The 58,863-nt window shown below is 46.8% G+C and overlaps 1 protein-coding gene and 1 pseudogene across 4 annotated transcripts; one reads left to right on the top strand and one right to left on the bottom strand.

The window, feature by feature from the left end:
* The first annotated feature begins 12,947 nt into the window (after positions 1 to 12,947).
* HEATR1 (HEAT repeat containing 1) lies at positions 12,948 to 58,634 on the top strand. 4 transcript variants are annotated; one of them, XM_032491918.1, is made up of 45 exons: positions 12,948 to 13,081; positions 13,325 to 13,485; positions 14,058 to 14,274; positions 16,007 to 16,148; positions 17,593 to 17,694; positions 18,127 to 18,267; positions 19,044 to 19,255; positions 19,409 to 19,542; positions 20,655 to 20,757; positions 21,630 to 21,740; positions 22,114 to 22,231; positions 25,298 to 25,405; positions 27,787 to 27,882; positions 28,311 to 28,399; positions 29,550 to 29,761; positions 30,071 to 30,192; positions 30,780 to 30,971; positions 32,459 to 32,642; positions 32,784 to 32,920; positions 33,630 to 33,822; positions 37,546 to 37,715; positions 38,286 to 38,444; positions 39,732 to 39,974; positions 40,238 to 40,369; positions 42,252 to 42,355; positions 42,528 to 42,671; positions 43,262 to 43,380; positions 43,472 to 43,593; positions 45,050 to 45,178; positions 46,336 to 46,566; positions 47,271 to 47,397; positions 48,627 to 48,787; positions 51,063 to 51,109; positions 51,206 to 51,329; positions 51,886 to 52,026; positions 52,498 to 52,787; positions 53,355 to 53,505; positions 54,338 to 54,496; positions 54,645 to 54,779; positions 54,893 to 54,997; positions 55,082 to 55,231; positions 55,835 to 55,888; positions 56,391 to 56,549; positions 57,466 to 57,574; positions 58,347 to 58,634. In XM_032491918.1, exons 2-45 carry the CDS (start codon positions 13,344 to 13,346, stop codon positions 58,433 to 58,435), a joined length of 6,309 nt encoding a protein of 2,102 aa, XP_032347809.1. In that variant the 5' UTR covers positions 12,948 to 13,081; positions 13,325 to 13,343; the 3' UTR covers positions 58,436 to 58,634. The 4 variants fall into 4 exon arrangements, 3 of the variants coding, with proteins under 3 accessions (XP_032347809.1, XP_032347808.1, XP_032347807.1); XM_032491917.1 differs by having other exon boundaries at positions 55,082 to 55,250; positions 55,734 to 55,888; positions 58,347 to 58,435; XM_032491916.1 differs by lacking the exon at positions 12,948 to 13,081 and having other exon boundaries at positions 13,344 to 13,485; positions 55,082 to 55,250; positions 55,734 to 55,888.
* On the bottom strand, positions 23,705 to 24,946 carry LOC102506100 (annotated as a pseudogene).
* Positions 58,635 to 58,863: the final 229 nt, after the last annotated feature.

Genomic DNA, 58,863 nt, shown 5'->3' with positions numbered 1-58,863 from the left:
TTCTTGTACAGCAGCCATTCTGCAATCCTTTGAAACGTTTGAAAGGACATTCAACAAAAACATGAGACTCACAACACGTGTGAAGTAAAGCAGAACTCACTTTGCTAGCGTTCATCCAAACAATTTGTTAAAGGCGTACCACCATCCTTCCAATCTGTAAAACTTTCAAAGAATTTTGACCTGACCAATTTTAGAGCTTTTAATGGAATGGATTGCCTCTTTCTCTGTCTGACAGTCCAAAATAATAACTGCCCATGTGGAAATATGTCACCCTTTAATCGAGGGCCTTACATTCTTCAATGTCTGCAATTACACTTGTAGCTTAAAATTTTTGTAATAATGACTTTCACAGGAAGGTTCTCTGAAGATTTCCCAGTGTCTTTAGAAGTATGTTGAATGCAGGGACTTTATTTCATTACTTCTTCTGTTACAGAAGACTGATTCCAAGAGCTGAATATCTTCTTCAAAGAATGCTGTTTGTTCCCAGGTTAAAGAAAGGCCTTTAAAATAGCATAACCCAACTCAAAAGGTACAAACTTCCGGTTACAAGATACATAAATGCCGGGGATGTGATGTACAAGGTGCTGACTATCGCTGACATTGCTGCATGATGTGTGGAAAGTTGTTGTGAGAGCAAATCCTGAGAGTTCTCATCATAAGGAGAAAATTGTTTTGCTTTCTTCTTTCTTTTCTTTTTTATTGTATCTGTAAGAGAAGACAGATGTTAGCTGAACCTTCTGTGGTAATCATTTCACGACATCCACAAATCAAACCACCATGCTGTACACCTTAAACGTATACAGTGATGTAGGTCAGTTATTTCTCAATAAAACTGGAAAAAACAGCATAACCCAAAAAGTGCATTTTAATTTAAATACTTGTTAACATATTGTCTCTAATAAGCTATATGGAACTATTTATGAAGAAAAAGGTTAACTATATGCATTGGGATCCAAGTATTAGAGGCTGATTTAAAGTGGAAAATTACATCATATAAATGTGGTTGGTATGCATAGATAAATGAGAAAAAGATCTTAAAATTATCAAATTACTGGGTTTTTTTGTAAGTTTATATTTCAAAATGTATTCTTAGATTAACTGTATATTTAAACATATCTAACTATATTTTTAGAAATCCACCATCCCATACAATAAAGTGACAACAGTCTGTGACTGTGGAATGTTGCATTGTTACAGAATTCCAGCAATGGAATTAGGAAGTTAATGAGTACGAACATATTTTGAGTTCCTGATGCATAGTTCTTTTTTTTTCTATTTAAGGCCATTACAGTAGCAGTTTTATCTGTATTTGTTTAAGATGTTGGATAGGTTTTAATTTTTTTAAATTGTAGTATAGTCAGTTTACAATGTTGTGTCAATTTCTGGTGCACAGCACAATGCTTCGGTCATACAGGAACATACTTATATTCGTTTTCATATTGGTTTTCACCGTAAGTTACTGCAAGATATTGAATACAGTGCTATACATTAAGTCCTTGGTGTTTATCTATTTTATATATATTAGCTAGTATCTGCAAACCTCGAATTCCTAATTTATCCCTTCCCACCTCCTCCCCGCCGGTAGCCATAAGTTTGTTTTCTATGTCTGTGAGTCTGTTTCTATTTTGTAAATAAGATTTTTTTTTTTTCAGATACCACACATAAATGATATCATATGGTATTTTTCTTTCTCTTTCTGGCTTCCTTCACTTAGAATGACAATCTCCAGGTCCATCCATGTTGCTGCAAATGGCATTATTTTATTATTTTTTACAGCTGAGTAGTATTCCATTATATAAATATACCACAACTCTTTATCCAGCCATCTGTGGATGGACATTTAGGTTGTTTCCATGTCTTGGCTGTTGTAAATAGTGCTGCTGTGAACACTGGGGTGCATGTGCCTTTTTGAATTAAGGTTCCCTCTGGATATATGCCCAGGAGTGGGATTGTTGACCATATAGTAAGTCTAGTTGTAGTCTTTTGAGGAATCTCAATACTGTTTTCCATAATGGCTGCCCCAAACTACATTCCCACCAGCAGTGTAGGAGGGTTCTTTTTTTCTCCACACTCTTTCCAGCATTTATCATTTGTGGACTTTTAAATGATGGCGATTCTGACAGGTGTGAGGTGATACCTCACTGTAGTTTTGATTTGCATTTGTCTGGTAATTAGTGATACTGAGCATTTTTTCACGTGCCTGTTGGTCATTTGCGCGTCTTCACTGGAGAATTGCTTGTTCGGATGCATATTTCTGAATTGCTTCCGAAAGGGCGACACTAGTTTTAGTGTCATTGGTAATACATGAAAATATAAATTAAAATCTGCTTTTTCTAAGAATAAACAGTCTTGCTTTTTTTAAAAATAATGCTAGTTTAGTGTGTATAAAGTGCATTATTCTAATCTACATTGTTCGCCTTCTAACTGAGTTCAACCTTTTCCTGTAAATTGAATAGTTGGATTTTGCATGTGTGAATCGTTTGGTCATGGTTTTCGGTGGTTTATCTGTTGAGACCTTAATGTTTTTTCTCATTACCGTTATGAGATTTGTGTTATATCTGTACACATATACAACACCCTTTTGTCTTCTACGTTTGTTTTTTCACTCTGTTTCTATTTAAGGTGGCTTGGTTTGTCTACGCGTTGTTTCACTGAGCAGGAGATACTTAAGTCTGTAGTTTATATGTGTTACGGCTTGACCTTTTCCTCAACGATTGTTTTCTGAAACTTCTAGGAAGTCCTTTCTCTCTCTCACACCGTCTCCCAAACTGACACATACGTGATCCCATCGCTTTCTGGGTTTCCTACTACTTAAGTAGTTATATTATTTTTCAGTGTTTGACTGTGATGGGTCGTGGCGTCACTTCCTTCTGGTTTCCCGTGTGGGTGTTTCTTGAGCTTCCTGGATCTATGGATTCATCGTGTTTCGACGAGGTTGGAAAATGCCCAGCCATTATCTTGTCAAATACTTTTTTCTGCTGCCCCCTTCCTTTGTAGGTACACATACATTAGTCCACCTGAAGTTGTCCCGTAGTTTACTGGTGCTTTGTTCATTTTTTAAACATTCTCTTTTCTCTGAGTGTTCCGTTTTGAATAGTTTTTATCGCCAAGCTTTCAAGCTCACTGAGCTTCTCTTCTGTGACACCTGCTCTGCCCTTGTCCCCGTGCGGTGTGTCTCTCATCCCACACGCAGCTCTCTTCTCTAGCAGCTCACGCAGGTCTTTGTTTTCTCTCTAACATCCCATGTCTTGTTTAACTTACTGCACATGTGGAATGTAGGTATGACAACTGTTTGCTGTCCTTGTCTGAAATTCTAGCACCTGTGTTATGGGCCTGTTTCCACTGGTGTTTCTCCTTCTATTACGTTGTACTTTCTTCCCTTTGGGCACGCCTCCTAACTTTTTTTTTTAATTGCCCGTCAGACATTGTGAAATCTACCTTGTTGGGGGCTAGATACTTCAGTATTCCTTCAGACATCCCAGAGTTTCGCTCTGGGCTGCAGTCAGGTTACCTGGAGGCAAGTTTACCCTCCGTGTTAGATGTCAGGTGGGACTGGCGCAGGGCCCGGTGGAGGGCCGGTGGGTCCCCACGTCGGAGGTGAGTTCTGTGCAGCTGTGAGGCTGCTTCTCACTGGGACAGCGGGCTCTGTTCCCCGCCCTGTGTGGCTATGATACTGTTCCCTCCAACCTGCTCAGACTGGCTCTTTCCTAGACTTGAGACAGTCCCCTTGCAAGCAAGCGCGGGCCAGTGCCCAGGGGGCCCTCTGCATTCTCCCGAGCCCTGCGCATTCCCTCACTCTGTCCCGTAGACTCCAGCTGCCTCGTGCTCTCTGGACTCTTGACCCTGTTTCCTCAGCTCAGAGACTCCAGTGCTCTGCCTGGGAATGCTCTGCTTGGACTCCGGCTGGGAGACTCTCCCAAGGCAGTAAACTGGGGCAACCCATGGGGCGCCCCTCATTAATTTCGTGTCTTTCTAGAATCACTGGTAACTTAGTTGCCTGATGTACATTGTCTTGAAAACCATTGTTTCATTTATTTTATTGTATTTTTTAAAATATATTTTTATTGAAGTATAGCCAGTTTACAATACTGTGTCAATTTCTGGTGCACAGCACAATACTTCAGCCATATAGGAACTTACAGAAAACCATTGTTTCATGTATTTTGTCCAGTGGAAGAATAAAATGGCCCCTGTTACTCCGTTCTGTTGAGAACCATAATTTCTTTAGGTATCTGGGAGCCCTTCTTGCATATGGATCAAAGTGAATATCTAGTTTGATTTTTTTTTTTTTTTTACTCCACCAGAATAACTTACCCCAATACCAGTTAGGGAAAATTTCTCACATGTATGGAGCTCTGTTTCCGGATTAGCTCTGTGGTGCTAAGGATCTGTTTGCCTTATTTTGCCCCAGAGCCTTACTCTTACTTGAAGCTGCTTTATCATGTATTTTTTTAAATTTTACTTTTATTGAAATGTAGTTGATTTACAATGTTAGTTTCAGGGGTACAGCAAAGTGATTCAGTTATTCAGATACATACATATATATTTTTTCTTTTCAGATTCTTTTCCACTACATGTTATTATAAGAAATTGAATACAGTTCCCTGTGCTGTACAGTAGGTCCTTGTTTGTCTATTTGATGTATAGTAATATGTATCTGCTAACACCAAGCTCCTGATTTATCCCTCCCCCACCCTTTCCCCTTTGGTAACCAGTTGGTTTTCTGTGTCCATGTTTGCCATGTGTCTTTAATATCTGATAATGCTGATCTTCCCCATTATATTTTTCTATTAAATGTTCCTCTGAGAATTTTTTAAATGTATTCTGTTATACTTATTCTTTCATAGTCCATTTAAAAAACGTTTTTCCAAATTAAAAAAAATATTCTGGGATTTTTCTCAAGACTGAATTAATATGTAAAGTAACTTGGGGCTGGTATGTAGGCATTTTATATTAATATTTGTCTTTCTATCCAGAAGCGTAATATACCTGTTCATCTTCTCCATGCATTCAAATCTCTTGTTTTAGTTTTCTAAAGGTTTTTATTGTTTCTTACCAAAGATCTTATGAATTTTCATTTTCTCTTGGGTACTCCTCTGTGTGCGTGTTTGTTTGTGTGTGTGTGTATTTTGCTATTGGAACCTGACCTTTATTTTTGTCAGTTTGTTTTCCTACAATTGCAGATGAAATGTTCTTTCTTATGATTATTTTTTATTTCTCAGGGGTAGATAATGAGGCTTATTTGTTTATTTTTGATGGCGGTGCTGGGAATTGAACCCAGGACCTCGTGCATGCTAGTCACACACTCTACCACTGAGCTACCTCGGACCGCTCTCTGCGATCATGAAAAGGCTCTGGTGCCATCTGCTGGATCCCAGGGACATAGCCGGCGCTGGCTCTGGTTGACTTCCAAAACAGGGCTTTCAACTCCCAGCTCCCTGCCGGTGCGTCGCAAAATAACCAGAAAAATCATTGTAATTTTTGGTGACAAGGCCACAAGTGCTCAACCTCATAATAATGTAAATGACTTTGTTTAGGACACACCAGGAAGGGACAAATGAAATTCTCAGCCATTTAACTAGCCTGGTGTTTGTTGGCCCTTGACTATCATGTAGATTTCACATGCTGTATTTGCATTGCTAATTATGTACATCTGATTCCCTTTCTCATCAGGAGATATATTTTCGAAGAGACAGTATGCCATTAGTTGTAACATATGATGCAAATAATCTGCTAATAGTGAAATTTTGAATTTTCTGAATAATTTACCTTTATTATAGTTAGAATAATTCTAAGTTATTCTTGTAACGGTGCTGCTCTTACTCACTTCCATTCTGATACACATTTCTTAAAAGGAAGGAGATACAGATAGTGCTTACACACATTTACATTCACTCATTCGTGTCTTCAGCTAACAAATATTGTCAGTCATGTCCCAGGCACTTTACTTGGTAGCAGGGATTCAGCAATAAACATTAGGAATCCCTGGGGCCAGGGTAAGGTCAGCACCTTGCATAACACAAATGCATAAGAAATACATGTGTCTTAAAGTGCAGAAGCCTTAAAGGCGTAAATATAAGACATGACACTGTCAAACTCCTAGAAGAGAACACGGGTAAATCATTCTCTGACATAAATCGTAGCAATGTTCTCCTAGGTCAGCCTCTCCCACGGCAATAGAAATAAAAGTAATAATAAACAAATGGGACCTAATCAAACTTAGATGCCTTTGCACAGCAAAGGAAACTATGAACAAAACAAAAAGACAAAAAAAAAAAAAAAAGACAACATTCAGAATGGGAAAAAAATATTTGCAAATGATGTGACCAACAAGGGCTTAATTTCCAAAATAAACAAACAACTCATATAACTCAATAACAAAAAAATTGATAGCCCAATCCAAAAATGGGCAGAAAACCTAAACAAACATTTCTCCAAAGAGGACATCCAGATGGCCGATAGGCACATGAAAAGATGCTCAACGTGGGAAATTATTAGAGAAAGGCCAATCAAAACCACAATGAGACATCACCTCGTGCCAGTCAGAATGGCCATCATTCAAAAGTTTACAAATAAATGCTGGAGAGGCTGTGGAGAAGAGGGAACCTTCCTATGCTGTTGGTGGGAATGTAAATTGGCTCAGCCACTATGGAGGACAGTACAGAAGTTCCTTAAAAAACTAAAAATAGACTTACCATATGATCCAGCAATCCCACTCCTGGGCATATGCCTGTAGTAAACTCGACTTTGAAAAGATACATGCACCCTAGTGTTCATAGCAGCACTATTTACAATAGCCAAGACATGAAAACAACCTAAATGTCCACTGACAGATGACTGGGTAAAGAAGTCATGGTATATTTATGCAATGGAACACTACTCAGCCATAAAAAGGAATGAAATAATGCCATCTGCAGCAACAATGATGGACCTAGAGATTTTTATACTAAGTGAAGTAAGTCAGAGAGAGAAAGTCAAGTATCATACGATATCACTTATACGTGGAATCTAAAATATGATACAAATGAACTTATTTACAAAAAAGAAACAGACTCAGACATAGAAAATAAACTTATGTTTATCAAAGGGGAAAAGGGGTAGGGGAGGGATAAATTAAGAGTTTAAGATTAGCAGATACAAACTACTATATGTAAAATAAACAACAAGGTCTTACTGTACAGCACAGGAAATAATATTCAATATCTTGTAATAAACTACAATGGAAAGCAATATGAAAAAGAATATATATGTATATATGAAACACTGTGCTGTACACCTGAAATTAATGCAACATTGTAAATCAACTATACTTCAGTAGAAACATTTTTAAAATAAAATAAAATCCTGTCCCTGAAAAAACTGCTATTTAGCACTGCTGTAGCATATCCTATAACTCTGAAACTCCAGTCTCTGATTTATGTATTTAAGCTTCAGGGAAGCAGCTCTCGTGCTCTGTATCCTCAAAGCAAAGGCAGCCCTGTTGGAACATTCTGAAGGTCTGTGGATTGCACGGCTCCTGGACGCTGCTTCTCAGCGCAGGGAAGATTTGAGTTCGGAAGTGCTCAGGCAAGAGAAAAGACAAATTGGTGAAAAGACACATCCTTCCTTTCCGACTGCTTGTACATACTAGGTTTTCGCATCGTAAAGTAGTATTTCTAAGTAGTTCCAAACATGTAATGTCCCATTTCATTTTGTTTTCCAATTTATGGCTCTGGATGAAATACTGTCCTGCATATTCTCAGCAACTGGATAGGGTAATGGAGGCCCCTTTAGCAACATTAAACAATTCATAGCACAGGGAAATACACACAAGATCTTGTGGCAGCTCACAGAGAAAAAAATGTGACAGTGAATATATATATGTTCATGTATAACTGAAAAATTGTGCTCTACACTGGAATTTGGCACAACCTTGTAAAATGATTATAAATCAATAAAAAATGTTAAAAAATTCATACAGCTCTTAAATTTGAAAATAGGTAGATATAACATGAATGAAGGGCAATACTGATTCTTCACACTGGCAACTAGATCGATATTGAATACTAAACTTGTGAACAATTTTTATGAAAACATTTTATTAAAATAAGGTAGTAATATTTACCAACAAATAAAAACCGTTAGCTTGATTTCAGTTTGATTAAAATCTTGTCATTGTCCTCTGCATTTTGCCTTCTTTTAGATAATTCTTTTGAAAACATCAAAAACCAGTGAAAGATAAATATACTATATTGATTTTTACCTAATTTACATTTTATGAAAATATTTTCAAATTGTGTATACTTTGAATGTCATTCAATTTAATTTTTTTAATCTTTTGTCAATAGAACACAATTTGTGGACATCTGGCTTAAACAACATAATTGGTACTTTTGCTGAAATGAAGGCAAAATTTTATGGGCTAAATATACAGGAATGTGTTAGTTCTCTGTCTCTTTATTACACATCCAAAATCATCAGCCAATCAACATTGTACCCAGACAGGTGCAATAATGGTTAAATGCTGTCATCTTTTGTATTTTGCTGTCCTTCAGCCACATGAAAACATTTCTGTTTTGTCATCACAATTGTTTACTTGCCAAAGTTGGAGGTTATAACATATGCTAGGTAACAACGTGTTAGGTTGATTTATAACTTTCGCGTATTCAGACTGACAGGTGATCATCTGTACCTTTGCCCAGGCTCTGATATCCTACACGAAGCCTTTATGAAGACAGTAGTCTGGTGGAAAGGGTACAAAAAATGAGTGCGTACGCAGACCAATGAGATCATTTGGGTGGTTGTAAGTGCCATGAGGGAAATGCAAGCGTGGTGTATTTGATGGGCAGCAAGGAGCCCTGCTGTGACCGCACAAGGGTCAGTGTCAAGGTCAGTCCCGTCTGGGATAATCTCCACTTTATGGAGACCTGTCATTCTGGTCTTGTCTTCAGCGTTCCCTCCTTAGAGAGTCCATCTCCAGCCACTCAAATGCCCTGCCTCCATTACCCCATCATATGGCTTTGTTCTATTGTCCTCAGGTCACGTCTCACGTTACCTGCTGGCTTTCTGATTTATCTGTTTGCCTTTTCCCTGTCTCTTCCTGCTGGAATGTAAGTTTCGCGCAGGTAGAGAACTCACCTGTCTCTTCCAGCAGCATCCGCCTCGCCTGGTGTAATGTACCCATGGAGTGAGTCAAAGTATCTGGACTCTGGATTACAAAGGGGTGGGGTGAGGGAGGGAGGGAGGACATCCTTTGAAAAGAAGCATTCATTCATTCAGTTCACTCATACAGATTTGCTTTTTGAGGGGTAGTGTCCTTGCCATGAACAGTGATTGAAATGAGAATTCATCACTCTGTCCTACGACACCTCCCATCAGATGAAAGAATGTATGGTTATAACACCGTCTCTGAAAACAGTGTTCACTGTTGCATCGAGAGGTATGTATCATTATTGCTAAAGCTTTGGATTTAATGAATGTAGAATAGCAAAAGGCATTAAGAGGATTACTAGACAGGAAAATTGTAGAGCTGCATGATCCATAACTGATATTTTAAATTCAATAACAACTGCAAAAGTAAGCTTGCTCTGGTCCTCTGCTGAATAACCAAACTGGGAGACAGGCTTTTTTTTTTTTTTTTTTTTTTTTTGTCAATTGAAGTGTAGTTGATGTACAATGTTGTGTCAGTTTCTGGTGTACAGCATAGTGACTCAGTCTTACACATATATATCTACATATTCTTTTTCATTGTAGATTATTACGAGGTATTGAATATAGCTCCCTGTGCTCTACAGTAGGACCTTGTGGTTTATCTGCTTTATATATAGTAATTTGTGTCTGCTAATTCCAATCTCCTAATTTATCCCGTCTCCCCTTCCCCTTTGGTAACCATGAGTTTGTTTTCTATCTCTGTGAGTCTGTTTCTGTTTTGTAAATAAGTTCATTTGTCTCATATTTTTTCACTTTTTAATTGGAGTATAATGGATTTACAATGTTTCAGGTGTACAGCAAAGTGATTCAGTTATACACACACACATATATAAATCTATTCTTTTTTAGATTCTTTTCCATTAAAAGTTATTATGAGATAATGACTATAGTTCCCTATGCTATACAGTAGGACCTTGTTGTTTAATCTGTTTAAATTTGTTTTTGAGGGAGGAGGTATTAGGTTTATTCATTTATTTATTTTTAGAGGAGGTACTGGACATTGAACCTAGAACCTCCTGCATGCGAAGCATGTGCTTCACCACTGGGCTGTACCCTCCCCAGTCTATTTTACATATAGTATTGTGTATATGTTAATCCCAAATGCCTAATTTATCCCCCCTTTCCCCTTTGATAACCATAAGTTTGTTTTCTATGTCTGAGTCTGTTTCTTTGTTGTAAGTAAGTTCATTTGTGTCATTTTTTTGGATTCCACGTATAAGTGACATCATGTGATATTTGTCTTTCTCTTTCTGACTTACTTCACTTAGCATGACAATCTCCAGGTCCACCCATGTTGCTGCATATGGCATTATTTTATTCTTTTTTATGGCTAAGTAGTATTCCATTGTATAAATATACCATAACTTCTTTATCCAGTCATTTGTCAATGGGCATTTAGGTTGTTTTCATGTCTTGGCTATTGTAAATAGTGCTGCTGTGAACATTGGGGTGCATGTATTTTTTCAAATTAGAGTTTCCTCTGGATATATGTCCAGGAGTAGGATTGCTGGATCATATGGTAACTCTATTTTTAGTTTTTGAAGGAATCTCCATACTGTTTTTTTATAGTGGCTGCACCAAACTACATTCCCACCGACAGTGTAGGAGGGTTCCTTTTTCTCTGCATTCTCTCCAGCATCTATTATTTGTAGACTTCTTAATGATGGCCATTCTGACTGGTGTGAGGCGATATCTCATTATAGTTTTGATTTGCATTTCTCTGGTAATTAGTGATACTGAGCATCTCTTCATGTGCCTGGTATGTACACATGCCCACATCTGTATGTTGGGAGACAGGCCTATAATCACAAAAGCTGACGAGGTGATAATCAGAAACAATTGGGAATATACCCAAATAATTCTTTTAAAATGGAGAAAAAGATACAATTCAAGATCGCGGCCTATTTTTTAAACCAAAGGTTTTAAAAAACAAATGTTATATTTATGAATTGCAGGCTTGTTCTTCTTGCTTTCCTAGTTTACTTGCAGAGTAAAATTCAGCATGGCACCATGTATTTTTGGAACTGACGTAAAAAGGGTTGAACCAAATACCTGTAGCATTTTTCTGTTTATTTTCACTTTGATGAAGCTTTCAAAAATATGAGGATGGGGAGGGAGGGGTTGTGGAGAGGTAATTACGTTTTTATTTATTTAATGGAGGGACTAGGGATTGAACCGAGGACGTTGTGCACGCTAGGCACACACAGTCTACCACTGGGCTATCCCCTCCCCAGCCTGAGGATTTTTTAAAGCAAAAAAAAGTCTTGTGGATAAAATAGGCCTGATTTTCATTTCTCACTACTTTCATTTCTTCCAAAGTTGATTGTTTTTGTAAAGAACAAAAAAAAAATTCTTTTGTGAGATCTGTTTGTAAGTATGAAATAGATACCAACTGAACTTTAAAAACGTTATTCTCTGCAAGGCAGTCAACAGCACACGCAGATGGAGATCATTAACTACCTGTGGGAATAACTGAAAAGATTTTTTTTGTGTTTCAAATGCTGTTAAAGCAAAACAAGAACAATAAAGGATTGTGTTACAAACAAAAGGAAAAGACCTGCATGGAGTACAGAAGGGAGCCCCCCCCCCCCAATTGTAACTGTGTTTCCAACAACCTCGGAGGAAAAAGACTGACACCCCGACCTGGAAGAGCTCCGCCTCCTAAGAGAAATGAGTGTGTCCGCAAAAGGTAAGTAAGTTACCGTCTCCCTCTCCTGTCCCGTGAAGCTTCTTGGAGAGGGAGGGTCACTGCGTTTGTAGCACACATCTCACTGCTTTGGGAACAGCTGGTGGTGTAACCACACGGGACCCTGTTCGGTAACAGCAGCCTGTTGTGAAGCCAGGAAGACCGATGGTTACCTGGGGCCGGGAGTGGGGTGGGCAGCGCAGCCAAGGGGCGACAGGGAACTTTTGGGGACAATGGAAACTCTGTCTTGGATGGGGACATGATACCTACTTTCTCTTTGGTTAAAACTCATCGAATCGCTAAACTGAAGTGTATGATTCATTCTGAAGATTGTGTCTCACCGGGATTAGGGTTTTTGTTTTTGTTGTTTTTGTTTGTTTTTTTTAATGCAGTGCGTAGCCTCCAGGAATTAAAAGTGGAGCGACAGGGTGGTCCCAAGCCCCAGGATGGTGGTACCCAGCATTTCCAGCGCGGCTGGCACTGCAACCAGCAGCTCATTCCAGCAAATTCTCAACCTGCTCCATTTTTTAAGGGGGGTGGGGGTGGGGGTAACAAACTCAGAGAGCCGAGAACTCGCTGGAGCTCACACAGCCCAAAGGCGCTGGCGCGGGTGCACGAGCCCGGGCTGTGATGAGACTTAACGGCTCCCGGTTTGAACCACCGCGATGCCGTCCGTACCCAATAAAAGCTGGCTAAGTGCATGTTGAATGAGTGACTTTGGCTACAGATCCTTAAAACCTCCAAAAAAAAAAAAAAAAAAAAAAAAAAAAAAAAAAAAGAGGAAGGAGAAATTTAAAAAAAAAAAAAAAGGAAAAAGAAAAATAACAAAGGCAAAAAACCCCACCGGAAAACCCCGAAAGCAAAAACAACCCAACAGCAAAAAAAAAAAAAGAAGAAGAAGAAGAAAAAGAAGCAAATTCCAGCCACGAGCCGGGAACAGACGGTCAGTACCAGCGGAGAAGGAACCCCGACCCCGGACCTGAGGCCTGGCTCTGCGCAGGGGCGGGGCTTCGCCTCCGGGAGGCGGAGTCGTCGTTTCGCGTTTCCGGTAAGCTTGTACCTCTTCCCTTGCCGTAGTGCCTCAAACCGGAAGCTCGCCTGAGGCGTGCACTAGACTTCCGGGCGAGAGTTGGGCTAATTGGTAGCATGTGGGATCCGCTGTGGAGAGTCGCTGGCGTCTGAGTCCTGCCCGAAGTCGAGCTCCGGGTGAGCAGGAGCCGTGGGTCGGGCGGCATACGCGGGAGGGTAGGGTGTCCGCGGGCTCTCGAGTCTCCGCGGAGTCGGCGCTGGCGCGTAGGCTCCTGCGGGGCCGCCGGCGGCGTGTGCGCGGCCGCGCTGAGCGCTGGGGCACTTGCTCCGACCGGAGGCCTTTGCCGCTTGCGGTCAGACCGGCTTCTCGTCCTGTAGCGGCTTCTCACGGTGGCTGCGTTTCTTCGCCCGTGTTTTTAGAAATCCGCCGGCCTGGAGGATGACGTCCTTAGCCCAGCAGCTGCAACGGCTCGCCCTCCCCCAGAGTGATCCCAGCCTCTTGTCTCGGGATGAAGTTGCCTCTTTGTTGTTCGACCCCAAGGAAGCGGCCACCATCGACAGGGACACCGCCTTTGCCATTGGTGAGCTACCCTTGAACCTAGGAAAACTGCGAAGCGTGCGTTTCCTGGATGTTGCCGTATGTTCTTTTTCTTCTCTGACTGCCCTCCTCAGGGGTTTCTAATTCTCTGATTTGACTTACCTTGTTAAGACAAAGAATGATAATCAAGGACGTGCTACAAGCTTGAAATGTATGTAGATAGCAGTATCTGAATTTCACAGACGAAGAAACAAGGTTAGGGAAGTCACCTAAACGGAGAGGAAAAGCAGCCGAAGAGGGCTGGGGAGGTAGGGCTGGCGGGGTAGGGGAGGAGTCTTCCCAGGGCTGGCCTAGTTATGTATTGAAATTGTGTTGTATTGGGGGGAGGGTAGGGGGAAGGCCTTCTGCTAGGAAGTACTTTCCATTCTCCTAGTTGGTGAGATGAGATTTATTTTCTATGCTGGAAACTAGAAAACTGTGTTTGGGGCTGTGTTACCAATTATATATGCTAAAAAAATTCAGGGATTTTTAGGGGTAAGTAAAGCTGTAAGAGAAGGGTGAGATAGATGAGTTTGCTTGCAAAGAATTGTGAGTAATCTGCTGGCCTTTTCCTAGGATGCACTGGCCTGGAAGAGCTGCTTGGAATTGATCCTTCCTTTGAGCAGTTTGAGGCACCACTGTTCAGTCAGCTAGCAAAAACCTTGGAGCGCAGCGTTCAGACCAAAGCAGTGAACAAACAGCTGGACGAAAACATTAAATTATTTCTTATTCACTTGTCGCCTTACTTCCTGCTGAAGCCAGCACAGAAGTGTCTGGAGTGGTTGATTCACAGGTAGCAAATGGAATTATGGAAATAATTATGGGGTCACAACATTCATCTTTTTTTTTTTAAGTAATGAGAACATTTATCGATTTAAAGTTGAAGAATTAGGTATAGTAAGAGGCTAATGTCATTTCTGTTGAGTGAGATTAGCTCTTTTCATACTGAACTCATTTATTTTGATGGTGAAAACAGGGCTGCTGAAGGCTCTGAGTAAATAGTCTAACCTCAGTCCTCAGGAGCTCACGTCACTTTGCCGTTACAAATGGCTGCTGCGTATTTGGGGCAGAGGGTAGTATTAAACGTCTTCCTTGACGAAAGAACGACAGCAGTGATTTGGGAAGAGGCTGATGGTGTTCTCTAAAATACCTTTACTGAAAAACAGCAACAGCTAACGCGTGTTGAACGTCTATACACCAGGCCTTTGTGTGTATTATTTCAGTGCTCACAGCATGCTTGTGGAGAGATGCTTCTCCCATCCCCGTTTTACAGTTGAGAAGACAGAGGTGTGAAGGGGTTAAGTTGCCTGAGTCACACGACTAGTAAGCTGAGATACAAGATTGTTTCCAAGGATGTGATCTTTCATCCACCTTGGAAACTGTCTCAGTGAAGTTTACTCAGTTTATTTTCTCGTTTATTTGAATCACATCGGTATATCGCAGTTTACACGTTTTTGTCTTTTCTCCCTTACGTATATTTTAAAAGTAGGAAGGTTTCACTTCATTAATTGGAGGCCTGGGGGTATGGGAAGCAAGCGAGTCATTGAGAAAACAGACATTTAACTTGGGTCGTCTGATCATCCGAGTATTAGACTCACCAGACGAAAAACATCTAATATCGCCCCCCATCTTCTAGCATCTGGTCTCCCCCAAATAGATCATGAATGTGTAAGGAGTACTTTTTACATTGGGTTTTGTGTTTATTCACTCATGAAGCTTGTTTAGCAGACATTTTAAGTTCAATACGAGGATGAATAGGCTGCCCTTTCTCACTGTTTTGAAATAAATGCCACGGTGAAGGTGTATACAAAGTTTTGGGCACCTAGCGCTGCCTGAAGTAGTTGAGGGGAGAGAGCTTGATGGAGAAAGTGACATCTGGGCTGGCACCAAAGCTGTATATAGAACCACACTAAAGGCACAGGTGAGAGGCTAGGAGAGTTCAGGCAGACATGAGAGATCGCTCAGCTGGGAGAATTAAAAGCATCTTGAGAAAGGAGGCATTTGCACTAGATCCTAAAAGCTAGAAGGAATTTGATGGATCTGACAGAATCAACAAATCTGTGTTATTAGAGAGGAGGGACCCTTACAAAGTTTTGTGAAGTTCACAAATTACATGTGGCTGTATTCAAAGAAAGTAATATGATTTTCTGTTTCACTCAGTTTTAAGGTTTTGGGTTGTAGCAGTTAGATAAACTGAGGAAGTTCCGCCGTGGCAGGTGGACTCTAGGGCAGGGGGAGAAGCCGACGTTGCTGCCCCGCTGACCCGTTACTTCTCTGTCCATTTGACTGCTGTGATCCCACAGTTATGTTGATGTAATAAGAGTTTTTTTAAGAAGTTGAGAGGAAGTGAATGGGTGTCAGTTTTGATACTGAATATTTAAACACACTGCTGCATAAGAATTGGCAGAAGCCTGTTGAAGAGTGCTGGGATGTCTGTTGTTTAAGTTATGTGGTTGTTTTGGGCGTGTAAGGAAATAAATGGTTGGGACTTTTGTGTCAGTTCGAATTTTTTCTTTTTCCCCCAGGTTCCATATCCACCTTTACAATCAAGACAGCCTCATTGGTTGCGTCCTGCCATACCACGAGACAAGAATATTTGTGCGGGTTATACAGCTTCTAAAGATCACTAACTCAAAGCACAAATGGTTCTGGTTGTTGCCAGTTAAGGTATGGTTGTTGAATGACATGTATCTGTAGTCATTACAAATCTTAATTATGAGTATAATTTGGAGAAAGTAAAATCGTTCATACTCCTGAGAGTGGTCAAGTATTACCTCCATCACTTTTATTTTCTGACTTCCAGGTGAAACTGTTTAGAATGATAGCTGGCTTTTATTTAGTACCTGATACCAGGCTAGGCAGTTTATATTGTATTATCTTGGATTCTCACAAAACCATTTTTACAAATGAAGACAGGCTCAGAATTAATAAGTTACTTGCCAAAGTTCATGTAACTCTAGAGTGAAAATCCAGATCTGATTCTAAAGCTTGTCTTTACCATGCTGTCTGGCATTTTACATTTTGGAACTGAAAAGCTTAAAAAAAAGTTGGAGGTGAAGAAAAGCATAAAATACTTACAGAAATTAAAAGGATGAGGACAACTTGAAGGACTTCAGGAAATTAATAAAGTTGTAAAGAAAATGCTAGGAATTAATTTACAGGTGAGGAACAGGATGGTTGCCTTATAGGAAGGGCCTGGCTGGGATGGGATAGCGTGATTTTCTGTAAGACAGCAGACTCGCCAGTATCACTTTGTTTGCAGCCGTGGTAGAGGAAAGCAGGTGTACCTTGTGGGCAGGAATTGTACTGAACGTTGAGCATGGAGTTCAGGCTAGCGGACTGGGACTGTGAAGGAGTTACCTTTATGGGTGATGGCAGTGAGTTCCATGATCGGAATGAGAAGAAAGAGAGGAATGGAAGTTTATTTAGATGAAGAGTTTAAGAGTTTGGATGTAAAGCACTTGAACCGAAGAAGGTTGAGGAAGAGAAGCCAGCCCATGATAAAGCTTCTTATCAAACTACTCAGCGTTCCCTCTGCTCACAACACGCAAATTAATTTTTTCCCAAGTCTACACACAGACCCTGCCGTTCTAGTCACAGTAGTTTCAGGTTTCCAAACCCCACCTACCTGTTAAAGTTCACCTTAGATTAGCCTTTCCCTGGCCGATTCAGAATGTATCGTGTACTGACACCTGCCATGCACACTGCTGGGCAGTGGGAATAGTGGTATAAATTGGCCAGGTTCCTCGTCTGGTTCTGTTAGTAATGCTGTAAAGCAGTGACAGAGCCATGGCACGTTGGCTCAAACACCATGTCTAACCAGTGGAGTTACTAAGAGTCTAGAGAACCCAGATACATCTAAATACACAGCTAATGCAGCACACAAGCACTTTCCCCTGGGAACCTCCACACTCGCTGTGGGTCCTTCTTGTCTGAATTTCTAAAGTTTGCACAGTTTTATGTGTTAATCTCATCTCTGCCACCAGTTATAAGGGGGGACTCTTTTGTATTTATGACCTGCAGTGTGAAGCTGCTACTTTGGCCAGTACTTGAAAAATAATGCTGACTTGATGAATGTGCTGAGTAATCGTCGGTTCTTTTTGTCTCATAGCAATCTGGAGTGCCCTTAGCTAAGGGAACTTTGGCCACCCACTGCTACAGGGATCTTGGGTTCATGGATTTCATTTGTAGTCTGGTGACAAAATCTGTGAAGGTGAGTAGTGTATTCTTTCACGAATGTATAATTCCATTAGAAGGTTGCTTTGTCTGAATGAAAAAACATACAAAGGTCTTTTCTAATATCGGTGGTACCTTGCACACGTCCTTTTTGTTGAGTGATCTGCTGTCTTGGATCATGAACAGTTTAATCAGTCTTCCATGACCAAAGCTGTTTTTCTACAAAAATTATTCTCCTTGCCAAATTGTGTTTCCACTGACTGTTTAAACAAGGAGACAGCCTAAGAACATCAGGAAGGTGGTTCATTCTTGTCATATCTAATTGAACCATTAAATTTGTGTATTTAATGTTGCGTGTGGTCAGAACGCAGCTGTCAGCCTGCAGTAGGTGAGGAGAGCTGTAAACGAGTGTGTGCTTTCATCTGGTCGGCCTTTCCCTCTTCAGTGCGTTTTGTGCTTTGTGTTCCAGGTTTTTGCCACGCACCCTGGGGGCTCAGCTCAGCTGAGGGTGCTCTTAACTTTCTATGCTTCTACCCTGGTGTCAGCTCTGGTGGCCGCCGAGGACATATCAGACAACATAGTTGCCAAGCTGTTTCCATACATTCAAAAGGTTGGCCCGGCTTATGTGTAAAGTAGATTATTTTGTACCTGAAGGGATTTTCCTGCTTTTGAAAATTTCACTTCGACATAAATGTTTTTACCTTGACAGTTTATTTCAGGTGGCTGATGAGATTTAATTTTTAGGTAAAAATATAACTTGTCTTAAAAACTTAAGAGTGGGATCTTAATTAGGGCCCCTTAAGAATAAGCATTTGGCCCTGCCAGCTCCTCCCAGACTCATTTTCTTAGCAGTCATTTTACATCACCGGAGAGAGGAGGAGGAGAGAATCTCTTCAGGGCAGAGGCTCTCTCATCGTTCTTTTTGCGTTGACTCCTACTGCTCCGTGGTTCTCCCCAAGTGCCTCATCCCCGCTCAGCTTCCCAGGTTCCCCTCGGAGGCACTGCTTTAACTTCCCACCAGTGTCCCCGAATTACCGTCTCTAGTCAGACGCTGGTTCGTTTCTGGTTCGAGTCTCCCGTACGCAGGCGGTGTTCGCATGGAGAGGAGGACTCCCTGGCTCCCGCTAGGGTGTGTGGTGGGTGTTGGACTCGGGAGACCTTCTGTCACCCTTCTGTTACCCAGGACTCTTGTCTGGTTTCCATGTCTGCTCAGAAGGGGGCAGCACCTTGATTTTTCATTTCCGAGGGGTGTTGACTCTCAGTGTCTGTTAGGCTGTGTTAATCTCTAATTTATGACACTTCCGGTTTGTTAAAATAAAATAACATTTAAAGTAGAATAAAATAACATAGTTTATCATTTTTCCTTGCATTTTAAAAAATATTTAGGGATTGAAATCATCTTTACCAGATTACAGAGCTGCGACGTACATGATAATATGTCAGATTTCTGTGAAAGTGACCATGGAAGACACCTTCGTCAACTCACTGGCTTCACAGATCATCAGAACTTTGACCAAAATTCCCTCTTTGGTCAGGGATGGACTGGGTTGCTTGATAGTGGTCCTGCAGAGACAGAAGCCAGAGAGCCTTGGGAAAAAGTACGTACAGCTGAATTGAGAAGTGATAGTAATTAGAGGAAGATGAAGTTATTTTTAGTGATTTTTTCGTAGGACGTTTTATGCTATTTTTAAAAATTGCCATTTGTTGTCTCACGTGTAAAGCCAACACCTTATGTTGCTGCCGCTTCACAGGCCATTTACGCACTTGTGCAGCGTTCCTGACCTCGTCACGCTGCTCCAGAGGATCTCGGAGACGCACGACGTCGGCCCTCTCCTGCGCTACATGCTTCCCCACCTGGTCACTTCCATCATTCATCACATCACAGGTGTGTGGGTGTACTTTTCTTGTCCAGAGACTTGCTCTCATGTGATTCTCTTAAAATAGGAACCACATCTTTGTTAGTATCTTTAAGATACTTAGAGCTTCTGCTTTCCAGTTGTTTTTGTGTGATTTAACTATTTTTCTCGTGTAAGAAACATTTGGGGTGGAGAGCAGGTTGGTCAAAGGGAGATCCTTGTTAAGTCAGTGATATGCTTAGTATTTTTTTTAAATGTGTGTTTTCAGTCTCGAATAAGACTGGAATTCTTTTTAAAACAATTAAAATATGTTTCTGAGTAAAATTTTACCTTCTCATACAGATACTTAATGAGCTATATTACAGTGAATATCCAGTTACCAAAAAGTTTTTATCTCTTTAGTCATTGAGAATTTAAGACCAAGAAAATCTCATGCATAAAAAGCCAAAAAGTTAATTAGAGTGATTATTTGCATTATGTTTTTTATCCTTCAATAAATACAGAAAGATAAGAAGTTCTTGGTCCTGTTACTGCTGGGCTAAGAAAGACACACATCATCTCTACAGTTACGTTAGTCTGTTGGGAAATGAGGTGTGCGTAACCACACCTCAGTTTAAATGTGAGTTTCAGAAACATGGCTGATGCAAATGAAAGTGTATCTCTCTTGTTCTGTTGGTGATGAGTGGTGCAGCCAGGGCTTACATTCATTCAGTCGTAAATCTGGGCCAGGAGGTGACAGCTCTGGGCTCAGCGAGGAGGTAGGGAGGTGGAGGTGTGGCCTGTTTTCACAGGGGGTTTGCTGAGACGTAGAATCAGGTCCCAGCTTCACCACTTGCAGTGTGACCTGGGGAAGACTGTATATTTTGAATTTCTGTTTCATTAATGAGAGAGGCGTGATAGTATTTGTTTTTTTAGAATATAGAGAGTTTCAGATAAAGGATAAATGAGAGAACTGTATACAGAATTGGTGTGAAAAATGTAAATGACTAAGTGGGTGAATTGCATTTTTGAAAACAGGTAAAAAGCTGGAGGTCAGTATGTATGTTTTTAAAGCTATTTCTGCGGTTAATGACGTAATAACACCTAATAACATAGGCATGCAAAAATTCACCCAGTTGATTTTAACTTGTTATGTGCTAAGGAGAAGAAGCTGAAGAGCTGGATGGGCAAACCTGCAGGCGACTCTTGGAAGCCGTGCTCTCCAGTGTACCGCTGAAGAGCGGCTTGGACCACTTGTTGGCCAGGTACGCTGCTGCTTTGACGTTTATGATTTGTATTTCTGGGGCTAAGTGTAGTTTTCAGGGTTGGCTAACAGATTTCCAGTATCCCTTTGTAATGTAATTTGTCCGTGTCATTTCGTTTAATCCTAAGTGCTTAGCCCAATAATTGTGGCAGAAGAAAAAGAAGTAATGTCTCTCGTCTGTCTTTTGTGCCTGTACGTGATCATGGAAAGTTAGTAGTGAAGCTACATTTGGGTTATTCTACATGTAATTTGTGATTGTTTAAAATTTCCTGTTGATAAATGGACCAAAATACCTGAGACAGCACATCACAGCGGGTAGTAGTAATTGAGTGTTGGCGTGAAGTAAAGCCAGCACCGTCTCCGTTTTCTTGCTTGCTTGACACGGGGGCAGGAAGGTAGGCAGTGCAGTCTCACGTCGGTCTGCCTGCCCTCTGTCACCCCCGGGCTACGAGGGGGTGGTTCTGAAGGTCAGGCTGCGTGGGTCTGGCTTTGCCGGGGTGTGTCATGGGGCAGGCACCTGTCTGCTGGTGTGTGTCATTCGTGCCCTGGCTCCCACGGGTGGCGTGTGGGTTACACGAGCCAAGTAGGTGAAGGACTGTGGAGAGCTTGGGCTCGGGTCCGCCTGGGGCTGCAGACCCAGCTGTACTTCCTGGGGCGGAGCCGGGCGCGCCCGGCGTTGGCTCTTGGTGCCGTTCCCTTCGACCTCGGGCTCCGTCAGGCTTCTTAGCCCCGGCTTTGTGTATCTGTGAACTAGGTCTGCTCTCTGCCGCGTGGAGGTCTGACAGAGGTGATGTTTTCCAGAGTCCTTAGAACATAGTAAGTGTTCAGTAAGTAGTAACTCTCGTGTCTGCTGGCATTTGCTTTGTTTTGCAGCCTCCTTTTTGAAGAGTATATTTCGTACAGCTCACAGGAAGAAATCCATCCTGATAAAGTCTCTCTGCTTAACGAACAGTTTCTTCCACTTATCAGACTTCTAGAAAGCAGGTGGGTTGCGTGTGTGGCTTCTTGTTTGTGAAGAGATGGTTCTCAGGTCGCAGCTTAATACAGGGACTGGACTGCACGAAGCCTGCTCTTTGCTTCCTTTCAGGAGGGACAGTTTCAGGGTCTCACTGTGCCGGAAATGCGAGAGGAAATAGGGGTGGTGTGGGGACTATGAGCGTATGATTTTTTACAGAGAGACCTTCTGGTGTTGAAGCAGTGGTGATAATTGATCAGGATCAGTTTGCATACTCCATTTGTCCAAATTTGCTTCAGTCTCAGTAGTTTGAAAAGTTTTATTTCTCCTTTATGCACATACAGCGTGTGTGGTTAATACCTTTATTAGGAATAACAAACTAACCCTTTGATTTCATCCCAGGTACCCCAGAACATTAGATGCTGTGTTAGAGGAACACCTAAAGGAGGTCACAGACGTGAAGAAGCAGGAGCTTTTCCACCAGTTTATCTCCCTTTCTACAAGCGGAGGAAAGTACCAGGTAGCTTTGTCTTGGGGGTTTATGACACTTACGGGTGCCACACGGATGTGGTCGCGTGAAGAGCCCAGGAAGGAAGTTTGCAACCTCAGTCCTCTCTTTGGAAAGTTTCATGGAGAGAGAAGGTTTTATACAGGTTTGCCTAGTTACCTGAAGTAAGACTCTGAGGCAGGAATTAGATAACTGGAGAAGGGTACAATTAATTTTTTAAATAACTATGCATGTCATACTTAGGAAAAGTGTTATGTTAGAACTTCAGGGATTTTCTGGTAATTCACCCTAAGTCTTTATACTAAAAGTTAGATGTTTAAGTAGTTCTTATAATTAGCCTGGAAAATAAATATTATGAAGAAAAGTATAATTATTTTGGCTTTTCTCATCTGTAATTAGACTTTGATCTTTATTGGTATTTCATTCCCAAATTGTAGGTTGATGGACTTCCTTCTTAGTCGAAATACATAAATAACCTAAGTTGTCACTAATCTGAGTGTCACTGTTGTATCATTCAGATGAATTGCATTCTCTCTTCAGTGATCAGTTTTTAAAAACTTTATCAAATGTCCTCGATGTCATAGCCAACAGTGCAGCACGTGTTGTCTAAGAAGCGCACAGGAGTTGGCGGGACGGTCTCAGAGTATGTACAAACTGGGACTCAGAGGTTTAAACCCGGGTATGCTGACCAGCGGTTTTGAACTCTGGGTAAACTGCATACAAAACTTACAGTTGAAATACCAGCCAATCTGTAAACTTCTCATAATACAAAAATGATGCTTTGAGGTGTGAAATACTTTTTCTAAACTAACAACCTATATAAACATTTAAAATAATAATTAAAAACAACTTCAGAATTTATAAAGATTAGCTATAAAAATATATTGACAGTCACTTTTCTTACATATGTACCATTTGGTACATTACAAAACAGTCTCTAACATAAAATTGCCTTAATAATGCTACTGTTTTAGAATCTGATAAACCTTGCATTAAATTGATTATAAAATCTTCTTGAAAAACCTTGGTCTGCATCTTCAGAAAGATTTTTAAATCCTCTAATATCTTAAGGGCCTGTAAGCATTCCATTCTGGTAAAGCACAACAAAATAAGTAGTGTATATTCAACTGCAGTTGGAGTAGAGAATCAAAAAACAATTTATTAAATATTTGTAGAAAATCACCATTCCCAGAGTAACCAAAAAAACAAACTAAAAGCATCAGACTTTTAAACAATTCTCTGCATTCTGATAAAAACTGTTACAGTCACCACACTCCATTCATGCACCTTAGATGCCTTTTAGGACAAGGCCTCAAACATGATTAACCCCATCTCAGAACCCTCTCAAGTCCAAAAAACAAGCTTTTAAACACCCATTTAAGATCCGACAGTAGAACAAGTGTACATAATCAGAGCACATAATTTATATATTTAGTTATGTGTCAGCTTTTCTGCTTGTAGTTTAGAATCTATTGGTGGGAGCTGGTGAATGTTCATTTCTTCTTGAGTAGGTTTAATTTTTACAGAGCTTCCAGTTGTGCCAGTAACTTCCTTGAGGTCATTTTCTGCTTTATCCTCTGTCACCAGATCTCTTGCCTAAGATATTTTTGAGTTGCAAAAGCCTAAATAAAAAGCTTCATTGTTGACCTTTTAATTTATAAAGCTCCATCAAAAAGAAAAGAAACCCATCTACTTTTTAGGCAAGTCTGCAGAAGTATTTTCTTTAAGAATCAAGCACTTTTATTAGAATAAAGATCCTTCAGAGTTTTTAACTTTTCTGTTAGAGTTTTACTTTGATTTTCCAGGACTGCAGCTCGGTTTTCCAGGCATTTCACACACTCTTTCTTCTCTCTGTGGCGTTCTTGAGCAGCTTCTGTGTTTTTCATCAGTCTTATTTCTCCTTTCCTTGGGGGCCCTCGGTCGGAGTTGTCTGAGATGTAAGGGCGCAGGAGATGTCATCACCGCAGTTTGTGGTAGCAAGTGGCTGAAGGTGTGTCTGCGTAGCTCCCGGCGTGGTTTGTGCAGCTGCCTGGTTGCTGCGCACAAGTATTACCGCCCAGCAGAGGCTTGTGTCTGCTGGAGCGTTGTGCCTTGCTGGGGACCCTCTGAGTTTGTCGTGGTAGGCATGTGAAGCCCCTGGACCCTGTCTGCCTGGGCTGGCCAGCTATAAGGCTCCACTAGGGGCAGTGGCAGTGTGCCGTCCGGTGCTAGTCTGATCAGACTGGAAGTGACTACAGAAACTCCAGGGTTTTCTCCTTCTCCTTTCCTGCCCCAGATATCTTTAGAAGCTAGATCTTTGAAAAGATCTCTGCAGATGGGCGCCGTGCTAGGATCCCGTGGGCTTTCTGTGCGGAGCCCGTGTGTTGGATGAGTCCTGAGACTCGTCACTTGCTGATGAAGTTGTTGAGCAATACAAGGAATAGGGGGTCCCTGAACTGTTGAGTCAGATTGAGGTGCTGTTTCTGAAGCGTTACTCTTGTGAGAGCCTTCCATAATCAGCTGTGATTCCTCGGGGCAGCGGGACCTCCACCTCCACTCCCCCCAACGCCTGTCTGCTGAGGCCAGCACCTGCTCGGGGCCAGGAGGCCACTCGGTGGGGTGGTTTCCTTGGCTTAGTGGCGTGGCGCTCAGCTCAGCTGCTGCTTGATCTGGCCCAGGGCTGTTGGCCTGGCCTTGACTCACGCCCGACCTGCCTGCCTCTTGTAGACTGCAGTCAGCGATCCATTTTTTTAATTTATATTTTCATTTAGGTGCTAATATAGAGATTTGTCTTTGGTGTTTTTCACCTTGGAATCAGATGTACATAAAGAATACAGAATTACTTCACTGCTTTCAACCTAAAGGCACAAATATACACGAAATCACAACATTGTAATTCACACTGTGTTCTGGAGGCAGAGATTTTGCTTAACTTTTTACCTTTGGTTTGCTTTGCTTTTTGGTCTCTGAAATCAGACAGTTGTTACTGAACATGTTGGGCAGCTTGGGGTGGTTTCCTCTCCTCTGGTTTTCCTTTTTGATAGCACGTTGCTCAGATTTAATGGCGAAATCATTTGGTAATTGTGATGAATCCTCTAGTTTTTAGCAGATTCTGATACCTCCTTGATGCTCAGTCTGAATCATCCGCTTGCTCCTGTGAGACTTCTGGCCGTTAATCATCTGAGAAACATCATGGAAACGTCACAGGTTGGTGTCCGCGTTCTTTTCTGACGTCCTTATCCTTACGATGAACAGTGTAATTCTAGAATAAGAAGCTGAAGTTACCACCGAGAGTCAGTGTTAATGACAGAGATAAGCCCAATAAAGCGGCTGAGAGTGCACGGGACGGAGAGTCAGGGCTGTGCACGCCAGGAGCCAGCGCTGTGACCTGTGTGTGCCCGGGTGGCAGCTGTTCTCCTGTGTTTCCCCGTCACGGGTGGTTAGTTTAGCTGTAGGTGAGTTTTTCAGGCTAGAATTCATAGATTAATTCACAGAGGTTCACGTGTTACCGGAATTTTCTAGTTTTGACACTTGAATTTGATGGTCTTAAATTTAACGTGAGCCTGTTTGGGGACATCAGAGCGATCGCTTTTGGAGCCCTGTTTATGATTTCAGTCCCTGCTGGTCACAGTTTAAAATTTTGGTGGCTCCAAGTAGTAAGTACAGAAGCTATAGCTTAATTTGTAGACAAAGCCTTTGTACCAACATGGTGTTTTACAGAGGCTCCGCAGTGATTCACATAGAGCGGTGTTTTCCGAACGTCAGCCATTCAAGCAGACTTTTTGCCGCGTTCGCTCACCACTGACGCTGCTTCCTTGAAGCTTTTCTTCAGCGTCCTTCACATGGACTCGTTTTTTACATAGGCTTTTTAAAATTCAGTGGTGGTCGACTTGTTAGTTTCAAGTGTACAGCTTAGTAATTCGGCATTTTTGTAGATTATACTCCATGCAAGGTGGTTCTAAAACACTGACTGTATTTCCTGTGCTGCACATTGTATCCTTGTAGCTCATCTAATTCATCTACTTTACATAGCCCTTCGTATCATGAGTTTGAAGTTCTAGTTGTATATACATTTTACTGTTCTTAATAAAATTAAAATAGGACTGTTCATCTGTGTAGTTTCTAAGATCACCTCATGTACTGCCTTTTGCAAATTTGGCAAATTTCTGGGCCAGAGAAACACGGTAGCAGAGCTTAGTTTCCTCACAGCACACAGAGGTGTGCACGCACCGAACCCCAGACTTGTGTCCTGGCAGTTAAAACCACATGCATGTTATGTGTAGGATTTAATTTCAGCTACTTATAATTACCACGTTAAATTCATCTCAGTTTGAATTTTACTGTCTTTAATATTTGACTTGTAATGTAAAAAAGATTTTTTTTGTTCTTTTGTATTTTTAGGTTATACTTAATTTTAAAAGTGGTTGATAAGTTTGTCTTATTGATTTGTTTGATAATTAAACTCAGTGAATACTGCTCTTTGTTTTAATAGGGAGATTTTAGTGTCTAGAATTAAAAGGTTGTCCTGGAATCTCTGAGTCTGGAAGCCCTTCTCAGCCTTCCTTTTTTTGATCCTGGCCTCCCCTGACCTCCGGATGTGTTAGTTTTTCAACGAAGCGCAATGCAGACATTCAGCTTCACAGGCTACGTGCTGTGGCTGCAGTCGGCGTCTGTCTTTGCGTGCTTCGACTTCCTTCCCCTTCTGCGTCAGTGGCAGGACGTAGGCTCTCTTCTCTTCTAGAACCCAGACTGGGCTGTTTTTGTTGGCTTTTGGGGGAATTCTGGCATTTGATACATGAAGCTTTGACTTCAGTTTTGCAAATTCTAGGGGTTTTACTTCTTGTCTCCCAACCTTCTGATGCACATTTTTTTTTGTAGGGTTACTTTTTTTTCTCTCTCCCCATCTGTGGATAGAGAGAGATTCGGTTTGGTTAGTCTTATTTTCCTGTTATGGTGCACGATCGTATGCTTTATTGTCTTTTGTTACTTAAAAATAGGATTTTTTTTTTTTTTTTGGCAGACTGGCTTCTCAGTGCATGTCCCTGTCCTTGTAAAAATCTTGAAAGTTCGTAGCTAGCTTTTAGCAGTGCTTACTCTATTTAAGGCACGGACTTGTATTATTTAATCCTGTAACGGCCCTTTGACGTAGGCGCTCTCAGTAGCCTTGTTTCGTAGATGAGAACGGGGAGGCCTGGAAAGGGTAAGCAGCTTGCTCAAGGTCACACGGCCAGGCGGTGGTGGAGCCGGGATTGAGACCTGGGCAGTCTGGTTCTTTAGTCAGTGCGCTCCCAGTACCTAGGCTCTTGTTTCAGCACGATGAACTCTTCAGTGCGGAAGCTACATTTGGCATTTCCATTATATCTTACTATATCTTCAGTGGAAACTGGGGAGAGTTTGTACCAACTTCTCATCTACAGGGACCTTCTGAGATTGCCTGGTTCACTCAGGTGTGCTTAGCTCTGCCTTTGCACCCGGGGCCGCGAGCCTGTGCCCCTTGATGGGTGTTCTGGGGTGTTCCCGCTTCCTCTCTAGGGTCACGTCTCGAGAGGTTTCAGGGACAACTAAACATTTTTTTTTCTGTTGCTCAGGAGAGTATTGACGAGTCTTTCATAAAAGAAGCTGTTTTAACCCGATTAGGCGATGAGAGTATAGATGTTGTCTTGTCAGCTGTGAACGCTTTTGAGGTGAGTGACCTCGTTTTGAAATGCACGTTTTGTCTGTGTTTTCTTACCCTTTCTCACATGATGCTCTGCTCTTGGCAGGAACGTATGGGGAAATTATTCTCCTGTGGGAAGTTTGTTCTCCTGAGAGCACAGACTTAAGCCTGGTTGGGGAGAGCTCATGGGAGTAATTGGACTGCACAGTTTTATGCATTTGGAAATTCTTTCAAGAAGGAAAAGTACACTGAATTTTTATTAAGAGTGAATTCCTGGGGGTCGTGGAAAATTGGCCCATGAACGCCACTTTTGAGAAGTCACTCTCAAACTTAGATGATACTAGGGTTCTTGGGAGATACATTCTTCATAATTCATAACTTCTTAAGTTTTGTTTAACAAGCACCGTATGTATTTGAAGCAAGTAAAAATTATTTATGGTTTTTTTTTTCCTCTAGGTTTTCAAACAACACTTCAGTTCAGAAGTGACAGTTTCAAATCTTCTGAATCTTTTTCGAAGGGCAGAACTTTCAAAAAATAGGGGATGGTACGTATTCACTTACACGATACATGGGTGAGATTCTTGTATCAAGCTCACTTGTATTTGGGTTTGCTTGGGTTCACGCACTGTTCTCTGTGTTTGAGACTTTCCTTAATGCAGCGGAAAGAGAAGTATAATGTGTGACGTGTTGCTGAGATCTGGGAAGTAGGGTGGTAAGGAGCTTTAGTTTTGTACTTTGCATAGTTCTGTGTGTTTGATTTTTTATGAGTGTAGTATGTTACTTTATAATTAACAACAAATAGGAATATATTAAACAAATACAAAATGAGCTTAGAGGTACATGGTTCCCCCTGTAGTATTTGCTGAGCTTCTGTCATTTCATTTTGACACCAGGGCTTTTGCATGGAAAAACGACTGAGCTCCTCGGAAGCTGAGGGCGTGTCGTAGGTTTTTGTAGCCTGTTTAGTTCTTAGCGCACAGTGTGTGCTCGGATAGTATTTTTTGACTTGTAAGTGAATCTCTGATTTCTAGTGGACTTGAGACATATAGTGTAATAGTATGTTTAACGTTGTAGTTAACCTAATGATTTCTTTAAAAAAAAGATTTGACAGAGTTCATTTAAGATTACTGTCCCAGACTTGCAGATGTAGTAAACAGTCTTATGGTTACTGGGGAAAGGGGGTGGGAAGGGATTAAATTTTGGAGTTTGAGATTTGCAAATGTTAGCCACTATATATAAAAATAGATTTTTAAAAAAAGTTCTGTATAGCACAGGGAACTATGTTCAATATCTTGTGATAACCTTTAATGGAAAATAATGTGAAAACAAATATATGCTATGTATGACTAGGACATTGTGCTGTACACCAGAAATTGACACGTCGTAACTGACTGTACTCCAATTAAAAAAAAAAGATTATTGTCCCAAATAATTCCTTTATGCATGGATTTGGGCGGAGGAGGGGGTGGATTAGGTTGGTTGGTTTAATGGAGATACTGGGGACTGAACCCAGGACCTCATGCATGCCAAGCACACGCTCTATCACTGAGCTATATCCTTTCCCCTTAGCATGGATTTTAAGTGATGTCTTGGTATTTGTGAGTAATGGGTTTGGTAAAGAGACCAGGATGATTCTTTGCTGAACTCAAGTCTCTAATGTGTCTCTCAACTGAATTGTGCTTCCGTATCTTTTAGGTACAAGGTACTCGAGATAGCAGCAGGCATACTGACTAGAGAAGAGGTCCTGAGAGGGAATGGTCAGCTGTCAGATCAGGTGGTGGTGCATCTGCTGCCGTTTATGGTCATCGCCAGTGACGATGCGGAGTCCCCTGAGGTGAAAATGGCGGTCTATTTGTCGAAGTCAGGAATTTGCTCTTTGCACCCTGTATTAAGGGGCTGGAGAGAAGGTAAGAAATGCAGTTGTTTTTTAGAAAAGGTGAACAGGTGCCCAAAAAAAAAAAAGATAAGTGCAGGTAAAACTTGGCTGTAACTGTTACATGCTAGCAAGACTGTTTAAAATTTTTGCTAAGATGAAAAGGACATAGTGAAAAGGAAGCTGGCCCACTGAACTGGATGAAAGGAAAAACAGACAGCAGACCTTCGTAGGAAAATTGTAAACCTTTTGCCTGAATTCCTTGCTCTGTGTGATCTTTAGGTGAGTGTTGGTGACGTAAGTGCCCTCTGGTGTTCAAGTCTTTTTTTTTTTTTTTAAACAGCTCTTGAAAATGTGATTAAAAGCACAAAGCCAGGAGAACTAATTGGTGCAGCAAATCAGAAGATGATTGAGTTGCTGGCTGACAACATAAAGTCAGGGGACCCCTCTTCCATGTTAAAGATGGTGGGTGTGCAGCCAAGTCCACGCCACCCCCTGGACTTCCTTCTCCCCGTCTCCCTGGATTCTCAGTGTCTGCTTTACTAAAGCCTTTTTTTAAATAACTTTTCCATTCTTGAGTATGTTGTTTTGTTTTAAAAATATATAATGTTATTTAGTATATTTTGCAGATCATCTAAAATTCGTAACATTTTGTATCATTTATTTCATTGTGGTTGTATATTGGAGAAGGACTCCAATATCATGTACTTTTTAACCGTTTTTTCCTCGTTTAAAATGGTAAAGTCACATTTGTTTGTTAAAATAACAATCTAAAAGAGGTGAAATTTTCTTTCCCTTTACTAAATAAACCTTTCAGAGGTATTAGATGTAAAAACATCTAGTTGGCAAGTACAGTGATGTTCACTGTTAATTTCTGAAATTATTTATTTTTATAATTACTCAGAAATCAAGGCTTACTACTTTTTTAAGACTTTATATTTATCATCTCACTCTAAACATGAGATACAGGATACCTAGAGAAGCAGAAGTAGAGAAAATTGTTTATGTGCAAACCGAGAGCTACCAATAACGGAGTATGTTTATTTCCCGAGGTGGAGGATTTAATAAGCATTGGAGAAAAGGAGCCCTGTAGCCCGAAGCAGAAAGTGACCTTCCACGTGGTCCTGGCTGTGCTTGTTTCTTGCTGTTCATCCTTAAAAGAAACTCACTTTCCATTTGCGACAAGAGTCTTCAGTTTGTTACAGAAAAAAATAAAGCAGCTGGAAGGTGTCATTACTACAGTGGTAAGGAGCTGCAGAGTCTGGGAGGCTGAGCGTGGAGCAGAGTGACAGCCTGGCCTGTGGGTCGCAGCAGAACTGAAAATCGGAGGCCGAGGTGCTGCGTCTTAGGATCCTAGGGGTGAGGGGTGAGGCAGCTTGGGCGGCAGCAGACAGGGAGTTAGTGCTCTCTCCCTTTTGCAGAAAGTGTCCCTGAACCGCGGACTTTCAGGGTTGCGGTGTTCTGTGTCTGATGGCTGACTCTCCCCGAACCATCCTCACTGGGTGATGATCCGAGCTGTACTCAGCTGCCTCTGGGGTGAGGCGCTCGCTGGATGTGTTTGTACTGAACAAAGTACTGTTCCATTCTTTTGTTTACGAGGATAGATCTTTTGTGTTACTTTAGTATCACACAGACTTGGGCTTCGCCAGCCTGCTGTTGTCTCTGACAGTACTGCCAAGGCACGTGTGTCGTGTGTTGATACTTTTATCTGATACCACACCTTGAGGTTGTCGATGGTTTCTTCTAGTATCTGCCATATAGTAGTGTTTTGTTTTTGTACGCCCTCCAGAATTCAGAGGGGTCCTTGATATGGGGGCTGCTAAACTGATCACATCTTGTTCACATTCACATGTGCCCTCAGGATTTTGTAAGTTCTGGTCATAGCCGTTGTCAGCTAAATTGATGTGACTCTTCATATTTAAAAAGTAGCCCAGATGGGCCCCTCTGAGCTTCTCTGTATCTCTGTGACAGTGTGAGCCGGGCTGTCTTTGGTCTCGGCATTGCAGTGCGGACACGTTGGGGGTTGTTTGTGTGCGCGGACAGCGGGTCGCTTTACGTACGACAGGCTTCCTGAGAGGCTCGAGCATCTTCCCGGCTGTTGCAGCACACGAGCCAGGAAACCCCTCACCAGAGACTGTCTTAGGGGTCTGGCTTTGGATCGTTTTACTTCCAGGTCACTGCTCTGCACTCACCTTTACGGAGTTGGTCTGTCATTTTCCTGCCCCGTTTCCCATGCTACCTCCTGGCGTTTGTAGTATGATTTCTAAACACCTGAACGTCTTGCTTCTTGTTTGGAATCATCTGCAGGGTTGGGGCTCTCACCCTGGGCCCTCTTCAGATTAGCAATGCGAGTGTACAGTGAGAACAGTCCTGTTAACGATCTCCTGGAAACCCCACCCTTTATCTTTCTGTTTAGAAACATGCCTATTTATTTCCACCTTTTACTTGATCAGCATAATTTATATGAATAAGGTTTGTCTTCAGGGGTGGTGTTTTAAGAAAACATAGGTAAAATCAAGCCACAGTTAACTTGTTTGTGTCTTTTCTCGAGAATAGTGATGATTAGACCTCGTTAAGAATCTGATTAAAACTGTTAATCCTCTCCCCACCTCAGTGCACGTGTGGACACAATTTTGCCCGTGACCCAGTGGTACATCCGCTGGTCTGTCTGTATAACCATGTTCAGGGCCCCGTTAAACGTGCACTGGTTTTGCTCCTTTTAACATTTCAGGAGATCCCCTCGGAGTGGCATCCGGAGCTGATGAGGGACAGAGGGATACCCCTGGAGCTGTGGGCACATTACGTGGAACAGCTTAGAGCTGCTCAGAGCATGGCCGTGGAGGACGCAGTTTTACTCGTGTTTTCACTGAAAAATTTTATTCACGCGCTCAAGCGTCCTAAGTCATTTCCTGAAGGTAGGCGAGCTGGGGGTCCTCGATGGTGGTGTTCTGAGAACCGACTGCTGACTTCATGGCTGTCTTGTCTTGAGTGCAAGGCTCCCGGCCGTGTGTCCCCGCGGCTCACGCACCGCGTCTCCTTTCCTCCCCGTCCCGTAGGCGGCGCCTGGTGGAACCCCGAGCGGCTGCAGGAGGACTGCCGAGGCTACCTGCGCCTGCTGCTCGGGCTCTTCGAGGTGGTGCTCGGTGCTGCCGACGCCGCGCACTTCCGCGTCCTGATGAAGCTTTTTGTAAAGGTACTGGCGCGTCTTCTTCAGGCGTGCTCTTCCCTTTAAGAAGGTGTCATGGATCAGTTTAGCTGGGAAGTTCTTAATGACAGTGAAAGTACTCTCAGCAGTGGAGAGCGTGAAGATAAACGCAGGCCCTGTGAAGCGGCGCTGAGTCCTGACGCCGGTCGGGCCTGGTCAGCCGTTTGCTAGTCACAGCGGGCCCGTCCGTTGGGTTGACTCCTGCCCTCACCGGCAGGAAACTGATGCTCAGAGAAGCAGTTTAGGACATGTGGAGTCACTCGGCTAAGAGCTTTGGTCGCAGCGCCGCGCCCTCCGTCGGCCAGGACTGGGGTCGGTTCTCTGTCCTGGTCCTACCTGCCCTCTGCGGCATTTACCCTGACGTCGCTCGTGCTGTCCCTCGAGGACTTTCTTAGTGGGGCTTCCCCCACGCCACTGCTGTCTCGCTTTTTCTGCGTAGTGACCTCGCTTTTCCTGCTGTTGTCCGGTGTGTTCGGGTGCAGAGTCCTAGTGAGTCCACTGGACGCCAGTCTCTGCCTTGTGTTGTGTCCTTCCCAGTTCACACGCCAAGTGTGGAGGAACTGAGTGACTCAGCAAAGGAAAGCGTTGCAATGAATGGCGTGTTTCCTGTGGCTAACACAGTAGTGAAAGAGGATTTGGAACCAACTTAATTTGAGTAAGAATTAAACTTCACTGTCTCTTTTTTGTTTTAATGTAGGTGCATCTGGAAGACATTTCCCAGTTCTTCAGGTTCCTTTCTGTTTTATGGACCTACGGCTCCAGCCTTGCAGACCCGCTGAGCTGCAAAGTGACGGCTGCACTGCAGACCCAAGCCCTGTACGTCGGCCGCGTGCTGCTGTCCTCTCAGGAGGCGCCGTGCCGCCACCAGCTGGCGTCCGCGTCGTCGCCAGGTACTGCGTGTGGCGCCGTCACCTTCTGTCACCGCCGTGTGACGGTTGTAGTTTAGAGAATTTCTTTTTTTTTTATTAATACTGAGTGTGCTGTCTCTGTACGAGTGTGTGTATGCATGTATGTGTGTATGTGTAGGTGGTTTCTGGTTACTTCTAAGCTTGTTTTTAGGTTTTAAATGTCAGTTGTAGAAACTCACTGAGACAGACAATAAAAAAGGCAGGTGACTGATCACAGGCTTTCAGTATCCAGCTGTCCGTGTTCTCAGCTCCAGCAGGAGCGGGACCATCTAGGGAAGCCAGACCACATAATACAACTCAGTGTCCAGCTGCTGCTTGTAAAGCGGGCCTCTGTTCAGACCGCCCTCCTGGGTTTGTCTCTCACCACGTGTAAGACATTTTCAGGCTAGGCACTCACTAATGAAATTCCCCAAAATAAAATTTCTGTTTTCTATAAAGTGAAATTTTGCCTTTTGCAAGAGATGCAGAATTTCATGAAGTTGATGACTGTGACACTGCAGAGTGGCTTGACCTAGAAAGCGGGTGACAGATGAGAGGGCCTGGCAGAATTACACCTGTGGGGGTCGAAGGTGACAGCCTTGCTGAGGATGACGGGTCATTTAGGTTCCGGTGGAGTAAGTGGCCCATGGGAAACCTGGAGGTGTTCTTGCTTGATTTTTTTAATTCCAAAATCACTCTTTCTAAATGGTCTATGAATGGTTATACATTTTTCCCAGAATAATTTCTCAATGTTTATCATTTATTAGCTCCTTGAAAGAACATGTTATCACAGTTGTAACCAAAATTTTGTTATATATGAGGTAAAACAGACACACAGTTTCAAGTTTTACTTACAAAATAAAATCCCATGAGTGTAGTTCTTCCCCCACTACTTACTATAAAATTGCAGCCTCTACTTGAGGTGGATTTACTTTTACGGTTTTTTTCAAGTGTTTTGGATGAGAACTTCCTGGGCATTTTTAAACTTTTTCAGTTAATACACTATAAACGTCTGTCTGTATTAACAAGCGTAGACTTTTATCTTTCTTTTATATGTCTGAAGAGTATTCCATCCTATGGAGATAGCATAATTTATTAATAGTTATCTGCTGGTAAACTTGTGAGTTTTCAGAAAGATCATAACTGTTTCGATTTCTAACTGGGTGTGTAATGTCTGCTGTGCTTTGGCATCAAAGGCGGTGGCTCCTGAGGAGGCTGTGTCCCGCGGTCTGTGAACAGCAGGGCCGGGGGCCTGACTCCCCTGGGGTTGCCGCAGCCTGGGCCCCCCCCCCCCGCCCCCGCTGCCTGCCTTCCGTCACCTGCCCCTTCCCGAAGCGCTCCGGCGTTTATGCTGCGCAGCCCTGGCACAGTCCTCCGCTGAGTGCAGGGGAGGCACCGTGCTCTCCTCGAAGCTCAGGTCCCCCAGGGCCTCGCTCGTCACGCCTGTCCCAGAGCCTCCGCGCCGCGGGAGTGCTGGCTGCTGTGTGTGTTCATAGATTTACCAAAGACAGTGTGCTAGTCAGAAGGGGGGGGGGGCGTTGCAATATTACAATTACGCGATTTAGTTCTGTCAGTGGCTTGGGACTCCAACCATCATTTCACGTTTCTGTGCAAATACGTCCCCCAGCTCGGGCTGGCATACGGCGCATCCTCGCTAAATGAGTAAGCGTCTGACACAAGCTGGGGCTCCCGTTGGTTTGCTGTGCCTTATCGGTGTAGTGAGCTTACTTGCGTGTTCAAGAGCAGAACTCAAGTATGGTTTCCAGCTTTTATATAAAATACGCTATTTTAAATCAAAGTAAATTTGTTGGTAGAATGAAGTCACACAGATTTTTAAATGGAAAGACCTTCCTAAAAGCTGATTACTTTTATAATGTAGCTTTGACTTATCTTGAGTTCTAGTACCGTATGTGAACATGGTAACCATTGTAGTTAGTACTTTGAATTTGTTTCTGAATTTGTATTTTTCTGGAAGCCCTGCCCCACCTTACTGGGAATTTTAGCAAATAGATATCTTGATCTGAAACTCCCCTTTGTCTGAATTCAGCTTTCCGGCTGTTTACTTGTGGCTTTATTTTATAAATTAATGTGATGGAGACCAGGAAGGACTTCCCAGCTTTCCCATGACCGTGTATGTGTATGAAAGCTTGTCACACTCTGTCTTAGCATTCCAGAAGTAGTATGTGTGGAGCAGATCTTTTATAGTAAGGGGAAAGTCACCAGAATGTGCCCCAGTAAGTGGTATGGGATAGAGCGTAAGTAACTAATTGCCATAAAAGGAGTTGGGCGCCTCTTTATCCCAGAGATTTCTTTTAAAAAACCTCTGAATCAGTGATTACACAGATGCATTCTACCAGATCCCTGACGCAGGTAATCTCAGTGCTGTTGAACAGGCAGGGCATAGAGCGGAGGAACGTAACTCATAGGACCAGCGTAACTCTGAAAACTGACACTGCTTACAGACAGAAAGCCATGACTGCTTTGAATAATAATGCAAAAATTCTAAATAGAATATTTGCTGGGTCCATTAGCATTATTTTAGAAAACAAACATTTTCCCAGATAGAGCTCATTCCAACAATACAAAATTATTTCAGAATAAGGAACTCTGTTAATGTAATTGATCCTATCACTGTTAAAGGAGGAAACTTTACCATCGTGTCCAGAGGTCTGAAAGGGCGTTAGCTAAAGATCAGTAATAAATCGTAATTAAGTGACAGCAAAACTGGAGTAACGCGGTGGCCATACTTCTCAAGTCAAAAGGTAGTATTTTCTGTGCGTTTGCGTGAACAAGCATTCCTGTTAAAGTCATCACCGTTACTGAACTTGGTTCTGGAAGCACTAGTTGACAGAAATAGCTAAGTTTCAGATACTGATGGGACGTGTGAAATGATAAAGCTGACGTCCCAGACCTGTGGGGTTCTTGGGTGGATTGTTAAACAGGACACACCTGGCTAGCCTTTTGGAAACATTTTAAAAGTTTGACTCCAACATTATTTCTTAGAAATTCCACCTGAAGTAAAGACTTCACATTAAGAAGGTTAGCTCTAGTGTTAGAAGAAAACATGGAGTACATACGGTCTCTCTCTAACTACAGAGGCAGGTGCTTGAAACGTTCACTTAGAGTGGGGAGGGCCTTTCTAAGCAAATACGGAACTAGAAGAAAAATTTTTCTATAAAGCTATAAAGTTTGCACAGCAAAAGGTAAAGTGAAAATATACATCAGTTCAGGACAAAATATTTGCAAAACAAAATGCACAAATGGGTCAATTCCTTTGCACACTTGTGCGAGGATGTATGTACAATGGTGTTTGTGGCAGCATTTGTAATGTGAAAAGAGTAGGAACAATCTCAACTTTTACCAGTCAGCAACTGGTCTAAAAAAGCTTGGAAAATACACATGGAAATCTGTGTACAATTTTAAAAGGATACTGTAGGTATGTGTGTACTTTCACGGAAAACACTTGCAGCAGACGTTGAGCTGTGGCGCCGGGCGGCGCAGAACAGGGTGTGAATACTGTACCTCATCTGTGTTTTCAGGAGGACGTGCCAGCGGATGCCTGACGTTTCTCTAGAACAGCAGACAAAATTAAACAGCGACTGGTCTTTAGAGAGGGAGTTTGGGTTGGGAGGAAGGCTGTCCATCGTGCCCCCCTTTGGTACTATTTAAATTTTGTAGTCGTTCAGTTTTTAAGTTGTTACATACACGTTTTTCCCTTTGGTTTAGTGGTGCCGTCTCTCCTCGTTAGTCTGGGGAGCCCCGTGAAAGAGGTCCGGAGGGCTGCCGCGCTCTGCCTGCAGGCCCTTGGCGGAGCGGCCTCCCACTTCCCCCTGCTGGTAGAGCACTTGGTTGCGAAAGCGGAGGAGACCACCTCAGACGCCACCTACGTTGTTCAGGTAGACTCGTTCGCAGAGGAGATGGAGGCTCGCTAGCCTCTTCTCCTTTCCTGGCCTTCTGCTTGTAGGGATTCCGGTGACTACGCCATCAAGTTTAGAAACTGCTGTGTCAGCGTCTGCACGTCTTTCTCCCCCTGTTTTCTTTCCTTTTTAATTTTTTTAAATTAAAAAGAATTTTTAAGCGGCAGTTACCTTTTATGTATTTACTTATTGGGGGATTAAGTTTGCTTGTTTAACGGAGGGACTGGGGATTGACCCTGGGCCCTGCGTGCTAAGCACACGCCCCACCACTGAGCTGTGCCCTCCCCCCAGCCCGTGTTAGAAAGACAGTACCACGTTTCATTTCTGCTCCTTGTCCACCGGCTGAGAGGGCAGCGTGGAGCTTTTGATAGTAAGCTAGCCGGTGGGTGGTTCTCCGCTTTCTGCTAAGGCTTCAGGGGAGGTGAAAAATCACGAGTGGCGTCGCATCGCGTGGGAGAGAACCCTCAGTCAGTAGTACCCGTGGCCTCGGTGGCTCCTTGGCTTTTTTGTTTGTTTTTTTTAAATCCAGTTTCCTTTTCTGTATCCTAGGATTTGGCTACTTTATTTGAGGAGCTACAGAGAGAAAAGAAAGTGAAATCTCATCAGAAGTTGTCTGAAACTTTGAAAAACTTACTTAATTGCATATATAGTTGCCCATCGTACGTTGGAAAAGAATTGATGAAGGTGCTTCGGGAAGTCAACAGTGAGGTATGCCCGTTCCGCGCGGTGTCACTGAAGGCTTGCTGCCACTCACATAAGCAGGATGCAGTGGGAGCTACGTGTCCACACAGGAGCATTTTCTTACTGATTGGGGGCGGGGGAGAAAAATACACAGGATACAAGAGGCAAGAATCAGTGAGTTTCTTTCCATTTTGAAATCGTGTGTCATCCCATCTAATCGTGGACTTGATTTTATGAATTTAAAAGTCACATGGGGAAGAACACGGATGACGTGCTGCTGAAAACCCGTCAGGGTGTGTTTGTTCTCCAGGTGAAAACCCTCCTCGAGGTGATAGATTTGGACATAAAGGCTTGTGTACATCCCAGGATCACTCACTTTATTTTAAAACGTATGTCAGACGTTTTTCTGGGGGGAGCGTCTGTAGCTTTCATTAAGTTGTCGAGGAAGCCTGTGACACAGAGGAGACTTGGTGGTGTGACAGTGTGTGCTCATAAGCAGAGAAAAAATGCTCTTGGTCCTCGTGTTCCAAAAATGCCTGTGTACTTTACCATCCTTGGATGGACTGCAACTTGGGGAACAAAGGGGGGTAAAACGGAGTAAAAGCCATTTGCCTCCACTGCCGTGGTGTGCTCGAACAGATAGCCTTTGTCAGCTCCGGTCGTCCCCGCTAGGGTTGAAACTGGGAGTTGACCATCTTGTTCTGCAAAGGACCAGACGGTGACTGTTTTAGGTTCTGTGGGCTGCAGTCTGCAGGGCACTCAGGTCTGCCATCGTATTGGGAAAGCAGCCCCCGACAGTACGTAGACAGTGAGCGTGCCTGTGTTTGAGGAAGCAAAACTGCCAAACCCAGGCGGCCCTCGGGATTTGGTCTGCAAGCCATAATTTGCTGCTCCTCGTTTCGTTGTTAAAAGACTTCACAGACATAATTTGAATTAGTATTAATTATGCCAAGTTGGAAACATTGGTTGAGGAAGTGTGCAGCATTTTAGAAAAGCTAAAATTTATTTCTTTTGTGTGAAACTTGAAGTTTGTATTTCCTGTTTTCACAAAGTCAGGATGCTCGCAGATCGTTTCTCCTGTCATTTTGGAAGAGTTTAGAGCTTTTGCCCGTTGCAGACTGAGCTGTCAGAGGGGACCTGGGTGTCCGGCTTGGATGAATAGCCGTCTTGGTGTCTGGGAGGTCGTCATTTTGGGCTTTTTCCTCAGGCTGGGCTCTCAGTCTTGCAGCGTGGTATCTTTGGGTGTCTTTGTACAGCACGAGAAGCTTTCATCAGTATAGATAACTGTTTACTAATGAGTTTTCCAAACTTTAGACAGTGCTTTCTCAGCTGTTGCCTATGATCGAACAACTACTAGACAAGATCCAGAAGGAGCCCACAGCCGTCCTGAAAGACGAGGCCATTGCTCTGCACCTCTCTCTGGGAAAATACAACGAATACTCAGCTTCCCTTTTACACAAGGACCCGAAGAGTCTCGATATATTCATAAAAGCTGTGCACACAACAAAGGAGCTTTACGCAGGAATGCCAGCCGTTCGGATTACAGCTCTTGGAAAGGTCAGTGACTTCTTTCAGAAACTAAAGCGTGTTCAAGCTTTTAAAAACTTGTACTGATTTACTTGGAGAAGATCATGGACTGGGTATGTTTTAAAGGAATAATATGGTATATCTGACCCATTTCGCAGAACTGAATGATGTACATGAGTCACTGAAACTGACAAGCTGACGAACAGTTTCACGCCGTAAGAGGGACAGACAGGAAGACTGTTCTGGAATTCACGTGTATTCACTGAGCTCAGTTGCCCTTTTTCTGCCTCTAGATTACGAAGCCGTTTTTTGCAGCTGTATCAGATGAAAGGGTTCAACAGAAGCTTCTTTGCGTGTTGTTCGATTTACTGGTGAACTGCAAAGACGCACGCTGTGCTCAGACTGTTAGCAGTGTTTTTAAAGGGGTAAGTTGTGAGCTTTCTGTCATTTGTTTACTCATGTTCGTTCTCTTCCAGGTAACACTGTGTGCAAGCATCCTCCATTTAATAGTGCTTTTAGGAAGTCAGATGTCCCCAGTAGCCAGAATCGTAGAAACGCAGGTCGCAGAGAAGTGCAGAATTGAAGTTACAAGTCTTCACCATTATCTTTATCGTAGGAAACATCTGTCGTTTTGAACAGGCAGGGTGTGTGGGAGGGTCTGCCTCTCATGTAGGGAGTAGGAATGCGTGGTGCCTGCCGTCCAGTTGGGCAACAGACTCTGCTGCTTAATCTGAGCAGTCGTGGAATGACTTAACCGGGCGGAATGGAGGTGCCGCTCGTTGGTCTGCGTGCGTATTGAACCTGGCTGTAGAGGGTGACCGCCTCGTTACTCTGCTTTGTTCTGTTACGTTTCTAGGAAAACGCTTCCACAAAAACAGGTAATTGTGTGGTGAAGTTCTGGTATTCAGGTTCCGCAGGTCTCAGAATTTTAGCGTCTGTACTTAGGTGTCTGAGATAAGTGACACAAAGCAGGGTGCAGAGCAGCAGGGTGTGTGACATGCTTCTGCCTGCACGTGTGTGAGCTTCATCTTTTCTTACCCTGCCCCCACCTGACCTGCACGTGCCAGCTTCACCCCCTGTTGGACACACAGCACCTGGTCTGCTACTGCTGTTTTGAACACCTTCCCTCATGCTTATTTACTAAGTTTTCTTGTGAAGCACATTTTTTATTGTTTTTGTTACCAAGAAGAGCCTTTTACAGAATAAAGATACTAAAATTATATAATACTTGCAGTGTTCCCGATCCTTATTTCTGTTCTTACTATTTTTATATATGTAAACGTTAAAATTTGGAATATTCATGTCTGCAGACTGCTCTCCTCCCTTCTGTCTCCTTTTATCCTAAAGATGAGACATCCACTCTGCGAGTCTGGCAGGGGCTCAGTTCCACTTTGTTCTAACTTTCCTTTAATTTGAATTATCGCAGGTAGCCTTTAATTCCTCTGAAACTTACCTTGCTGTCACGTAGTAAGCGGGAGTCTAGGTTGCTGGCCCTTCCATTCTTCAGCTCCTACACTCAGGCTTAAGACCATCCTCTTGTTTCTCGTGGCCCTGGCATGCACCTGAAGTGCACCCCAGATCCGTTACGGTCTTAGCTGTATTTGGTTTCAGTTATCGTAGTTTTTCTTACCCCTTTCTCTCTGACTTTCCAGATTTTTAACTTCATGCTTTTGACTTTTTCTCCCTGATAAACTTTGGAAAAACACTGTCAGGGTAGAAAGATTACCAATAAAATTTTGAATGGAAACAGTTTAATTTGGGAAGTAAAATCATACATTATCAAGAGTCTTTCTTTTTCAGGAAGATGATAGTACGTTCATTTCAGTCTTTTTCTTAAATCCTTCACAAAAATTTTAAATTTTACTTATATTTGGATTCATTTATTTCTCAAGATAAGAATCAATAAATACCTTTAATCTTTCTCCTGACGGAAATATGTGTATTTAGGCAGTTAGCTTCCGTGTCCCTCTCGTGGCACGAGAAGATCTCACACGCTGTCAGCGGACGCCTCGCTGGCGCTGCTTCTGTAGCTCCGCTGTGGGCTCGCTCTGGCGGCTTCACCCTCGGGAGTGTTCAGACCATCCAGGGGTGTCTGAATTCTGTTACACGTTTCATCCCGATAGAGCTGTTGGTATGTGGGAAATTTCCAGAAGAATATGTGAGCAGTTGTCAGCGGTGTTTGCCTTTGGGGATCAGTCTGGCCCTCGCATCGCAGGGAGGCAGAATATGTTTTCACTGCATCTCTCCAAAGTGACTGCTCTGATTGTACCCCGTGGAATTCTGTCATCAGCCTTCTTCCTGTTTCAGATTTCCGTTAATGCTGAACAAGTCAGAATAGAACTGGAGCCACCAGATAAAACGAAGCCCTTGGGCACGATCCAGCAAGCAAGGAGGCAGAAGATGCAGCAGAAGTAAGAGCCCCGAGCGCAGGGAGGGCCTGCGGCTCCCCCCCCCCCCCCCCGAGCATCATGGAACTGCTGTGACTTTCCGATGCCCGTCAGCTTGGCGTAATCGGGTGCGATGATTTTTCCTTAGCATCGATAGCGTTTGCTTTTCTAACTGTTTGTCGTGTGTGTTCCCCAGAAAATCACAGGATCTGGAATCTGGTCAGGACGTTGGAGGTTCTTACTGGCAAAGAGTAACTCTCATCCTGGAATTACTGCAGCACAAGAAGAAGCTCAGGAGCCCTCAGTTGCTGGTCCCGGCTCTCTTCAGCCTGCTGTCGAGGTAACGCCCGGCCTCCAGCCTGGCAGGGAGTGAGGCTCTGACTCTTGCCCGTCTTGCTTATTCAGCGCTCTGCAAGGCAAAGCGCGTGAAGGCTGCGGCTGAAGGATGTACAGAAGGCTATGGTGACGCACTGCCAGTGCCTGAGCCTGACCTTCACCCCGCGGCCCCGCGGCCCGCGGCCCCGCGCCCCTGCTTGCCTTCTTGGCTTCCAGTCCCACGTCCCTGGGACGGCATTGCTTGTATTTGTTAAACAGGGGACACCGGCTGCGTTTTTTGGGTGCGTGTGGTTAGATCGCTGTAGTGTCTGTGCTGAATTGTGGGTGTGAGCTCTCGACCAGAAGGGAAAAGGTTGTCCCGGCTGTCCTAGGAGGTTCAGAACAAGGCGATGAGCGTGCAGGCGGGGGGTGGTTGTCGTAAGCGTCCGCCTGCAGGAGGAAACTAGACTCACACCGTGCTTGTAGACTCGGTGGTTAATGTTCGTAGTGTAGTTTCCCTTTCTGAACGTGTGCTCTGGACAGTTGGGCATCAGTGCAGCGCTGACCTTCTGCGTCTCTCTCACCACCCATCCCTCCTCCCTGGGCGTCCTGAAGGAGCTTGGAGCCTTTGCCGCTGGAGCAGGGCAGCATGGAGTACACCAGACAGCTAATTCTGAGTTGCTTGCTCAGCATCTGCCAGAAGCTCTCTCCAGATGGCGGCAGGATACCCACAGGTGTGTGCTGTGTGGGAAGGAGGGCGGGGAGGGTGGTCTGCTTGAGGGGGGTCGTGCCACCCACTTGGGGTTTTTCTTTCTCACCCTGCAGATGTTCTTGACGAGGAGAAGTTCAACGTGGAGTTGATAGTTCAGTGCATCCGCCTCTCCGAGATGCCTCAGACCCACCACCAGGCCCTCTTACTTCTGGGCGCTGTCGCTGGGATATTTCCTGTGAGTGCCGGTCGCTCTGAGTACTCGGGCAGGGGTTCCGGCGTCTCTTCTGTGGGGACCCACCGGCGTGCACTGCTTTGAATTCAGTGGTGGTTGGGATCTTCCAGCGCTGGGACCTGTCAGCCCTGCCTCTTCAGTGGCCGAGACTGTGAGCTGGTTGGTCTTGCTAAGCTTTGGTGCCCCTTTTTGTAAAGTGCAGAATAACAGCGACCTTCATAGGGCTGCAGTGAGGGTTCCTGGCTAGCTTCTAGCACAGTGCCTGGGGCAGGGTCACTCCCACACGTGGGGCTGTGCTGTGCTGTCTGGAAAGACTCCCGTGACTCCTCAGGTAATCCTCACACGGCTTTCAACCAGTGATTTAAGAAAATTAATGTGGTGACACACTACCGCTGTTAAAGAAAAGCCGTGTCCCTTACAGAAGTGTGTCATCTGAAGATGTTTTGAAGAGGTTGGGATTACTTTCACGCTGGGGAATCAGCCACCCCCATGAGCACAAAGGGCTTGTCTTCTGATCCGCTGCGGCCATGTGTGGGAGGTCTCATCTGGGCGGGGCTTTTCCCTTGGGATACAGTCAGTGGCTCTCACAGGGTTGGTAATCCAGTAACAGTTAAGAATGGCTGATATTTTTCTTTTGTTTAGCCAACTGTACGTAGTTCATATGCCGTAAACCCCACCCCTTCAGAGTGCAAGGTTCAGCCGTCTTGGTACCTGCACCAGGTCACACGGCCATCACTCCGGGAGCAGCCACTTGTCCCCGGCTCCACCCCTGCCCTGCCCGCCTTCTCTGCTCTGGACGGTCCCTGTAGATGGAACCATACAGTGTGTGGCCTTCCTTGTGTCTGACTTAGTGCACTTTGCACAGTGTTTTCAAGAGTCATCTGTTTTGAAGCTTGAACCCGTGTTCCTCTTACGGCTGTGTGATAACAGCGTTGTGCGCGTGCACCGCGACTTACCTGTTCATTAGTTGATGACATTTCAGTTGTTTGCACTTTTTGGCGATTCTCAGTTACGCTGCTGCGAACACTCGTATGGGAGGTTTTGTGTGAGTGTGTTTCCAGCAGGAGTGGGGCTGCAGGGCCACATGCTGGCTCTGACTTTCTAAGGAACTGTCAGACTGTTTTCCAGAGTGTCCGTGCATCTCGTGCCCACCACGCAGTGTCTGCGGGTGGTGGTTTCTCCTCTCCTCACAGCTGTTACTGTCTTTTTCTTTATATTACAGTCACCCTCGTGGGTGTGAAGCAATGTCTTAAGATTGGGATTTTGAGTTTCCCTGATACTGATGTGGATCAGCTATTCATGTGCTTAATGACCATTTGTTTGTTTTTGGAGAAATGTCTCTGCAAATCCTTTGCCCATTTTTAAATTGGGTCTTTTCTTTTTATTGCTGACCTCTAATGACTTATTGATATTTGATGTGCTTAAAATAGAAAACGCTGAGAAACGTGTTTCCTTTCAGGATAAGGTTCTGCACAACATCATGTCTATTTTTACGTTCATGGGAGCCAACGTCATGCGCCTGGACGACACCTACAGCTTCCAGGTCATTAGCAAGACGGTGAAGATGGTCATCCCGGCGCTCATTCAGGTACGCGGGCTCCCTGCTGTCGTTAGTGTGGTTTAACTTTTACGGTTTTTACACAGTGACATTGAGGTGGTGGTGAATGACACTAAAAGCCTTTCTGAAACGCTCAGGGCTTTGTGCCTCTCAGAGCAGCGAAGCCAAGACACACTCTAGGAGGTAACATCTTTTCCAGAAGTCTCTGAACGTGCGGGCTGGCTCTTCCTGTGACAGTGAACTCGCACTTCCTGTGCGTTGCGGGGCGTGGGCTGAGTTTGAGGGGGCCCTTACGCAGGGCGGGGGCAGGGGGACAGGAGGTTTTGAAGCAGACTTGCTGATGCACACGGCTCAGCAGACATGCACCGCATGCTCGGAGCCCGGCTCCCGGAGCTGAGGGAGGCCTGGTCTCCACCAGGCGGGTCTCCAGAGGGAGTGAAGGACTTGAAGGTGCGAAGCGGCTGCAAGGCTGAGTGAGCGTGCTTCTGCCCGGGGGGCTTCTCCCTGCCCCGCTCTGGTGCTGTCGCTGCTCGTGTCATTGGCCGTGACCACTCCAGGAGCGCCCGTCGGCAGCACCTTGTCCTCTGCGTCTTGGTGTGAGGCTGGTGTTCTGTGTGCAGCAGGTTAGCCCGAGCAGCTCCCGTGTGTAAGGACAGGAACGTACGCCGGCAGAGGAGAGAGATGCAGAGGGGCTCAGGAGGGGGGCGTCCGCGGGGTGGGGACTGCCCGGCTTCGGGAAGCAGCCCTGGAACCTGGTGGGGTGTGCGGGGTGCAAGGGGCCAAGAGCCCAGGCGGGGCTCAGGCATCGGGGTGGCCACTCGGGCGAGCGTCTATGGCGAATGTCTGTGTCTTCCTTCTGCGGTTTGTCCGGGAACTGTTTCTCGAGCACGGAAACAGGAGTGAGACCAGGTGGAGTTCGTTCTGAAGGCAGCAGGTGGGGCAGCCGTCGCCCCTCTGGCGCTGGGCTCCCCAGGGGGCACCGCCTGCTGGCTGGGCCCCCAACGTCACCTCTACGTGTCCCAGCTCAGCCCAGGGGCAGTCTGCACTCCTGGAATACTTGCTGACTGGGTTTATTAAAATTCCCTCCACCGCTCTGGGGCACATCCGAACGCCTCTCCTGTCTGCAGAGAGCCCGTCTCGCGGGGGGTGGTTTGCTTCTGCTCAGCGTCCTGCTTGCCGTCCCACAGTCTGACACTGGAGGCTCCGCAGAGGCCACGAGGAGCGTGGAGGAGATCGTGGTGAAGATCGTCGGCGTGTTTGTGGACGCACTGCCCCACGTCCCGGAGCACAGGCGGCTGCCGGTCCTCGCACAGCTGACTGACACCCTGGGGGCAGAGCGATTCCTCTGGGTTCTTCTCATCCTGCTCTTTGAGCAGTATGTCACCAAAACAGCCCTGGTGGTGGCCGGCGGAGAGAAGGTCAGAACAGGGCGGGCTGGTGGGAGGGAAGTGTTGCTGTTCCAGGTTTCGGGTCACTCTCCGCTGTAAACGGTGGGGGGGGGGTGCTTGATCAGAATTGCTTTCAGACAAGTTTGTGGCCTCCCTTGATGTTGCTGTCAGAGCCCAAGGCCCTCTGAGCACCCTTGGGCCACAGGACTTCTCCTGAGCTGACCTGACGTTTCTAGAAACAGGGCCAGTGCCGTGCTGGGCATTCTGGCTCAGGCTGTGCAGTGATTAAACTGTGTCCCTTGAACGTGGTTTTGAAGGCATTTCAGAGGGAAGGGGAGGAGGGTGGGTGTCACTCAGCTCAGTGAGACACAGGTGACTGAAGAGCACTGCTGAGGGGGGTAGAGCTGCTCGGTCCAGGGCTGTTTTTAAGTGAATCCTTGGGCTTGGGTCTGCGAAGAGACCTAGAACCCACTGCCAGTGAAGCGGCGCTCCGTTCTCCGGATCATCAAGTGCTTTATCCTGGAAGCGGGCCCCATGGTTCTCCCCAGTTGGTTTTTTATGTCAGGAGCTCGTTCACTGATTCCTAAGGCCACACACACAACCGCAGGGACAGCATAGAGCAGCTCTGTGTGCCAAGAACTGTCAAAGCGTCTCCCTTCTCTGTCCTTATTGAGTAACATGAGTAACATGAGCCTGAGTGGTGCAGCTTCTTACCTGCCCTCTTCTCTACGCAGGACGCGGTTCTGGAGGCCGACACTGAGTTTTGGATTTCAGTCTGTTGTGAATTTAGTGTCCAGCATCAGATACAGAGCGTGATGAATGTCCTCCAGTACTTGGTGCAGCTGCCAGAGGACCAGGAAGGTGGGCAACGATCAGGCGGTGGGTACCGTGTAGCCTGGGGCTCCCGCGACGGGTGCAGAGGGCAGTGGGCTCGTGCTCCGGACCCGCAGTGCGTCTTCCGAAGGACTGTGTAGACTGAGTGTCTGGTCTGTAACTTGAGTCTGGTGCAAACCTTCTCGAGTCCTCATGGAAATTAGTAGGGCTTCTGGCCGTTCCTCTCTCCGGCTTTCACACCTCAGTGCCTCATGCTGGTGTGTCGCTGTTGGGGAGCAGGTGTCGGAGTGAATTAGGGAAATGACAGCAGGTTAGCACGACCTGCTGGCTGTGTCGCAGCTTCCTGTTAAACTTGTGCAAAGACAGGGGAGGCTGTGGCTCAGGGGCAGAGCTGAGGTTCAGTCCCCAGTACCTCCACTAAAAAATAAAATAAAAAATTAATTTAGAAATACACAAACCTAATTACCTCCCACCCCCCGCAAAAAATGTGTAAAGATAATTACAAGAAGGAAAAAAACAAGTACCACAGCAGTGGCAACTAGTTACTACAATTTTATCAAGTGGGGGTCTTGAAGAAAACACCGCGGCTCACCCCACCAGTGAAACGCTTAAGAGCAGGTGGACCTGTTACGAGTTTTCTTTGTTCTGTGCCGTCTGGCGCAGAGCGGTGAGGTGCGTCAGAGAGAAGGCTCTAAAGACGCCATGTCGGTGCTCCAGGCAGCGGCCCCTTGCCCCGTCCTCCCGACGCCCGGGTGTAGGGGGGGACCCGGGAGGTGCCTGCGGGGGGTGCTAGTGTCGCTCCCTAGGAAGTGGAGTCCACGTGCCCACCACAGACGCCCCCCGCCGGGGCACCGCACCCCCTTTTATGTTAGGTCCCCTCAGCTGTGGGAGGACGCACGTCCCCAGCTTTGAGAATTAAACGTTGACGCCGAGGGAGGCCCTCCAGTCAGTGGGGCCACGAAAGGGGGTGCCTGGCGGCCTCAGAAGCTGGCTGTGGAGCCGGCACCTGGAGGCCCCCTTTCCCTTGCGTGTCTCGGTCACCCCGCCTTTGGTTTGGTTTGTCTTGCGCGCTCTGTTCCCCAGACTGTTGGGCACTTCCCTGGTACGGGTCCTCCCCCGTCACTAACGTCAAAGGGGAGAAACTGCGTGTGACAGGTGAACAGGCCTCCCCGGAACAACCCGTTCACTGCGCTCGTTGTCTCTGTGGAGCCGGGGACGTGGCTGAGTGAGGCCTCCTGCTCTGCTGCCCTTTTCAGAGACCGCGCCCGCACCAGGCCCCGGCAGGAGTGAGTCCCAGGAGGAGCCGCTGCGCGTTCTGGCCGTGGGCGCACACACCGCCAAGCAGCTGCGACACGTCACCTTCCTGTCCGTGTCCTTCATGGCTCAGCTCCTGGCCTCCAGCAGCTTCCTCAGAAAGGTGAGGTGTTCTTCACGTGTGTTGGTGGTACAGTTTTGCTTTTTCTAAGGGAACTGTGCTTTAAGCTGGTAAAAGTAGCTTGGCAGGTATCTCGTGGAAACCTGAGGCGTGCCTTTAAGAGTAATAGAGAACTGATAGGAGAGACGGCTTGGCATGGCCTCCTGTCGTGCCGTGCCCCCAAACCCCATGGCTCAGTAATTCTGTCCCCGAGCGGCGGCTGCCCACGGGAGTGCACGGCTGTTCTCGACAGCGGTACTCACGGTGGCCTGGGGCTGGCAGCACCCGGTGTCCCTCAGCCGTGGCGCGGGCAGTGTCCGTCATCATAAATGGACATGAGGACACTCAGCCATCTGCAGACTCCCGTCAACGTGACATCAAAGGAAAGAAGCCAGACCCAAAAGAATGCATCCTGTGACTCCAGTCCTGCAAAGTTCAGAAACAGGCAGGCAGGCCTGCAGTTTTGGGGGTAACGGTGGTGTCCGTCTTTGGGCAGGAGGGGGAGGGCCGAGTGTCGAGTGGAGGAGGGAGTCTGCGGTGCTGAGAGCTTTGCTGTTTCTTGACCCGAGTGCGGTGGGCTCTGCGCAGACGCACTGTGCACCTGCTGTCTATGCAGCACTGTGAAGTGGCAGAAAGAGGGGTCTGGACGGCGACCAGGATTCCAGGAAGGCCGTGACGTTCACCTGTACCGCACCTCGCTTGGTGCGTGAGCTGCCGGGAGGGAAATGCTGACAGAGAAGTGACTCTGTGAGCTCAGGACTCTCGGTGGAAGGGCAGCAGCGCTCAGCACGTGGGGGCAGAACTCGGCCTGGGAAGGTGGCTCCTCGGAAGCCTTTGGTTTACGGCAGCCTCAGGATGAGCCCATTACAGCCGGGAGCCAAGCGCCCTCTGTCACTGTCCCATTTGGCCAAAGAAATGAAGAGGGAAGAACTAACAAACGCCCAGCCCTGATGCCGGCCCCACGAGCTCACAGGCGGTCAGCGCGGCTCCCGCGCCACGTCGGGCAGGCGCTCCGGGGCCGGGGGCGGGGGGTGGTGGCGCAGGCTGCACGGCAGCGGGCGCCTACGCGGTCCAGGGGACGCGGTGCTGCGGGCGGGCACCACTGAGCAGCGGGGAGGCAGCTGTGCAGGGTGGAGCTTGGACGGCTTTGTTCACATGTAAACGAGAGCTGAGGTAGATGAAACTGCCTGTGTGAGAAGCAGTGCTTCTCTGAGAAGAAACTAGGGAAACATACCCGGGGGATGGAGGAGAATTTCTTCAAAACAACAACAAAAAGTTTCCGTAAACATGAAAAAACTGCAGGCTGAAAAGCTGCTGCCCTGGGGAAATCAGAAAGCCTCAGTTTCTGTGAGAACAAATGGCAAAGAAATGCATTCACTCGAGGAGTCACAGATGGCCAGTGTGACGAATCAGCCGCCATAGTAGGAAGGGAAATGCAGGTGAAATGAGGTGCCACTGTGGTGTTCATCAAACTGGCAGGAATCCTAAGTGCTCAGGGGTGGCAGGACCAGGGGGACAGTTGTTTGTGGGCGACGTTGGGCAGCGGGAGTCGGGACAGCGTCTTCAGACAGCTCCGGGCACTGGGCAGCGTCCAGGCGTGTTGAAGACGCCCACTTGCTGTGGTCTCGCGGTTCCCCTTTTTCTACAAAACTTGCCAGATGCTCAAGGAGAAACGTGCTTTCTTAGCGCTGTTACTAGAAGAACAAAAGTGGCCATAAACTAAATGTCTACGAACAGAAGTGAACAAAGATGTAAGTTGTGTTGTGTACAGAGGGCGCTGTGTGCGGGTAAACCAGTGGCCCAGAACAACTCAAGTCCAGAGACAGGTCTCAAACCCAGTGTGATCAGGAAGGCGTGTTGTTGGCTGGCGTGTGGTCTCTGACAGCCTTGAATGGCAGGGTCCGGTGTGGGGCCTGGGGTCAGAGGTCGGGGCCTGGGGGGAGCAGCTAGAGTCAGACACTGCTAAGGAAAGATGGGCGCTCCGTAAAGCTGGTGGGTAGAGGAAGGTCATTCGTTTGCTGTATTTTTCTCAGACTTTGTAGTACCTTCCAGGTAGTCTGAGTATCTTAGGATGTGATCAGAGTCGGCGGGAAGCGTGCGAATGAGGGAAGTGGCGTGGGCATGTGTGGTGGGCTGGTCTGAGCCTGGTTACTCTGCGCCGTCGGGAGGCACTGGGAGGTGTGAGCCGAGTGGTCTGGGATGTGTCCCTGCGCTTCCTTCCAGTGAGTCCTTATTACTGGCTTCCGGGCTGTTCTGACGATTCCGTCTCTAAACCCAGGTGGTGGAGAGTGGTGGCCCCCAGGCGCTGGCCGGCCTCGAACAGAGGTACGTTGCTTTCCCTTCTCTAATGTTCACTTGGAGGTGGTTTCACACTGTCAGAGCCGGGGCCCGGCACAGGCCTCTGAGTGCCCCGTGTCCTAGGTTGCTGGAGGCCGTCCTGGGCTACATCGACGCGGTGGCGCAGTCCCTGGAGAGGAACACGGACAAGCTGACGGGCAAGTTCTGGCGAGCCCTCCTCAGCAAGGCCTACGACCTGCTGGACAAGGTGCGCCTCCCCTTCCTGCCTTCTCAGTGCCTTTGCTGCTCTCTGCCGTTGTAACATCATCTAGCAGAAGTTTTAGCTTAAGAGTAAACTTAGCAGTAGCTTTTCTTAATATAATGCAGCTCAAGATTTTTCTCGGAAGAGAATCTCTTGATGACTAGAAATCATTTTCTCTGAAAAACATTTGATTCCACATCAACTGAGAACATGTGCCTCAGTGAATACGACGCTTCGCGTGTTAAGCCGTGTCTGGCTAGACAGCGTCCCGCTGCCTTCAGGTGGGACAAGAGAGAAATCCCCGTGGGGCCTGTGACGTTGGGGTCGCTGGCTCAGGTCTGGCTGAAGGCGCCACGTGGCGTTGAGCGACTCACTTGCTGTCAGCACGCTTTATTACTGCCTTTGTAGCAGCTGTGGTCAGCACTGCCTACCTGAAAGGCCAGTGCAAGAACCAGATGAGGGAAGTGCCTGGAAGGTGCAGCGGGCGGAGGGCTGTCAGCCGTGAGCGAGCGTCCCCCTGCTGTGACTTTCCCCATTTGTTAAATGTAACACTGCCGTGTAGGTCAACGCCCTGCTGCCCACGGAAGCCTTCGTCCCCATGATCCGGGGGCTGCTGGAGAACCCGCTGCCGTCCGTCCGCCGGAAGGCTCTGGACCTCCTGAACAGCAAGCTGCAGCACGGCGCCTCCTGGAAGCGGCAGACGGTGAGTGCTGCCCACGCGGCGGCGGCGGCCCAGAGCCGCCCGGGACTCCCTCGGGTTTCCCCAGGGCTGCAGGCCAGATGAGCGCCCGGCCCTCCGAGTGCGGTGCTGGGCCCCGCGTGTGTTCAGCGTGGGGTGTGAATTCCGACAGGAGAGCCCTTAGGCTACAAGTCCAGCCCGGTGGGGGTCTTGCTTGGTGTGGGCCACATGTTGCCTGAACTTGAGCACAATTCGAACCCCCTCCCACTCTGGACGAGGCAGGGCGCGTTCTGTAAACACAGGCTCGGCCGCAAGCGCGCGCAGCCGCTCACCGGCCACAGAGCAGATGGAGGAGCAGCGGCTTCTGCATGATCGCGAGGCTTAGAGCGTCTCGATCCGAATTCCGTCAAGACCGAGCAGCAGAGGTGGGGTCGGGGTGGGGGGCTCGCGCTCCGCTGGCAGCTGCACTCACTCGGGGTCGTGGCCCCTCCCCAGGTTTGCCGCTTCCTCGAGCTGGTCCCCATCCTCCTGGCCTTCGTGAAGCGCAGAAGAAAGACGCTGGAGGAGCCGCCAGTAAACAGACAGACAGCCCTGTTCTCCCTGAAGCTCCTGTGCAGGAACTTCGGTGCCGAGGACCCACAGCCTTTTGTTGCTGTGCTGAGCGCTGCCGCGAGGCTGACGGCTCCCGAAGCCAGGGAGGAGCGGCACGTCCTGGGCGGCGCGCTGCTGTGCGCGGCGGAGGCCGTGTCCGCGCTGCGGGCGCTGGCTGTCCCCCAGCTGCCCAGGTAGGCCGGGCCAGGCGGCGCGGGCGTCCCCACCTCTCGGCAGGAGCTTAGGAGCTGATTGCTGAAGGGGCGACCTTCCCCCCGGGAGCACAGCGAGCCGGGCCCTCCGGCCGCGGCGCTGGCCGCCGTGCGGGTGCGGGCGGGCTCCTGGGCCTCTCACACCTTGGCCATCCACACGGTTGGAAGACACTGTTCTTTTTCTTTTACTTTTTTTTATTGAAGTGTAGTTGGTTTACAGTGTTGTGTTAGTTCTAGGGGTTCAGTGAAGTGATTCGCTTTTTATATACGTAAGTCTGTAATTGGTCAGAGTCTTCTAGGTGATCACAAGACACTGAACGCAGCTAGCTGTGCTGTAGGACGCTGTCACTTTTCAAGGTGACGGCTGGGCCAGTGCTGTCGGCCCTGGGAGACTCTGGCTTGTGGTCGTGTCCAAGGTGTGGACATGTGAGGCTGTGGCACCAGAGGTGTCCCGGGCACAGCTGTGTGGCCTTGGTCGTGATGGCCTCTGCCCCTCCTCTGTTTACCGTGTCTGTTCGAAGTCCCCTGAAGCCCGGTCCTTCCTTCCAGCCTGATGCCGTCGCTGCTGACAGCCATGAAGAACGCCTGCGAGCTGGCGGCGGGCGAGCCCTACCTGCTCAGCGCCCTGGCGGCCCTGCAGAAGGTGGCGGAGACCCTGCCGCACTTCCTCAGCCCCTACCTGGAAGGCATCCTGCTGCAGGTGAGCCGGGCCAGGCCGGGGCGGGGGGCAGGGGCCGAGCACGGCAGGAGGGTTTACTTTTGTAAAGGTGTGCTTGTTTCTCCCAAGCGTGGGCCTTTTCTCTCACGTTCCTCGTCCCTCCCGCTCGGCCAGGCCGTCCACGCGGGTGTCGCTGTGTGAGGCTCCTCCCTCTCCATGCTGCAGAATGTGTCTCCCTGCATTTGTCCCCCTGTGAGCTCTGCACTTTGCTTCCTCTGCAAGCCGGTGCCCTGCTTGTGTCCAGCATGGAGCATCTCAGCCCTGCGGTGTCTGCCGAGCAGGATGCCTGCAGATAGCCAGCAGGCCAGTGGCATTTGTCGCAGAAGGAAAGTTTCCAAGAATGGCCCCCTGTTACCCCTGTCCTGTTGACCATTGGCCATTTGAGGTCAGGAGCCTTAACTGTCATGACGCGAGTGAGTGGGGTCAGGCCTCGGAAGTGGGCTTGTCAGAGAAGGAGACCGCTCCCTCGGGGAGCCTTCTGGGTTTCAGCCAAGAAGAACCTGACTCTCCTCGCAGCCCCTGTGCCCCGTCCTCCGAGACCATTGTCTTGAGTGCTCTGTGTCCTTCTGGCCACCGTGTGCCACGGCCCCGACACCCGTGGGACCAGGCGCCTGTCCGCTTTTATCTGCAGATGTTCAGGCTCGGCTGCAGGAGTGCTGTGTGAGGCCCCGCTGTGCCGGGCTTGCCCAGTCGTGCCATTCGGATCGGCCTCACCGGGTCACCGCGGCCTGTGAGCGCGTGGACGGCCATCTGCGGCGGGTTCCTGCGGCGGGTTCCCGCAGCGGCCCTGACCATCGTTTTCCTGTTCCTGCAGGTGATTCACGTGGAGAAAATCACCAGCGAGCTGGGCGCTGCCTCCCAGGCTAATGTCCGTCTCGCGTCCCTTAAAAAGACACTGGCTGGCACTCTGTCACCACGAGTCTTCCTGCCAGCCGCCAGCAAAACATACAGGCAGATTGAGAAGACCTGGAAGGTTAGATTATCCAGGCGTCTGGCTTTGGGGGAGGTGGTTACAGCACCGACATTTTTCAGTTGTCACTTAAAGAAGAATGCGGTTATTTAATCCCATTAGAAATGCATTAATGAACTAAAAGGGGGCTCCTCTCTCGACTGTGTGTTAGAGTCACATGGGCCCGTGCATGAGCATCCTGCGTGAGCACCTCGGAGTCATGAAGAAGGAGGAGCTGGCCTCCCACCAGCCGCAGCTCACCGCCTTCTTCCTGGAGGCCCTGGACTTCCGAGCCCAGCACGCCGAGGTAGGCTGGCTGCTGCTGACCCGGGCCCCAGAGCTGGGGGCCAGAGAGCAGCCTGGCTGTCTGCACGGCTTGCAGATGTCAGGACTCTACTGAATCAACACTCCTGTTTTTAGGGTGACCTGGAGGAAGTTGGGAAGACAGAGAACCATATCATTGACTGTCTGGTCGCCATGGTGGTGAAACTCTCCGAGGTCACGTTCAGACCCCTGTTCTTCAAGGTGAGCCTTCTCCCCCGCGCCGCCTCGGTGCTTGTGTGGCGGCCGCCCGGTCTGAGGGGAGCTGACGCCACTGCGTCCTCGCAGCTGTCTGACTGGGCCAGAGCAGAGGACGCCCCAAAGGACAGGCTGCTGACGTTCTGCAACCTGGCGGACCGCATCGCTGGCACGCTCAGAGGGCTCTTCACCCTGTTTGCCGGCCACCTAGTGAAGCCCTTTGCTGACACCTTGAACCAGGTGAACATCTCCAAAACAGGTTGGTAGCTGACTCCAGGTCAGTTGGCGCCCTTGCCCTGTGCACCCCACACAGCGTACAGTGAATACTGGGCTGGGTTCTTCTGAGTCAGGTGTCAGACGCAGAGGTGTCTCAGCGCGCTGTGAACTGACTGACTCACTTAGGAGAAAGGATGAACAGACGTTCGAATGTTACTGGGAGTTAACTGTGAAACATTAAAGCTAAGGCTGGTTTGTCCTTTCATGCTGATGTGCAGCGCACTTGACAGCTGTGATGTGGCCGGCCAGACTCAGCTGTCTTCACACACTCCCACCAGGTCTGGAGGAGGGCCCCTCCCTGAGAGGCTGCTGTTCGTTGTGTTGTGCCTCATCCTGATGGATTTCCAGACCATCTTAGAAACACCTTCTGATCACAGCTCTTTTCATTGTGATTTGAAATTACACACCAGAGATTAAATTGTGAAATTCAGTTTTTTGTTTCCATTTTTACTCTTATCTACTACAGACGAAGCGTTTTTTGACTCTGAAAATGACCCTGAAAAGTGCTGCCTGCTGCTGCAGTTTATTTTGAACTGCTTGTATAAAATCTTCCTTTTTGACACCCAGCATTTCATAAGTAAAGAGAGAGCAGAGGCCTTGATGACGCCGCTGGTGGATCAGGTGAGCAGCTGCTGCCGTCTTGTTAAAGGTGCGGAAGCCGCGGCTGGAACGCGTCTGTGGGTGTTCCGTCTGCCATGGCGACGGCTCGCTGGGCTGTTTTTCTTCCTTTTTATGAGCTTATTTCAAAATTGGTTTCTCATTTCTTGTGAATAAAACCTATCTTCATGATGGCATCTACTAGGTTTTACTTTTGAATTTTTCAGGTAAGAGGCATGAGATAAGGTCTATGAATTAAATGTTTAATTCTTAAAACCCGGGTCCATTGGGACTGTCGGGGTGCGGCTGCCTCTGGAAGAACTACTCTCGGACGTCCCGCAGAGGGAGGGGTGGTGCCAGGGGCTGAGATTCCGTTTGAGGTCAGAGTAGGTGGTAAGTTAGAATAAGTGGCCCTGGCCCCGAGCCTGCTGACCTCAGGAAGGATGGCGGAACACTGTTCGTACGTTGGGCGTTTTCTCAGACAGCGGCGAGGCCCTCTGCTCAGAGCCTGTCTCTCCATTCACAGCTGGAAAACAGGCTCGGGGGAGAGGAGAGGTTCCAGGAGCGGGTGACACGGCACCTGGTCCCGTGCATCGCACAGTTCTCCGTGGCCGTGGCCGACGACTCCCTCTGGAAACCACTCAACTACCAGATTCTGCTCAAGACCAGAGACTCCTCGCCCAAGGTGCGTGGCAGCGGGTGGCACCGAGGCCGGCCGTGGTCCGGTGCTGGTCGTCTGGCCGGGAGCATCTGCTTGTCACTCACAGGCCGTTTACAAGTAGCAGTGGCCTTGTCACCCCCACGGTGTTAGACACGGGTCCGAAAGTGCCCAAAGGACTTCAATTCCTCGTGTTTTTTAAGCACCATTTAAATGTAGTGCTTCCAGAGACAAATGCTCCCAGTCTGTCCAGAGCGCTCCTTGGACTGGCGGCGTCCTGTCCAGTTGCGTCTGGGGGGCGGGGAGGGCGAACCGGAGCTCAGACTCCAAACAGCCCAAGCGTCCGCCGTTCCAAACTAATGGTGACCACACTCAAAGCTCAGTGGGTGAGACGACCAAAGCAGCATTTTATTAATGGATTTATTACTTGAAATTCATAATATTTATTAGGAAATAAGGAGAAGAATGAGACCATTTCGATGGACCCCCGAATTTTAAATTGTAGGTTCTTGGAAAGTTGCAGTATTGAGTAAAATTTTTTTTATAGTACAACAGCAAGAAAATCCTGGTTGACCACACGCAGTTACAAATATGTTTTTAAACAGCTCACTTTACTGTATCCAAATACCCTTTAAACTACTCCAAACCAGAAAGAGGGCAACCAGCTTTTTTTTTTTTAAGGAAAATGTTACAAAAAGACATTCACATGGAAGGCCTGCAGCACAAGGACACAGTTGGAAAACACTGATCTGTAAGGTTGCCCACGGCATCCACGGGTCCCACCTGTCACATGGGGACCTGAGATGCTGGCTGAATGGACACAGTGAAACACATGTGAAATAACACTGAGTTTAAAATTCACTTTGTCTCAGGTTAGGTCATAAAGTAATAAATGCAGAAATACTAGCTTTTTAAATGTTTTTCACCTTGTTATCCCTTTCAGGTTCGATTTGCTGCTCTGATTACTGTGTTAGCAGTGGCTGAAAAACTGAAAGAGAACTATATCGTCTTGCTGCCAGAATCCATTCCTTTCTTAGCTGAGCTGATGGAAGGTAATTCTCAAACTATTCAGAAGTGATGACCGTACAGTCCTGTGGAAATGTGCCCGCTGAGGATGCAGACTGGGGTGTGATGTGGCCGGGTCTTGGGCCAGCCCCCTGCCCCGCTGCAGGGCTGAGGCCCGTTCCCTGGGTGGGGGGGCTGGGTGAGCGCCACGCCTCAGCCCTCGGGGACGGACGGTTCCCGGTGTGACGCCGTCACTCGCCCTCGCTCCCGGGCTGCGCCAACAGTGCCCGTGCGGTGCTGCTCTCCCGTGACCTCGTCCACCTCTGTGGCTGACTGCCCAGGTCCCCGGGCGTGGGGCTGACCACAGGGAAACGTCCAGTGCTGCCGAGGATGCAGCAGGGAGCCTCCCCGTCACTGAGCAGCGTCTCCCCGGCGCTCTCCGCCAGTGACCCCGTCAGGCCTCATGACGAGGCACGTGCCCCTGCCTCACAGAGAAAGTAGGGGCTTGAAAGGGTTAGGTGACCTGATGAACTGAGTGTGGGCCTGGGATCTCAGCCCAGATTTATGCAGGTCCTGACGTGGCCCTGTGAGCACAGTGCCACCGCGCAGCCCGGGAGTGAGTGCAGCCTGTTGAGATTGGGGGGGGGGGGTGCAGGGACTCAGTCAGCAAGTCACTGCCAGCCCGGAGCCCAGCGCGGGCACCTCTATCCCCTCCCTCCTGGAGGAGGCACCGCTGTTCGGGGTCAGGTTCAGGTTGAGAGGAGGGGGCGGGGAGGGGCGGCGGGGCGGCCGGGCTGACACGGTGTCTCGATCTTGCAGACGAGTGCGAGGAGGTGGAGCGCCAGTGCCAGAGGACCATCCAGCGGCTGGAAGCTGTGCTGGGAGAGCCCCTCCAGAGCTACTTCTAGGACGCGGCTCTTGGTATCTCAGACTGTTCCGCGTTGAGATCGTCCAGTTTACTCTGGAGTGTTGAGGACCATGTTACTTTTGGTGCCTTAACACCTCCTCAGACTTCCTTACAAAACTCCCCCCTGGTTTGTGCCCCGCGCAGGCCCCTCCCGCTGGTTGTGGAGATGTCACCGAGTAAAGGACAGTGCTGTCCCCGTGCAGGCTGCCGTGTGGTCTGAGCGCTGGCTGTGGTCGTCCCTCGCAATCGCTAACGTTTCCTGCGTCTCCTTTCAGACCCGGAGCTGGCAGTGGGGTCGTGCGGGCTGGAAGCCCTGATTCCTCTGGTGGAGGAAGGTCTTCTGTACGCAGTATCCACGTCCGACTTCACTCCTTACCTTGAGGTGACGGTTACTCAGCAGAAGTGCTCTCGGCTAGAAAGCCGTTCAGA

This window comes from Camelus ferus, chromosome 11 (assembly GCF_009834535.1).
Source record: "Camelus ferus isolate YT-003-E chromosome 11, BCGSAC_Cfer_1.0, whole genome shotgun sequence".
Taxonomy (NCBI): Eukaryota; Metazoa; Chordata; class Mammalia; order Artiodactyla; family Camelidae; genus Camelus; species Camelus ferus.
Note: the sequence above shows the minus strand (reverse complement) of the source record. Positions and strands in the feature narration are given on the sequence as shown.

What these genes read in the sequence shown, in the direction of transcription:
- HEATR1 (XM_032491916.1), top strand. Translation starts at nt 13,344, where the DNA reads ATGACGTCCTTAGCCCAGCAGCTGCAACGGCTCGCCCTCCCCCAGAGT. An exon ending in TTGGACCACTTGTTGGCCAG is followed by an intron (nt 20,758 to 21,629) that starts GTACGCTGCTGC and finishes TTTGTTTTGCAG; the next exon opens with CCTCCTTTTTGAAGAGTATA. An exon ending in TGACGCCGCTGGTGGATCAG is followed by an intron (nt 55,889 to 56,390) that starts GTGAGCAGCTGC and finishes CTCCATTCACAG; the next exon opens with CTGGAAAACAGGCTCGGGGG.